This window comes from Hyla sarda, chromosome 8 (assembly GCF_029499605.1).
Source record: "Hyla sarda isolate aHylSar1 chromosome 8, aHylSar1.hap1, whole genome shotgun sequence".
In the NCBI taxonomy this organism is placed as follows: Eukaryota; Metazoa; Chordata; class Amphibia; order Anura; family Hylidae; genus Hyla; species Hyla sarda.
In genome coordinates, this window is record NC_079196.1 from 98817026 (window position 1) to 98882828 (window position 65803).

The window sequence follows — 65803 nt, forward strand, 5'->3', positions numbered from 1 at the left end:
TGGACCATATCCAGACTATGTCCAATATATTGAGATTTCATAGCATTGCTTTTTTTTTTCATACATACAGAATTCATCCAAGAGGTTTCAGGGCCATGTCATCTACCTTTGGCTATTAAAGCTCAAACAAACCATCCACATGAACCCTTGGACGAAGTCCGTTCTCTCGCTGAAAGTTTCCTTTATGTTGGCTATTGCCAACAAGGGTGAGTGAACGGTCCTGTTGAGTAATTTGCCTTTTATGTTGCCAAAAACCATATTGCAGACACTAAAAAGGACTAGTTTGCAATCTGCATTTGCCTAAATATGGCCTAATATGTGGCCTTAGTAAAACTGGCCAAAGTCAGGCAGGACAAAAAAAAAAAATAATTTGGACAACATTTTTGCATCAGCACTGCTCTTCACTTCAGGCAATGTTATTTTTGTTAACAGAATTTTTGATTTACAAATAAAACTTTACAAATACTCTGCTCAAAAAAACTTACCCAGAACAGGTTGAGCTGGTAATGATATATGGGCAATAGCTCCCCCCAGAACTGTGCAACAGCAGTGGGTACCAAGGGAAGACCTGATCTATTACTGGAAAGTACCCACAGATATATAACATTTGGCTGCTTCTATGTTACAAACAAAAAGGGAAATAACCATGTGGGTCCATTTTTAACAAAATAGTATTATGACTCCCTTTCTATTCCGAGTTTCATACTTGTTACCTATTCCCAAAATTCAAGTGCATTAAAGGAGATGTCCGGTGCTTACTTTTCTTATTTTATCCGTTCCGGGCTGAAAAATAAAAGAAAACAAATTTTCTCTTACCTGCCTAGGCTCCCCCGGTGCTTCGGTACAGGTGTTCGGTCCCCGGGCTGTATTCCTTTTACTTCCCGTTAGCCCGGCACGTCACACGGAGCTTCAGCCTATCACCGGCCGCAGCGATGTCCCGCCTCGGCCAGTGATAGGCTGAAGCTCCGGGTGACGTGCCGGGCTAACAGGAAGAAGAATACAGCCCGGGGACCGATCGCCTGTACCGGAGCACCGGGGGAGCGTAGGCAGGCAAGAGAAAGATTATTTTCTTTTTTTTTGCAGCCCGGAATGGATACAATAAGAAAAGTGAGCACCGGACATGTCCTTTAACATACTGAGCACAGAATGACAACTTTCAAGTATACTTGATTAAGACAGGTATGTTTACTGTCTGATACATGATCCATTCATATACACAAAATAAAAATTCTACAAAGCCTGTCACAGACAGCCATTAGATAGAAGTTCAACGCTGATGTGTATGTGTAGGACATTGCAAGGTGTTGGGCTCTGTTCATATAGATAGAACAGTATACACTAAGGCAGGTTATTGGGTATCCAGACAAACTGCTGGTAAAACCAATGCTGAAAAGTCTTATCTTGTGATGACTGTAAGTCAACATTTTCAAAAAAAAAAAAAACAGTCCACAATAATTAATCATCTTCTTCCTCCTCCTCTTCCTGTTTTACCTTTTTCTTCTTCTTCTTCTTTTTCAAAGGCTGTAAATTAAAACAATACAAAAATGTGGATGAAATGTGACAGCATATAACTTCATGGCTGTAAAATAAATTGAGTCACAGACGTAGCGGCTTAACCAGTGCAGACCCTCACCTCTGCAATGCTAGTAGTAGGTGCTTCCTCTTCCTCCTCCTCTTCAGTCTTTATAAGTTTCTTCTTTTTCTTCTTCTTCTTTGGCGTCTCCTCAACTTCTGGTTCTTCTGTAAAGATACAGTATGGTCACAACAATTCTAACCTAACCAATCCCACCTAAGCAAACTCAAAGATGACTGAGCACAGTAGTTTACTTGTCACCAGTATTTAAGCAAATACCTTCTGCTTCTTCAACCACTTCAACCTTTGGCTTTTTAGCTTTCTTCACTTTGACCGCAGCAGGCTGCTCTTCTTCCTCCACCTCTTCAAATTTCCTCTTTTTGGAAACTGAGGGCAGCGTGGAGTCTCCAGATGGGTCATAAGTTCTAACCTCACTGTAAGAAGAACAATCACAATGAACTACGAAAGCATATTTCATCTGTATACTTTCTTCAGACTGAGTAATGATGATAAAAATACAGCATATTAACCAGTTGCAGTCTAAGGACGAGCAAGCTCCTGACTCGAGCCAGCACCATACTGGCTGACCCCCAACTGATTCCTGTAGCTGGGGGCCGCCGTTAATAGAAGACATGCGACACTCGCTGCGGGCGGCTATTAACCCTTTAGATTGCTGCTGTCAAAGCTGACTGCGTCTAAAAGGGAGTTTTAACACCAGTCCCTGGTGGTCCAGTGGGGGGATAGTTAAAAAACCTAAATAAACAGCCCTTACTAGGAGAAAAAAAAAATAGAAGTCTGGAGAGCAGCAGACCTGAGTCTTGCCTCCTACTGACACTAGCTAAAAACTGATTACCTCACTTTCAGTGGGTGGGTGTATCCCGCCAGGGAGGAGCAGACTTTTTTCCCCTAGTGTCAGCGCCTCCTAGTGGCAAGAGCATATACCTATCAGTATAGGTGTCCCCCAATGAAGAGCGACCGAGAAAAAGATAAAATATGGTGTCATTTATGCCGAAAAGTGCACTGCTTAGAATCGGAAGCCCTCAAAAGTTACAAAATTGCGATTTTGAAAATTTGGACACTTTTTTTCTGGTTTCCCCGTAGATTTTGATGTAATTACAAATTAAAATTGGTGGCGCAAAAAAACAAGCCCTCATATGGGTCTGTAAGTGAAAAATTTAAAGCGTTATGAGGTGGAAAAAAAAACAAAAGTAGAAAAATGAAAAAATGGCCTGGTCCTTAAGGGGGAAAACTGCATTAATATATGTGTTCACAATTATTATTATTATTATTATTATTTTTTTAATAAACATGCATGCACACAATATACACACATTCATTTAGCAGTTCTTACCTTTTGTGTTGGTATTTGTCAGCTCTGGCGAGTGCTTTCCCTGTACCACTAATTCTCTTCAGCTGGGGAGAATTAGATAACATATCAACACTAAATTATGTATAGATATAGATCATGTACAGCAAAGATATATAAACAGCAAGTCTCAGATGAGGTAGTGACTGATATTGCCCTCATAGAAACATCAGGCAATAAAATTATGTCATCATCATAGACCACAAGACTGATTACAGCTGCACAAAGTACCTACCCCCTTCTCCTCCAAGTTTCGAAGACGTGCTTCCAACTTCGCTCTGCTCTCTACACCAAGTTCTGCATTTGTGTCCTCCCCAAGGGCATCATATCTAATAGCAAGTGCGGCCTTGGCTGCCAGCATCCGCGAGATCTGAATGGGTCAACAAGTCAATGGAAAACAAGTTACTAAAATCCTTATTTTCAGATAACATAAGGCACATTATCTACACCTTAAAGAACATCTAATGTGAAAACAGCAGCACATTTATTTCCCTTACTGTTTTCTGCTAGGATTTTTGTTTTTTACTGCACATTAGCTGATATATAGAAAAGCATGATTTCCACACTTCAAATATAGAACTTTTAAACTTACAGCCGGTTCATCAACATTAAATGCAACAAAGATATAGATATAGGGCAGATGTATCAAAACCTGTCCAGAGGAAAAGTTGCTGAGTTGCCCAAAGCAACCAATCAGATCGCTTTTCATTTTTCAGAGGCCTTTTCCAAAATTAAAGGAGGAAGTTGATTGGTTGCTATGGGCAACTCAGCAACTTTTCCTTTTGGCAGGTTTTGATAAATCTCCCCCATAGTGCGGGTGAACCAGATTATAATGATTTATAACTTGCTCGGATCGGGGCAGCTGTTCAGGAGATGAAGGGTGTAGTGGGCCTCTGTTGCTAATAAATAAAATATATATATCTACAGCCATCTCTACACACGCACACATATATTGGTTCATAGTGCAATGAAAGCAGGACCCGGCATATCCAGCATGTGCCCTCTCTGCCTCCGATATACCTATCCACCTCTTGAATATTAATGGACCCTTCGCCCATGTGAGCGTGAGGTGGGCAGGCATATAGAAGACAGGGATGCTGGGTCCTGCCTGCTTTGTGCAAAAGATGACATTTACATTTTACCAACACATATTACCAAGTCAATACACCCTGTATCTCCGGATCTAGAATCCTATTAGGTTGCAGGTGAATGGGCTGTCAGTTTCACTTTAAAATGCTGCAATTTAAAAATGATCTTAATTCTAAGTCTAAACAATAGTTGCAACAAATCTATTACTCCAGTATATCTAAAATGTAAGCAACTAAGCCTGCCTGCCCTGCTGGTATCTTCAGGTTAGCAAGACAAGGGTAAAGACAGTATGAAGTAATATGACTGGAGTATTAGACTACCCAGTACCATGAAAACACAGGCCTTGAGAGAAGCCATAGACAAAATGCTGGAATTTATTTTATTGAACAGCATTAACAAAATTACACATTTGAAGCATAAAATTATTTATAGACTTGAAATCCTTACAATATTTCCATTATGAAAATACAACACTATTCTGAGAAAAGTGCATGTGACTTGAAGGGCCACACAATGGTGTGTCATGTATTCCAAAAACAGAATGATTTTAAATAGTTACCCCAAGACTATATCTGACCACCTGTCCCAGCAGTCAGACCCCTATCAGTTTACACCTTTCCAGGGGATAGTTGATAATTTATAATTTTGGGATAATCCCTTTAATGATTCTGGCTGGTTTGGACTTCCGTTATACATGCATAAATGTCAAGCATAACAAGCAACTGGACAGCACCTACATCTTTTTTTTTTATTATCAGTTATTACTTTTTAAAGATACATATATTAATAAGATACATATATTAGTTGGCCTTTCATAAACAATTAGAGAAAATCTATAAAATGCAGATATCATTAATTAGTAAAAACCTAAACATTTCAAGCATATATGTAGTGATTTAAAGTTAACCAGTTATCACTTTCAAGCTGTCCAAACCACAAATGCAGTCCCTGTTGGCTTTTGCCTACCCCATCAGCCTTAATGGATAAATCTCTCTTGGGGTATAGGGAAAGATCCATCTATAAATGCTGGTGAGCAGGCAAAGCCACCAGGGAGTGTCCAGATGACTTGTTATTCAGTCAGCATGAAAGTAATGACAGGTTCACTTTTTATAACCAGTTAGAAGGAAGAGTGCATAATGTTGTCTTCACTGGGATTTACCGTATTTTTCGCCGTATAAGACGCACTTTTTCTTCCCCAAAACTGGGGGGAAAAAGTCGGTGCGTCTTATACGGCAAATACACCCCTATCGCGGCGGTCCCTGCGGCCATCAACGGCCGGGACCCGCGGCTAATACAGGACATCACCGATCGCGGTGATGCCCTGTATTAACCCTTCAGACGCGGCGATCAAAGCTGACCGCCGCGTCTGAAGGGAAAGTGACACTAACCCGATTTGACCGCGGCGGTCCCAAACAGCCAGACTGAATAGCCGGGTTAGTGCTTACAGGACACCGGGAGGGACCTTACCTGCCTCCTCTGTGTCTTCTCCGTTCAGGGATCCCCTGTATGCCGGCGCTCTCCTGCCTCGTCATCACGTCGTCGTGTACGTGCGTCGGCGTGCGTAACAACGTGATGTTGGCGACGGAGAGCGATGATACCCGGCCGGCAACAGAGACATTCAGGAGCGCCGGGGACACGGCGACAGCCAGGGCAGCGGTGACGGGTCCGGAGCGGCGGGGACACGTGAGTATTACCTACTATGCAGTGGTCTTCAATCTGCGGACCTCCAGATGTTGCAAAACTACAACTCCCAGCATGCCCGGACAGCCAACGGCTGTCCGGGCATGCTGGGAGTTGTAGTTTTGCAACATCTGGAGGTCCGCAGATTGAAGAACACTATTTGGTTCAAAATCTTATATTTTTTAGATCTTGCACCTAAAAATAGCGTGCGTCTTATAGGGCGAAAAATACGGTACATAGAACAACTCACCTTGCCCTTATTTTTGGGTGTGGTCTGCCCAACAAGGGATGCATGATAAATGAGACCGTATTTTGGAGTGTCCCTCTTGGTCTTCAGTGCTCTAAACAGTGCCTTCTCCGCCCCCAAGATCTGCACAGTGGATGCTGGGTGTTTTGCCAGATTGAGAAGGGAGCCTATTAAAATAACCCAAAAGATAAATGCAGAGCCCCTAATAACGAAAAAACTAAGAAGATGCACCTGAAAGAGCTACATGAAACCCTGAAGTTTCAAACGTATGTAATTTATAACTACGAGATCTCAGATGAGGTAGTGACTAGAATTGCCATCATGTAAAGTCAGGCAACCTAATATAGTCATCATCACAGATCATAGCAGGAAACTACAGAAGGAATCTTGTGATGAAAGGAAAGCCAGTGTGGCACTGAAGACTTACCTGCATGGGCAATAAGTCTGGCCCCGACCAACTCCCCTACTAGGACTGTGAGGTTTGGAGCTATGGCCATCATTCTGTTCTTGAGGTAATCGTACAGCTGTGTCCTGTATTCAGAAATTTCTATTACCTAAAGGAAAGGGACAAGCATGTTTATTATATACTAAGATAGTGACATAATGCAAAAAAAACTAATTTCAAAGGCTACTTTTAGTTTTGATGCTTAAATTACATAGGGTGTGATAACACTAAAAATAACATACTATATATCTAACCTAAAGTTCAGCCATAGCACTATACATACTAACATCAGGCACAGTGACTTAACATAAGACTGTCTGCACAGATAAGGTGTCTTGGCTGACTAGGTCATCAAGCGCTGCTGGTGGGTCTCTGGTGGGATAACTGGATTGAATCAGCAGAAAGACTTCCCCATTGTTTGGGGCCACACTAACCTGATCACAGAGATGAGAGATATTATTGATATCTTCTTCTGACACCTCTGTACCCATTGAAATCTCTGCAGCAGCTTTCACTTCAGCCTCAACCTCTTCAGGCAACATTTCAGACAGGTCATAGGAGGCAAAATTAACTCTGTCACCTGTTCAATGATAAAAAGCAAACATATTAGTGAAACTAACAGTAAAAAAACAGTTGTTGAAATGCAGCGTTCAGTTGACAATGACATGAGCTCTGTGGCCTCAGATGAGGTAGTGACTGAAATTGCCATCATGGATAATCCGGCAATTAGATTTAAAATCATCATCACTGGCCAAAATGGAGCAGAGAGAGATTTTACGTACTGCTACAGTAATTATTCTTAGTGCTGGACGGTATGACCAAAAATGTATATCACGGTAGTTTTCAAACTTATTGTGGTTCCACAGTATTTTTTTTCACTCATTTCCCCCCCCCCCACGAATGAATTATCAGCCGCAGTGCACAGGGGAACTAATATGACCAGCGGGCGCTGCTCTTATTTTCCCTCCCCCCAACAACCGAATGAATTATCAGCTGCAGCACTGTCCCCACATCAGGAGACTAATCATGTTACCCGCAGGGACTGCTCTCCTCCTGTGAGCCGCGGCGCTGGACTTCTGTTTGGAGAACGGAAGCGGTCACCTCTCCTGTAAGTGCTGTAAGCCAGTGGGCCGCAGAATTTCTGATCAGAAGCTCTGCAGCGCCCGCGGCCCACTGGCTTTCTGCGCTTGCAGAGGGAGGTGACAGCTTCCGTTCCATGGATAGAAATCCTGCGCCCTCGGCTCACAGCTCATTAATTTCCAGCGCCGCAGCTCACAGGAGGAGAGCAGCGCCTGCGGGTAACATGATTAGTCTCCCGATGTGGGGACAGCGCTGCAGAGCTATGGGTCATCAGTAAAACCTTTTCTGTTCCCAGATAAACCCTTTAACCGATTGTCTAAGAACGAGCCGGCAAGCGGTGTATGATAAGCTCCTGACTCGAGTCTGCATCATACTGGCTGGCCCCCAGCTGATTCCTGTAGCTGGGGGCTGCAGTTATCGCCGCAGATGGCTATTAACCCTCAAAGTTGACAGTGGCATCTAAAAGGACATTTAAACAATCCCTGGTGGTCCAGTGAGGTGGATCGCATCTCCCGCAGCGCGATCGCGATACACTGTGGAGGTAGCAGGAGGGATTACCTCTCCTGTTGCGGCTGTCCCAGCTCTGTGATTGATCAAGCGCAGAGCACACAGATCAATATCAATGTGGTTCTATGGAACCACTGATCTGTATGAGGAATCTACTGATTCCTCCTAAAAGGACAAAAAAAAAAAAAAAATTAAGTGGTCACTCATTAAAACTAATTTTTACTATTGCACTTTTTTTTTTAACCATATTTCTAATATACTTTGTTTAAAAAAAAATTTAGTTTTCTATGTTTTGTGCTTAAAAAAAAGCAAAAAAAAAGGAAGGTTTCTATGTTTTATTTGTGCCTAAAAAAAATCTCAAGAGCACATTTTCCCCCTTCTTATACACAGACTTTGGACCAAAGCCCAATCACAGGAAGTGCAGCCTGGAGTGCTGAGGGGCAACATAAAACCTATGTAAATTAAGTATCCTTGTTACCGTATGGGCCCGCAGAATAAAGATAGTGTCATTTTTACAGAAAGGTGTACTGCACAGAATCAAAAGCCCCCAAAAGTTCCAAAATCTTTACTCCTCTCTCCATTCAAAGAATACAGACACCATAAATGTTCTCCTCAGATAATAATCAATGCAGACTCACCTACGGCCCGCACACACTTGCAGTATGCCAAGTTATCTGTGATAATCTTGCCTAGCTCGGGAAAGTGCCAGCCATACCACTCTCTGCAGCGCATTATGTAGTTATTCAGCTCCTTATCCAGATCATCTAGAAGGGCTGGAGGAAAAGGTCAAGTTATAACTAGGAAAATGTTAGGTGTTATTTTTATTCATTTTTAATGACAAGATACTTACAGATAGCTTGTACGATCATCGTGTCCACTTTGTCAGGGCTGAACTTTAATTTGTAGCGAGACAGGCTGTGGATATATAAAAACAGAAGCTTATGGTTACCGAACAATCAAGTGTGAAATGTTAACACTATTTGCGCCAAGTACTGCACAACAATATACCACAAACCAAAAGGGAGTAATATCCCTGTCTGAGGCAAATTCTGAAAAGGTGTGTGAACACTTATAAATCATTCATGCGCCACTGTATACTAGAGATGTCCCAACACTTTTTTTTTTTTAAGACCGAGTAACGATACTTTAATTCTAGTACTGGCCGATACCAAGTACGAGTACTTTTATTTTAAAGGGAATCCGACAGCATGGTGACCCAGTTTCTGGCGCTGCTTACCGTGCTGATATGTGGGTCCTTGTTGTGTACAATGGAGGCGGCTGCTGTAGTATTTCTCTCTTCTCCATTGGACAGAACAGGGAATTTGCACTGGCGGCAAAACTGATGTCTCCAGAGAGATTGCGCTGATGTTCACATGGTGAGCAGCGATACAAACCAGGTCACCTGCACGATCTACCCATAAATTCAAGTTAGTGCAGGTGACTCTGCTGTAAGATTGCTTTCAATAGTAGGTAGTATTCCCTTGTAGGTAGTATAGATAGTTGCAGACATTAGTAGCAGCCCCCTGTAGACCGCAGCCCCCCTTGTCCCCCTTACAGACAGGCCCCCCTTAAAGACGGCAGGCCCCCCCCTTTATAGATGGAAGGCCCCCCCTATAAACTGCAAGCCCCCCCCCCCCCCCCAAATAGACTGCAAGCCCCCCCCCCAAATAGACGGCAGAAGAAAAACTTTAACTCCCCTTCCTACGTTCCCCCGTTGCGGAGATATCGGCATCCCGTTCCTCTGGCTCTGCTCCGTGCTTCTAAGGCTCGGAATGTCACAGCGCTTTCAGAGTATTGCCGGCCACAGTGATGTCCCGGCCAGAGCTCTTTACATGACAGTGCCTTCAGCCTATCAAAGGCTGAGGAGGGACATTGCTGCGGCCGCCGATACGCCGAAAGAGCTGTGACGTTCTGAGCCTTAGAAGCACGGAGCAGAGCCAGAGGAACGGGACGCCAATATCTCCGCAATGGAGGAACGTAGGAAGGGGAGGTTTTTTTGCAGCCCGGGCACAGGATGAGTTAAAAGATTTTCACTGTATATCTAATTAAATTCTTTTTTTTTTTTTTTTTTGGGTGGGGGTCCGACAGGTACGCTTTAACTATAAAGGTATGCTTGTGAAGTCCCAGTGCACTGTGTGCAGTTTCACAAGCATATTCTTGGCGACCGTTTATACATCTCAGCTGCATCATAGTCAGCACATGCAATTCTTCGAACACACACATGGCACGGACAACCTAAGACAATAGTTTTCTTTAACATACGCAAAATGTTGCCTCAGTGGTAGTGACGAAACGTTGAATGAAATCATAGATGTTCAACTCAACTAAACTCCATCATTGGCAATCATGTATAGGGAAGCCAAACCTACACTGCTGTACAATACAAAGGCTGCACTTATAGTACACCATTTTACAGTTTATATATAGAGCTCTAAATCGTGCAGTTTTTGAATAAGGATTGCATGGTGTAACGCCGTTACATGCATTCTGCATTCATAGTGTTGCTAGCAGAAATTATCAACAGGCTTGTCAGATGCAGTAGGACATTTAGGGTGGCAATATACCAGAGACCTTGAACAGCCAAAAGGGCTGATTTGGACCATTTTCTGCCAACCACTGATGCCTTGTGACATGAACCAGCATAAAAAGGTGCTGACCAACAGAAGATTGATCCACCATACATGATTGATCTTTAACAGTGCAAAGTGGTTGATGACAAATATCTGCATGTCATCAATGGAAGCCCAGGTCAGATTGTTCAGAAAATGGCCACCTGAAATGCCTAAGGTACAACCAAGCCTTACATTATCCTACAGATCACATTTCAGTGCTTGGGAGTTAGAGAAGCTACCAGCATGGAAAACTTGTGAGAGATACACTCAAGCAGCAAGGATTGTGAATGCAAAAAAATTAGAAAATATTACTGATCAAGCAATTTAGGTTTAAAGGGGTTATCCGGCCATAAGATTTCTGATCGCGGGGAGCCAGCCGCTGGGACCCCCCCCACAATCTCCATTCAGCACTCGCATTCTATGCGGGGTTGTGTCTCCAGTCTCTCCCCCTCCCATAGACACGAATGGAAACAAAGAGCTTTCCAAGACATACATTGTGGGTGCTATTATTAGCGCGGTTGACTGAATAGATAAGGATAAAAATCACATTTAGGCCCGTGTAACACATGGCATTTTTTGTAAACCTTTCACTGCAGCATTTATGAGCCAAAGCTAAGGCTAAGTTTGCATTTTTTTTCTGGCAGTTTTTGGAGATCTGCCACTGCAGTTTTTGAGCCAAAACCAGAAGTGTATTAAAAAAGGAATAGGACATAATGGAAGGACTTACACTTCCTTCCTTATGGATCCACTTCTGACTGTGACTCAAAAACTGCAGCGGCATCTTTCCAAAAACTACCAGAAAAAAGTGGAAACTTAGCCTAAAAGAGGATAAAAAAAAAAGAATGGGAAACACCTCACAAACTGCAGCTGCAGGTTTCCAAAAAGCTGCCGTGTGTGACACCATCCAATGACAATAAGGAACAAAAACAGGTTACCTGTGGGCTAATCCAAGGGACATTGCAGCCATTTCCCGAGTGGAGAGTCCTGTAATAAGGCCATCAACCTGATTGCGAATACCCCTCATGAGCTCTGTAACCATAGCACTGTGCACGCAGCTGAGGTTTACTTTATCCTGGAGTGAGGAACATGAAAGGCAGAACTGGTAAGCAGATCCTTCTAACATTATGCGAGAAAAAAAAACTGGGTGGGTTTAGACTCCAGTTCTGATAGATTGAGGAGAGAAGCTCACAAAGGCTGAAGAAAGAGAGAAAAGCAGATACAAGGGAGATTCATATAGGGTGTGTATAAGTAAAGAGAAAAGAGCACTGTAGAGGCAAAAGTTTAATAAAGATCTAGTGCAGCTGGCCCTAAGCTGAGGACCTCCAGATGTTGCAAATCTACAACTTCCAGCATGCCTGGACAGCCTTTGGCTACAACTCCCAGCATGCTGGGAGTTGTAGTTTTGCAACATCTGGAGATGTATGGTTTGATGACCACTGATCTAGTGAGAAATTGCTTAGAAAGCACAAAGTAAGAATTAAAAGAAATGCTTTTCAAAAGGGGTCCCTAGGCTTTAAGGCACACATCGATCAGAACCCACACAAAAAAATAAAATTAAATATGTAAAATTAAATAGATACCTAATCCTAACCATGTACATCTCTTTTTTTTATGTCTATCACCTTTATTTATTATTAAAAAAAAATCCCTCTTTTCATTAGCTCACAGAGTTATAAATCCTCTCAGGGGAAGGGGGAGTGTCCCTCCCTAGTGGTGGGAGGCGATTGGCAAGTCTGCTCATGCAGCCTTGTCCATGAGTCATCTCTTGTCCAGGACTCATGGACAAGCCTGATGCTGCTGCAGGACTGGTTAGTTTCCCAGTAGGTATAAGGACCCCTAGCCATTTTCTTTATTAACCCCTTAAGGACCCATGACGTATGCGCACCTCTCTGTACCCTGGGCTTTAAGGACCCATGACGTATGAGTACATCATGGCGTTTTCCGGTCTCTGCCGCTCACCGGGAGGAGATCGGAACGGCATGCCTGCTGAAATCCTTCAGCAGGCATGCCGTGCTAATGCCCCCCCCCCCCAATGTCGGCGATCGCAGAAAATTGCATGTCAATTCAGACATGCGATTTTCTCCTATTCCGGGCTGATCGGGTCTCTGGTGACAGATCACCCGGAAAATTGTGATGATCGGAGCTGTCAGTGAAAGCCCTGATCATCTTGCAGGGTAGGAGTGGAGTCGCAATGCTGCGATCTCCTCCTATTCCCTGCCATTAGTCAGAATTGATTCTGACCAATGGCAGAGCAGGACAGTGGGTTGCCCGTTCTGGCTACCCCTGGATGTCGAGGGGATCGTGGGAAGATGGAGGCCAGGTACCTTAACTGAAGAGATGCCTGGGAACAGCTGATCGTCTCTGGAGACTGCTGGATCCTTGCTCAGGTAGGGAAGCGACGGTGGGGGGGAATTGAAAGTGAAAGTAAAGTGATCTTTACTGTGGCAATCACTAGGAAGGCCAAACTGCAACTCCCAGCATGCCCAGACAGCCAAAGGCTGTCTGGGCATGCTGGGAGTTGTAGTTTTGCAACAACTGGAGGGTCACAGTTTAAGGACCATTGTTACAGTGGTGCCCAAATGGTAGCCCTCCAGATGTTTCCAAACTACAACCCTCAGCATGCCTAGACTGCCCAGGCATGCTGGGAGTTGTAGTTCTGTAACATCTGTCCCTTCAGATTTAGCAATTTTCATGACAGTGGTCAGATGTGCAAAAAATGGCCAGGTCCTAAGGTGTAAAATGGCTGGGTCCTTAAGGGGTTAAATATTTAAAACTGTTTAAAAAGGTATTTAATTTTCATCAGTAACATAAGTTTTTAGATCTGACAGTGCCCAATATTAAAATGTCATTAATACCTTGATAACGCCTCCAAGTTTGGCATCTGCAATCGCCAGCTGTTCATGTGCTTCTTTGGCTGCAATTTTCTTCAGGACCTTCTTTAAGTTCTTGCTGATCTTTCCCTCTACCAAAGCAGTAGCCGCTGAAAGACGTAAAAGAGTTTGGTTTAGATGAGCTATTAGATTAATCTGACCACAAACAGAAGAACTTTTATAGAACAAGAGACATTTGACCAGAATTTGAGGTCAGGACGCAACTCAATTAAAACAGTAAATAGGAAGGACTAAAATTCTACTCTGGATTCAGTGCAGCGTGAAGTGTCCAATATACTGTATACACATCATTTATCTGTTTGTCAAAGATTAATCGTAGACACATGTAGGAAAAACGTTGCCTCAGTGGTAGTGACGAAATGTTAGGATAAAATCATTCTGTTTCAGCTTAAAACAATCCATCATTGGCAACAGTCAATAGAAAGAAAAAAAAAAGACTTTTCACTGATACAAAACAAATGCTCACCTGCTAATGCTTCAGTGGTGTCTTGAAACTTCTCAAAGTGTTTTAACTTGACTCTAAAAAAAAAAAAAAAATAATAACAAAACATTTAAAATGTGTTAAATTGTGTCATATCTGGATTAACAGAGACCTTAGATATTAGAAGACAAGTAAACAGAATTGTATCTTTTTTTACATTAATATTTAAAAATGTATAAAGAAAAACGTTAAGGATTTATCCAGGAGTAAAAACAGAGCACATTTCTTACAAAAACAGTGCCACAACTGTTTTCAGGTTGTGTGTGGTATTACAACTTGGCTCCATTTACCTCAATGGAACTGAGCTGCCAAACCACACACAACCCAAGGACAGCTGTGGTGCTGTTTTTGGAAGAAATTAGCTGTGTGTTTCTATTCCCTATCCACAAAATTGTTATCTCCAGAATAGGGCCATAAGTGTTTGTTATGAGTGGAGAGGTGAGTCGTGCCATGACTCCATTCAATGTCTATGGAGCTGCCGGAGAAAGCCGAGAACTGTTCTCCAGTATCTCTGGCAACTCCACAGACAAAGAATGGCACCAATGTGCGTGTCAGCACTCCGTTCATAAACACTTGGAGCTCCATTCTCGAACGTGTGTGTGCGTGAGGGGTCCAACTGCTATCCTTTAGACCAGTGTTTCCCAACCAATGTGCCTTCAGGTGTTGCAAAACTACAACTCCCAGCTTGTCCGGGCATGCTGGGAATTGTGGTTTTGCAACAACTGGAGGCACACTGGTTGGGAAACACTGCAGTAATAGAGAATGATCCGTAAATTTAACTCAGAATACTGCTTTAAAAACCATTTGTTGCCTCAGTGGTAGTGACGAAACCGTTGAATCTAATCATGGTGGTTCAATTCAACTATAGATCCATCATTGGCAACTATCAATGGCAAATTCAAGACAGAGAACCTGGTGCTTTATAAAAAGGCAAGACTTAAGGAGCAGAGCATTTGGTTTCAACAGATTACCAAGCATACAAAACTACCACCAGCTGTTTTATTTAAAGTGTACTTGTCGCCAACAAAAACTTTTTATATAATGAAGATAACATGTGTATTTGTAATATACATTGGTTAAAAAATATGTATATTTTTGTCCCTGCAGCTATTGCCTGTGTCTCTATGAGGAGTCCAAATACAGGAAATGAGGGGAGGACAAGCGGGGCCCTGTGCACCGAGGACAAGCGGGGCCCTGTGCACCGAGGACAAGCGGGGCCCTGTGCACCGAGGACAAGCGGGGCCCTGTGCACCGAGGACAAGCGGGGCCCTGTGCACCGAGGACAAGCGGGGCCCTGTGCACCGAGGACAAGCGGGGCCCTGTGCACCGAGGACAAGCGGGGCCCTGTGCACCGAGGACAAGCGGGGCCCTGTGCACCGAGGACAAGCGGGGCCCTGTGCACCGAGGACAAGCGGGGCCCTGTGCACCGAGGACAAGCGGGGCCCTGTGCACCGAGGACAAGCGGGGCCCTGTGCACCGAGGACAAGCGGGGCCCTGTGCACCGAGGACAAGCGGGGCCCTGTGCACCGAGGACAAGCGGGGCCCTGTGCACCGAGGACAAGCGGGGCCCTGTGCACCGAGGACAAGCGGGGCCCTGTGCACCAAGGACAAGCGGGGCCCTGTGCACCGAGGACAAGCGGGGCCCTGTGCACCGAGGACAAGCGGGGCCCTGTGCACCGAGGACAAGTGACATGCTACGGGCTCACACATGAGGATGATTGACAGGCCAGGAGCCTGCACAGAGTCCCGCCCTCAGTTCCTGTATTTGGACTCCTCAGAGACACACAGGCAATAGCTGCAGGGACATTTTTCACCCAAAAATAGGAAGATTTTTTTAACCAATGTATATTACAAAGATACATATGTTATCTGCATTATAGAACAAGTTTGTTTATGACAGGTACACTTTAACTGGTATTAAAACTCAAGCCCACATTCATGCCTTTTCCCCCTAAAACCCCAAAACAGATTCATGTGTCTATGTTTAACGTGCGATCATCAAATGTTATAGTTTACCTAGTGACTATAGAACCTTTTACAGAATGCAGTCACACCTGATAGACATTCTAGGACTTACACTTTATTTGCCTTTTCGGGGGTTTCAAACTCTTTCCATATACTGTCCACTTCTTGCAACTTGCTCTCATCTAGAACCTAATAAAAAGCAACCAGTTAAACAGGAAAAAAGAAAACTAGAAAACTTACATAGTAAAAATTCAAAGTAAAAGCAGCGACACAACATTAGTACATTCACTTCCTGTTCTATACAGATAATATACCAGTGACGCCTTTCTTCTAAGAACAGACAAGACTACAGTGAAAGGTGACACCAGCAGAGATAACACTGGATCAACCACTATTCACAGTAAAGACCACCATCCCCACCTACCTGTAGAATGTCCTCTAAAAAGGTCACAGGCCATGCCCCGCAATATCTGCAATTCCCCTGAATGAATTGCCCCTGAAGGGGTACTCCACCCACAGACATCTTATGCCCTATCCAAAGGATAGGAGATAAAGGGGGAGATTCATCAAACCCTGTGCTGAGGTAAAGTAAACCGGTTGCCCATAGCAACCAATTAGATCACTTTCATTTTTTTAAAAGCCTGAGAAATAAAATACGAAATCTGATTGGTTGCTATGGCAACTGGTCCAGTTTTCCTCAGCACAAGTTTTATTGCCGCACGCTGTTAGCCCAGGGTCCCGGCTATCGTTAGCAGCCGAGACCTACCCGATGCGATGCACCGTTTTTCACACATGGGACCGGGCTTAGGACGTACAGGTACGCCCCAAGTCCTTAAGAGGTTAATATGCAAATGTATTTATAAACACTTACAGTTGAATCCAAGAAGCTGTTCCACCAACTTCTTCTAAGCTCTTCTAGCAGAGAGAAGTAGTTGGGCAGAAGCTGCTGCCTTCTTTTTGTGTGCTGATCTGTTGCTGAAGATAGAGCAGTGGGAGGATCCAGGAAGGGGCATTTATTATAAAACATGATTTCCCTAGTAGAATCCCATAGTCATGTTTAACCTGTTAAGGACCAAGGGCATACAGGTACGCCTTTGCTCCCTGGTACTTAAGAACCAAGGGCGTACCTGTACGCCCGTGGGGATTTCGGTCCCTGACGCGCATATTGATCAGCAGGCACCCCACGAAAATACCCAGGGGGTCATCAGACCCCCCCCCCATGTCAGCGATCGGCGCAAATAGCAAGTGAATTCACATTTGCGATTTGCGCGATTACGGGTCATTACGGGTCTATAGGGACCCGGAAAATAAGGGGGATCGCGGTTGTCCATGACACCTACGATCCAGCTGAAGGGATAGGAGTGATGTGGCAGGGGTGCCACCCCTCCTATCCCTTCTTTTGGGCGTCTAGAAGGGGGGGGGGGGGGTTAAGTTTTGTTTTCCCCGTTCTGCCCATCCACAATAGGTGGGGCAGGATGGGGAAACGAAGAGGAGTGGCGCCGACATCCACTTACCCTGCGGGCGACGATCAGTGTCGGAGATCGGCGCGGGTGGCATGTCGTGCGGCTGGCTCCCTGGATCCGACTGAAGACGACAGTGGTCTCTACACTGTTGCAAAACTACAACTCCCAGAATGCCCAGACAGCTCTCATGCTGGGATTTGTAGTTTTGCAACAGCTGTAGGATCACAGTTTGGAGATCACTGTGCAGTGAACTGTGGCCCTCCAGATCTTGCAAAACTGCCACTCCCAGGATGCCCACAGTTTGCTGTCTGGGCATGCTGGGATTTGTAGTTTTGCAACATCTGGAGGTCCAGTTTGGAAATCACTGTGCAGTGGTCTCTAAACTGCAGACCTCCAGATGTTGCAAAACTGCATATCCCAGCATGCCCAAACAGCTGTCTCAGCATGCTGGGAGTTGTAGTTGCGTACCTCCAGCTGTTGCATAACTACATCTCCCAGCATGCACTTCGGCGATCAGTACATGCTGGGAGTTGTAGTTTTGCAACACCTGGAGGCACACTGGTTGGAAAATACTGAGTTAGGTAACAGAACCTAACTGAAGGTTTTCCAACCAGTGTGGCTCCAGCTGTTGCAAAAGTACAACTCCCAGCATGCACGGTCTGTTGTAGTTTTGAAACAGCTGGAGCTTTGCCCCCCATGTGAATGTACAGGGTACATTCACACGGGCAGGCTTACAGTAAGTTTCCTGCTTCAAGTATGAGCTACTGCAAATTTTTCGCCGCAGCGCAAACTCCTAGCGGTAAACTCACTGTAACCCGCCAGTGCGAATGTACCCTAAAAACACTACACTAACACATAAAGGGTAAAACACTACATATACACCCCTTACACTGCCCCCCCCCCCCCAATAAAAATGAAAAATGTATTGTTCGGCAGCGTTTCCAAAACAGAGCCTACAGCTGTTGCAAAACAACAACTCCAAGCATTTCCGGACAGCCACTGACTGTCCAGGCATGCTGGGAGTTTAGTAACAGCTGGAGGCACCCGGTTTGGGAATCACTGGGGTAGAATACCCCTATGCAATCCCTAATTTAGTCCTCAAATGCACATTGCGCTCTCTCACTTTGGAGCCCTGTCGTATTTCAAGGAAACAGTTTAGGGCCACATATGGGGTATTTCCTTACTCAGGAAAAATTGCACTACAAATTTTGAGGGGCTTTTCCTCCTTTTACCCCTTATGAAAAGGAAAAAGTTGGGGTCTACACCAGCCTGTTAGTGTAAACTTTTTTTTTTTTTTTTTTTTTTGCACACTAAACATGCTGGTGTTGCCCTTTACTTTTTATTTTCACAAGAGGTAAAAGGAAAAAAGACCCCCGCAATTTCTCCTGAGTACGGAAATACCCCATATGTGGCCGTACTATGTACATTTGAGACCTAAAGTGGTGATTTGCACAGGGGTTGCTGATTTTACAGCAGTTCTGACAAAAAAAAAAAAAATACCCACATGTGACCCCATTTTGGAAACTGCACCCCTCACAGAATGTAACAAGGGGTATAGTGAGCCTTAACACCCCACAGGTGCTTGACAAATTTTCATTAAAGTTGGATGGGAAAATAAAAAAAAATCACTAAAATGCTGGTGTTACCCTAAATTTCTCTTTTTCACAAGGGAAAATAGGAAAACAGCCCATCAAAATGTGTCACCCCATTTCTTCTTAGTATATAAATACCCCATATGTGGATGTAAAGTACTCTGCGGGTGAACTACAATTCTCAGAAGAGAAGGAGCGCCATTGGGATTTTGAAGAGAAAATTTGTCTGGAATTGGCCACGTGTGTTTAAAAAGCCCCCATAGTGCCAGAACAGTGGACCCCCCCCCCACATGTGACCCCATTTTGGAAACTACACCCCTCATGTGATGTAATAAGGGGTACAGTGAGCATTTACACCCCACAGTTGTCTGACAGTTTTCTGGAACAGTGGTCAGTGAACAGGGGGGGGGGGCGCCTTTGTAAACACACTTGGCCCCTGACTTCCATTCTAAACAAATTCCCTTTCCAAAAGCTCAACGGCACCCCTTCTCTTCTGAGCATTGTAGTGCGCCAGCAGAGTACCCCACACATGGGGTATTTCCATACATGTATAATTTGGGGAAAAACCAGCATTTTAGTGAATTATTTTTTTTCATTTACACATCCAACTTTAACAAAAAGTCGTGAAATACTTGTGAAGTGTTAAGGCTCACTGTACCCCTTGTTACGTTCCTTGAGGGGTGTAAATTCCACAATAGTATGCCGCATTTTTATTTATTTCTTTTGCTGTTCTGGCACCATAGGGGCTTCCTAAATGCGACATGCCCCCCAAAAACTATTCCAGCAAAATTTGCTTTCAAAAATCCAAATGTGACTCCTCTTCTGAGCATTGTAGTTCGCCCATAGATCATTTTATGTCCTAACATGGGGTGTTTCCACACTCAGAAGAGATGGGGTTACAAGTTTTGGAGGGCATTTTCTCCCATTACCCTTTATAAAAATGGTAAATTTGGGGAAAAAACAGCACTTTAGTGAATTTTTTTTGTTCCCCTATACACATCCGACTAACGAAAAGTCATCAAACACCAGTGGGGTGTTAAGGCTCAATGGACCCCTTGTTACATGCCTTGAGGGGGTGTAGTTTCCAAACAAAATGGTATGCCATGTGTGTGTGGGGGGGGGGTTCTGCTGTTCTGGCACCATAGGGGCTTCCTAAATTGACAAGCCCCCCAAAAACCATTTCAGAAAAACTCTCGCTCCAAAATCCCAATGTCGCTCCTTCCCTTCTGAGCCCGCCGTACACTTGACATACACATGAGGTATTTCCTTACTCGAGAGAAATTGGGTTACAAATTTTGAGAGGATTTGTCTCCATTTACTTCTTGTAAATATTCAAAAACTGGGTCTACAAGAACATGCCAGTGTATAAAATGAAGATTCAGATTTTTTTCCTTTATTTTGCTGTTATTCCTGTGAAACACCTAAAGGGTTAACACACTTACTGAATGTCATTTTGAATACTTTGAGGGGTGCAGTTTTTATAATGGGGTCATTTGTGGGGGTATTTATAATATGAAGGCCATTCAAATCCACTTCAAATCTGAACTGGTCCTTGAAAAATTCCGATTTTGAAAATTTTGTGAAAAATTGGAAAATTTCTGCTGAACTTTGACATATTGTTAAGACATTGTTTTTGTGAATCAAAATATAATTTGGAATGTCTATTTTCCTCACAAGCAGAGAGCTTAAAATTTTGAAAAATGCTAAAAATTTTCTTCAAATTTTGGAATTTTTCACCAAGAAATGATGCAAGTATCGACAAAATTTTACCACTAACAAAGTAGAATATGTCACGAAAAAACTCTCAATTAGAATGAAAGGTAAAAGCATCCCAGATTTATTAATGCTTAAAGTGACAGTGGTCAGCAAAAAACGCTCTGGTCCTACAGTGAAAATTGGCCTGGTCCTTAAAGGGGTTGCTTACACATCTTATCCCCTATCCAAAGGATAGGGGATAAGATGCCTGATCGCAGGAGTCCCGCCGCTGGGGACCCCCGTGATCTTGCACGCGGCACCCCGTTTATAATCAGTCCCCAGAGCGTGTTCGCTTTGGGTCTGATTACCGGCGACCACAGGGCCGACAACGTGTGACGTTACGCCTCCGCGTGATGTCACACGGGGGCAGAGGCGTCATGTCACACGCAGTCGGCCCTGTGGTCGCTGGTAATCAGACCTGGAGCGAACACGGTACTAGAAAGTTAAACAGCTTTGTAAATTACTTCTGTTAAAAAAATCTAAATCCTTCCAGTGCTTATCAGCTGCTGAATACTACAAAGGAAACACTTCTTTTTGCAACACAGAGCTCTCTTCTGAATCACGAGCACAGTGGTCTCTGCTGACATCTCTGTCCATTTTAAGAACTGTCTAGAGTAGGAGAAAATCCCCATAGAAAAAAAAAAGTTTTCCACCGAAGTACCCCTTTAAGCTTTACAAGTTTTTATAGCCTTAGCTGAATGGCAGCAGTTTTTCCAATGGTTTACAGCTTCAGTCTAACTATTGACCCTCCCTTCACTTATACAAGCGTCTCTAGTCCTGCAAAAAAAAAAACATTTCCTTAATCCCTTATCAGTGAGAGGCTAGGCTAACCATGTTCCCTGTAACAGCAGGACACAACACTTTGGAAAGTATAAGTATTGCCGCCCCTAATTGTGCGTTGTGTGCCAAATAGTAAAGCACATGAAAAGCTTCTTCACAGTCACTTAACGTGTTCGTTTTGCGGTTACGCGAGGCACTGCATGCATTGGTCTTTATTCTTACAGTAGAGAAGTCATTAATTATAACTTTTTGTGAGTTGGGACATTTAACCTTGCTTTTTTTTCTTCCAATCTAAATTTAATAGGAGTCGGTGCATTTTTGCCGACACCAGGTACCCAAAATTTTGTCCGACTCCCCAGCCCTGACTGGAAGGGTTAAGATTTTTAAATAGAAATTATTTACAAATATGTTTGACTTTCTGGCACCAGTTTTGAATGTTTTTTCCCCATCCAAGTACCCCTTTAAATGGGCACTGTCACCAACTTTATTTTTTGATATGTTGTAGTACTTATATACTACAACATATCTCTTATACTTTTATTATTTGTTTCATTAAAAGGGTTTAATTTACACTTAAAAACCGGCCACTGAAAAAGGACTGATTTTGGAGTGGCAATCAGTCCTTTTTCAGTTAGGCTGCACTCGCTCCCTGCCTGTCAATCAGACAGGCGGGAGCGAGCGCATTGGCTCCCCGGCCACTGGCTGGGAGGCCACTCCTCCCGCACATCGCTGCCGCTGTCCCTGCACGCCCGCTGCCGGACTCTGGAGTAACTGCAAGTGTAATGAGGAAACGGGGTATGCGGAGCGGGCGGGCGGGGGGGGCGGAGTGAACGGGCTAGCAAAAAAATAAAATAGGATGGTGGGAGCTACACTTTCAGCTCTTAATTGTCACATCGTATAAGACAGTACAGTAATACAGGACAGAACTGGATGGCACACACTTCATGGTTACCGGCTGCAGAGAAAGCTGGCATATCTGCAATTAATATTTTATGTTTTTTTTCTTCAAGTGCCCATTGATTTCAATGCAAACTTCCTGCTCTGAAAAGTATCTTTACTTGATGCTGATTTCCATGCTGTTTTGAACATTGTACGTTGGGGTCAATAGGAGAGGTAAACTGCACTTTAGGTGCCCCATGTAAATACACTCTAAGGCAGCGTTTCCTAATCAGGGTGCCTCCAGCTGTTGCAAAACTACAACTCTCAGCATGCCTGGACAGCCTTTGGCTGTCCGGGCATGCTGGGAGTTGTAGTTTTGCAACATATGGAGGCGCCCAGGCCGGAAAACAGTGCTCAAAAACAAATGACCTCCAACTGTTGCAAAACTATAACTCCCATCACATCCCGACCTAAAAAGGTCAGTGCATGATGGGAATGCTGGTCTAACTGGAGAGCCACAGGTTAAAGAATATTGCCCTGAGGCCTTGTTCCCAGGTGCGGGACATTAGATGATCTAAAGGGATATTATGTAGATCTTCCTAAAGGGATCTGCAGATCACCCTGAACCCCGGAGGCCACGTATTGGATTGCGGTATGATTGGGTGATAATAATAACAGGCAGGCTGCAGACCCCAGATCCGGATTAATAAACTGCCCCCAGCACATGCAGCATTAGTACTAGTGTGGCACCGTAGGGGTGACCGAGAGCGCACGTGCGCCTGATCCATATAGTCCGTGAACCCGCCACAGCGATCATTTCCTAAATTAATCGCACGATCAGATGACATGGAGCCCTACCTTAAATATGGCGTAACCCGCCGCGGTCTCAAAAAGCACCAACATGGCTGAACCGGGATCGCTGCTTGAGTCGGACCCGGAGACGTAACCTCGAACCCTCGAGCCCTCGCAGCCCAGACACGTGTAAAGCTGGGCGCCAAAACGCATGCGCACAGCTTACTTCCGCTGCAAAACTTCCGGTTCTGTTCCCAGCGATATGTTGGGCGGAGCCTGTGTGACCGGAAGTGACGTTCTCCCTCAGACAGGAACTCTAGCCTTGTTTGAGTGTTCTGTGCTGTTATTGTGCTTAGAGGAAAGAGCGGCTCCCAGTAGCAGCGGACGGTCACCGGGGGACAGGAGGCAGCATGTCTGACCAGGTAACGGAGGTCTGTGGGCCCGGTAACGGGTTGTGTTATACGGGCGCGAGGCGTTCTGGCCGAGTAGTGCGCCAGTGACGGGACATGCGCAGGGGGCGCTGTGGCCGCAGCTCGTCTTGTTTATATTGTTATGTAACGTGTGTACGGCGGGCCTAATGCGTTATATGTAATCCCGGGCGTGTGTGCGCCCTCTGCTCTACACAGATGCCCGGGCTTGTTATATACTGTGTATAAGACTATCAGGCCTTATCATTAGGAGAGTATAGTCATAGAGCAGAGCCCACCATCATACTGTGTACTGATCACGTGTGTGGAGGGACCGGGTTATATGCTGTATTGGGACCTGGTTGTCACCCAGCCTTACATACAGATCAAGATAATACATTTCTGATCAGCCCCCGGGTGTGCCGCCCCCCCCCCCCCCCCATATCATCGCACATCTGACCTGTTCAGCTCGTCCATTGTATCACTATGATCAAGCATGATGGATGGCTGCAGCCTAAGCCTCTGATGAGACTTGATGTGGCTATCCTGGCTGTGTTCAAGAAAGTTGGAAGGCTGTTTGTGTTGAATCTGCAGAGTTACAGTCTTATATATGTGAATGGGGGTTACACAGTTCTGGGCAGATTTTACACATTGGTCTGTAGCAGTGTTCACCAACCTATGGCTGTCTAGGCATGATGGGAATTGTAGTTTTGCAACAGCTGGGGAGATGCTGGTCTGTAGGAAAATGCAGACAATAACTAAAAGGCAGACAGAAAAAAAATAGTTATTGTGGATGACTGCAATAAAGGGGAATCCATGCTGTTAGAAGTAGGGGCATATTCCTAGGATACGTGATTGCCTTAAAACTAGAGTCTGGTGAGACCTCCACAATTCTCCAAATTAAGAAATCTTGTTCCAAAGTTCTGGCCTATCGCTCGGATGTACCCTGATGTTATGATCCTGGCGGTCTGACTTCTGGTGCCCCCTGGGCCTGAGGAGGAAAGGGCAGATAAGGCTTTACTATTTTAGTATTACATTGGCATTCTTTTAGAAAGGGATGCCAAAGTGTAGCCCAACTAGTTGCCGATGGGTCCTTAGACCTCAGTGGGCCAAATGTAGTCTAATTGTGACTACTTTTTGTCTATTTCCCAGTCGTATACGTTTTCTGTGTGGAACTTAAAAACATGTTCCATCATGCTTAAAGTGATACTCCACTGGAAAACATTTTCTTTTAAATCAACTGGTGCCAGAAAATTAAACAGATTTGTAAATTACTTCTATTTAAAAAAAATCCCAATCCTTCTAGTACTTATCAACTGCTGTATAATACACAGGAAGTTATTTTCTTTTTGAATTTCCTTTCTGTCTGACCACAGTGCTCTCTGTTGACACCTCTGTTCCATTTTAGGAACTGTCCACTACTAAATTTAGATTGGAATAAATAAAAAAATGCAAGTTTCAATGTCCCAATTCACAAAAAGTTATAATTAATTACTTCTCTACCATAAGAATAAAGACCAATGCATGCAGTGCCTCATGTAACCGCAAAACGAACACTTTAAGTGACTGTGAAGAAGCTTTTCATGTGCTTTACTATTTGGCACACAACGCACAATTAGGAGCGGCAATACTTATACTTTCCATAGTGTTGTGTCCTGCTGTTACAGGGAACCCGTGGGTAACCTAGCCTCTCACTGATAAGGGATTAAGTAAATATGTTTCTTGCAGGACTAGAGACACTTGCATAAGAGAAGGGAATGGAGGGTCAATAGTTCAAGACTGAAGCTGTAAACCATTGGAAAAACTGCAGCCATTCAGCTAAGGCTATAAAAACTTGTAAACTCGATTTCTTAGCTTAACCCCTTCCCGACCTATGACATACCTGTACGTCATGGGTGGCAAGGTGTTCCCGACCCATGACATACAGGTACGTCATGGACATTACTGCCGCTACTCGCGGCATCCCGCAGCGCCCGGAAAGATGGTGGCTATCACTGATAGCCAGCCATCTTACCGTGCGACCACGGGGGGTTTCGTCCCCCACCCCCCCCAGCGATCGCTGCTATCAGCTGGTCAAATCTGACTAGCTGATAGCAGCGTTTCGCTATCAGAATACTTAGCAGCGCGGTGTGTGAGTTCCGATCACGGGGATCGGGACCCACACCGCTCTGCTAAGTGTCCCTGACCCGTCCCTCGACATCACTTACCCGTCGGAGCGGTGTCCCGAGCGGTCCCGACGTCCTCCAGGCGGTCCCTGCGGCGCTGCGTCCCGGAGGTGAGTTTCCGGCAGCAGTGCGGCATCTTCATTGGCAGCAGTGAGATCGCCGTAAAGCGATCTCACTGCTGCCTCTGAGAGTTTCAAAACTGCAACTCCCAGCATGCCCAGACAGGCTTTGGCTTTCTGGGCATGCTGGGAGTTGTAGTTTTGCAACATCTGGAGGTCCACAGTTTGGAGACCACTGTATAATGGTCTCCAATCTGTGCTCTTCCAGATGTTGCAAAACTACAAATCTCAGCATGCTCAGTCTGTCCAGGCATGCTGGGAGTTGTAGTTCTCTAACATCTGGAAGAGCACAGATTGGAGACCATTATACAGTGGTCTCCAAACTGTGGACCTCCAGATGTTGCAAAACTACAACTCCCAGCATGCCCAGACTGCCCAAGCATGCTGGAAGTTGTAGTTCGGCAACATCTGATCCTTCAGATATTGCCGAACTACAACTTCCAGCATGCCTTGGCAGTCTGGGCATGCTGGGAGTTGTAGTTTTGCAACATCTGGAGGCACACTAGTTGGGAAACATTGTCCGTTTCCTACCTCAGTGCCTCCAGCTGTTGCAATTGTTGCAAAACTATAACTCCCAGCATGCACTGACAGACCATGCATGCTGGGAGTTGTAGTTTTGCAACAGCTGGAGGCACACTGGTTTGGAAACACTAAGTTTGGTTGCAAAACACTTGAAAGTTTATTACTTAACTTAGTGTTTCCAAACCAGTGTTCCTCCAGCTGTTGCAAAACTACAACTCCCAGCATGCACGGACAGCCAAAGGGCATGCTCGGAGTTTGCAACAGCTGGATGTTTGCCCCCTCCCCCCAATGTGAATGTACAGGGTACACTCACATGGGCGGAGGTTTACAGTGAGTGCTGCAAGTTTGAGATGGCGCAAATTTTGCGCTGCAGCTCAAACTTCCAGCGGCAAACTGGCTGTGAACCTCTGCCCATGTGACTGTACCCTAAAAACACTACACTACACTAACACTAACCTAAAATAAAAAGTAAAAAACACTACATATACACATACCCCTACACAGCCCCCCTCCCCCCAAAAAATGAAAAACGTCTGGTACGCTACTGTTTCCAAAACGGAGCCTCCAGCTGTTGCAAAATAATAACTCCCAGTATTGCCGGACAGCCATTGACTGTCCAGGCATGCTGGGAGTTTTGCAACAGCTGGAGGCACCCTGTTTGGGAATCACTGGCGTAGAATACCCCTATGTCCACCCCTATGCAAATCCCTAATTCAGGCCTCAAATGCGAATGGCGCTCTCTCACTTTGGAGCCCTGTCGTATTTCAGGGCAACAGTTTTGGGACACATATGGGGTATCGCCGTACTCGGGAGAAATTGCCTTACAAATTTTGGGGGGCTTTTTCTTCTTTAACCCCTTATGAAAAGGTGAAGTTGGGGTCTACACCAGCATGTTAGTGTAAAAAAATTAATTTTTTACACTGACATGCTGGTGTTGCCCTATACTTTTCATTTTCACAAGAGGTAAAAGGGAAAAAAGACCCTCTAAATTTGTAACGCAATTTCTCCTGAGTACGGAGATACCCCATATGTGGGTGCAAAGTGCTCTGAGGGCGCACAACAAGGCCCAGAAGGGAGAGTGCACCATGTACATTTGAGGCGATTTGCACAGGGGTGGCTGATTGTTACAGCAGTTCTGACAAACGCAAAACAATAAATATCCATATGTGACCCCATTTTGGAAACTACACCCCTCACGGAATGTAATAAGGGGTGCAGTGAGCATTTACACCTCACTGGTGTATGACAGATTTTTGGAACAGTGGTCTGTGAAAATGAAAAATACAATTTTTGATTTGCACAGTCCACCGTTTCAAATATCTGTCAAACGCCAGTGGGGTGTAAATACTCACTGCACCCCTTATTACATTCCATGAGGGGTATAGTTTCCAAAATGGGGTCACATGTGGGGGGGTCCACTGTTCTGGCACCATAGGGGCTTCCTAAATGGGACATGCCCCCCAAAAACCCTTTCAGAAAAACTCACTCTCCAAAATCCCATTGTCGCTCCTTCCCTTCTGAGCCCTCTACTGCGCCCACCGAACATTTTACATACGCATATGAGGTATTTCCTTACTCGAGAGAAATTGGGTTACAAATTTTAGGGTGATTTCTCTCCTTTTACCCCTTGTAAAAATTAAAAAATTGGGTCTACAAGAAAATGCGAGTGTAAAAAATGAAGATTTAGAATTTTCTCCTTCACTTTGCTGCTATTCCTGTGAAACACCTAAAGGGTTAATACACTTACTGAATGTCATTTTGAATACTTTGGGGGGTGCAGTTTTTATAATGGGGTCATTTATGGGGTATTTCTAATATGAAGATCCTTAAAATCCACTTCCAACCTGAACTGGGCCCTGAAAAATGACGATTTTGAAAATCTTGAGAAAAATTGGAAAATTGCTGCGGAACTTTGAAGCCCTCTGGTGTCTTCCAAAAGTAAAAACTTGTCAATTTTTTAATGCAAACACAAAGTAGACATATTGTATATGTGAATCAATATGTAATTTATTTGGAATATCCATTTTCCTTTCAAGCAGAGACTTTCAAAGTTAGAAAAATGCTAAATTTTCAAAATTTTCATGAAATTTTTAGATTTTTTACCAAGAAAGGATACAAATATCAGTGAAATTTTACCGATAAAATAAAGTAGAATATGTCACGAAAAAACAATCTCGGAATCAGAATGATAAGTAAAAGCATTCCAGAGTTATTAATGTTTAAAGTGACAGTGGTCAGATTTTCAAAAAATGCCCAGGTCATGAAGGTGAAAATGGGCTGGGTCATGAAGGGGTTAAAGGGGTACTCCGCTCCTAGACATCACGAGGGGCAGAGCCGTGATGTAGCAATGCTCCGGCCCCTGTATCGCCTGTCATTACGCACAGAGTGAACTCGCTCTGTGCAGTAATGATAGCGCGGTGCCGCATCGGCGATCCCGGGGGTCCCCAGCTGCGGGACCCCGGCGATCTGACATCTTATCACCTATCCTTTGGAAAGGGGATAAGATGTCAGATCGCCGGGGTCCCGCTGCTGGGGACACCCGGGATCGCCGCTGCGGTCTGTGCGTAAGTTCGCTCTGTGCGCAATGACGGGCGATACAGGGGCCGGAGCATCGTTACATCATGGCTCCGCCCCTCATGATGTCACGGCCCGTCCCCTCAATACAAGTCTATGGGAAGGGGGTCGTCACTCCCCCTGCCATAGACTTGCATTAAGGGGCGGGCCCTGATGTCACGAGGGGCGGAGCCATGACGTCACGCTGCTCCATCCCCTGTATCGCCCATCATTACGCACAGAGCGAACTCTCTCTGTGTAGTAATGAAAGCGCGGTGCCGCAGTGGCGATCCGGGGGGTCCCCCGATCTGACATCTTATCCCTATCCTTTGGATAGGGGATAAGATGTCTAGGGGCGGAGTACCCCTTTAAACTTGAATATGGGATTCTACCAGGGAAATCATGTTTTATAATAAATGCCCCTTCCTTGATCCTCCCACTGCCCTATCTTCAGTAGCAGATCAGCACACAAACTGTTCAATACAGTAGACTGTTGGCTTCCCAGTCAGTAGTCCTGTGGTAATGACATGTATGTTGCCTTTCTTTCCTTCAAGGAATGTATAAAATACATTCACATGTTAATACAGAGGAGTCGGAGTCGGAAGCACAGAAAACTCCCTGGATTTTAGATTACTCATTTTGTGCAAAAAGTTTTCGATTTATATTTTTGTACTGTTTAAAAAAAAAAAAAAAAAAAAAAAAGTATCTAGCCATGGGTATCATTTTAATCGTATGGACCCACAGAATAAAGAACACATGTAATTTTTACCGTAAATGGTACAGTGTGAAGCCCTTATATGGATCTGTAGATGGAAATATAAGAGTTATGGATTTTAGAAGGAGAGGAGGAAAAAAATGAAAATAAAATTGGCCTGGTTCTTTAAAGGGGTATTCCAGGCAAAACCTATATATGTATATATATATCTCTCAACTGGCTCCGGAAAGTTAAACAGAAAAAAATCTTAATCCTTCCAATAGTTATTAGCTTCTGAAGTTGAGTTGTTTTTTTCTGTCTAACTGCTTTCTGATGACTCAAGTCCCGGGAGCTGTGCAGTTCCTATGGGGATATTCTCCCATCATGCACAGCTCCCGGGACGTGACATCATCATTGAGCAGTTAGACAGAAAACTTCAGAAGCTAATAACTATTGGAAGGATTAAGATTTTTTAATAAAAGTAATTTACAAATCTGTTTAACTTTCCGGAGCCAGTTGATATATAAAAAAAATGTTTTGGCCTGGAATACCCCTTTAAGGTGAAAATGGGCTTGGTCCTTAAGGTGGAAAACTTTTTTTTGTTAAATGAACCGGTGCCAGAAAGTTAAACAGATTTGTAAATTACTTCTATTAAAAAATCTTAATCCTTTTAGTACTTTTTAGCAGCTGTTTGCTACAGAGGAAAATCTTATTTTCATTTTTGTGTTGTCCACAGTGCTCTGTGCTGACACCTGATCCCCATAGCAAACCTATGCTGCTCTAGACAGTTCCTGACATGGACAGAGGTGTCAGCAGAGAGCACTGTGGACAATAGGGATCGACCGATATCGTTTTTTTAGGGCCGATACCGATAATCGGTGGAGGTTAGGGCCGTTAGCCGATAACTTATACCGGAATATCGGTATAAGTTATCGTCTATTTATCCCCCCCGCGACACCACTGCAGATCATTGATTTAAAGCAGGCGCTTTAAATCAATGCACTGCAGTGGCTTTTGCGGTGCCATAAGCCGCTGCCGCCGCCACCACCCGCTTCTCTCCGCCTACCTGTCAGGGTGGTCCGGACCATCCATCCTTCCTGTAGTGTCCGGCGGCATTCCGGGTGGAGGGTGAACCGGTCCGGGCTGTACTTCTTCTCCGGGGGTGCTCTTCTCCACTCCGGGCAGGCTCCGGCCTAGTAACGCAGCATAGACGCCGCTGCGCAGTGACGCCCCTGACGTCACGGCTTAGCGGCGTCTATGCAGCGTGATAGGCCGGAGCCTGCCCAGAGTGGAGAAGAACACCCCCGGAGAAGGACAGCCCGGACCGGTTCACCCTCCACCTGGAATGCTGCCGGACACTACAGGAAGGATGAATGGCCCGGACCACACCCATTACGGGTAAGTTAAAAAAAAATTTATTGACTCGGACCGGTGTAGCGGTAAGGGCAAAAATCCATACCATGGGAGGAAAAGACGGTATCCGGTTCATACTGGTATATACCGCCCAGCACTACGGTGGGGGGTGCGACTCGGGGCGGGGCATTATCGGCAAGGTAATTGCCGATACCGATAATGCCCAAAATCGTGATTATCGGCCGATAATATCGGCCATACCGATAATCGGTCGATCCCTAGTAGACAACACAAAAAAGTAAAGAATTTCCTCTGTAGCATACAGCTGCTAAAAAGTACTAAAAGGATTAAGATTTTTTAATAGAAGTAATGTACAAATCTGTTTAACTTTCTGGCACCAGTTCATTTACAAAAAAATGTTTTCCACCAGAGTACCCCTTTTAAGCTATAATAATAAGCTATTATTCCCAGTATAATAAGTGATATCAGTGGTAAACACGGTGGACAGCTCTGCTCTGTTGGTTGCAGATTTCTAGTATTTTAAATACAGCAGCAAATCCACGCAATTTAGTACAGATGTTCTGCTATAGATGTGCAGCAGACCCATCCTATGTGTGTACAGTATTTACCAGGCCACAGCTGAGCTTTGTGCTGTCATGACCACAAGCAGCATTAACACAATGCACTACAACAGTCTTTCCCAACCAGGGTGCCTTCAGCTTTTTTCAAAAATACAACTCCCAGCATGCCCGGACAGCTGTTGGCTTTCCGGGCATGCTTGGAGTTGTAGTTTTGCAACAGCTGGAGGCACCCTTGTTGGGAAACGCTGCACTACAACAAGCAGCTTTAGGCTCATTTCACACAGCTGTTAGTGCCCGGCAGTGTGACTGCCGTTAGAAGATAGCAGGAGAAAAATTTGTGCTTGCAACTAGAGATGAGCGAACTTACAGTAAATTCAATTCGTCACGAACTTCTCAGCTCGGCGGTTGCTGATTTTCCTGCATAAATTAGTTCAGCTTTCAGGTGCTCCCGTGGGCTGGAAAAGGTGGATACAGTCCTAGGAGACTCTTTCCTAGGCTGTATCCACCTTTTCCAGCCCACCGGAGCACCGGAAAGCTGAACTAATTTATGCAGGAAAATCAGCAACCGCCGAGCTGAGAAGTTCGTGACGAATCGAATTTACTGTAAGTTCGCTCATCTCTACTTGCAACGTCTCTTCTCCCGCTATCTTCCGGCGGAATAACAGCTGCAATAACGGATGTCAGAGAATTCCAAACAATTTCCAGTTATGCCTCCTGTTGGGCTCCGTCACACTAACGACCGTTAAAGACGGAAAAAAAATAGAGCCTTAACGGCCGTTTGTAGTGGGGCCCGGCGGCAGTGTGAAAGTAGCCTTAGTGGGTGGTAGTTGTAGCATGACAGGTGGCTGCTTTCATCTGTGGCCTAATAGTGGAGAGTGGAGGGGATGACAGCATTTTGGTAAGTAACTACTAGAGATGAGCGAACTTACAGTAAATTCGATTTGTTACGAACTTCTCTGCTCGGCAGTTGATGACTTATCCTACGTAAATTAGTTCAGCCTTCAGAGTCTCCTAGGACTGTATCCACCTTTTGCAGCCCACGGGAGCACCTGAAAGCTGAACTAATGTATGCAGGATAAGTAATCAACTGCCGAGCCGAGAAGTTCATAACGAATCAAATTTACTGTAAGTTCGCTCATCTCTAGTAACTACAGTAACCCCCGACATGCGATGGCCCTGACATATGATCAAATCGACATACGATGCTTTTATATGTCGGGGCCATCGCATTAACTGCTATCCGACAGCGCAAAATGCTTAAGCTGCTGTCGGATAGCAGTTTAAGCATCCCGGACATCTTCTCCGGGGTCCGGGCCTATCTTTCCGGCATCCTTATTAGTTCGCTGCGCACGCCGCCCCGGCGCACCAATAATGTCACCAGAAAGCGAGGCCCGGACACCGGAGAAGAAGCCGGAGGAGCGGGACAGCATCGGGAGCGGTGAGGACGCGGTCCGGAGCGGTGGGGACAGGTGAGTATTAAATGCACTTTTTACATTGCACGAATCCCTCAACATACGATGGATTCAACATACGATGGGTCGTTTGGAACAAATTACCATCGTATGTTGAGGGACCACTGTACATGTCCCAACAAAGTGTTAATTTGTTTTGGTTGGTAGACCCATCGGCACCCCATGATTATGTCATTGGCACTGATGGGCTAACAGACCCAAGGGGGTTTAACTGCCACCATCAGGGTTATCACTTACTGTATTTTTTACAATAGAAAGTTATAGAACAACCATAGGGTATGAGAGGGAAAATGTACCAGAAACACATGACATGAAGGGCTGCTTGCTCTGGTGATTTTACTATAGTTGACACATCAGTGACTAGCAGCTATGGTCATGGCTCTTTAAGGGTATTTTCACACTGAGGAATTGGGGCGGAAATCACTCTGAAGATTTCCACCCCAAAATACAGTTTTTTTTCCGCTCAGAATTAGCAGTGATTTCGTGCGGAATTCTGCACGGAAATGCAGGTTGGAGAGTGGGTGTTAATATATGTATTTTTTTTTAGTCATAAATACTCCTCTTTATTTTTTTCATGCTGAAATTCCTCGCACATTCCATGCGGAAATGCTTCTGACTGAAAAAAAAAAATAACATTGATCTCTATGGGAGAACGACGCTGATTCTGCCTGAAAGAAAGAGCATGTTCTTTCTTCAAGCGGAACATACTTCCTCGTCAGAATTCTGCTTGAGGAAATTCCTCAGTGTGAACTGAGGGGCAGAAATTCTGCACAGCTCTATGGGGATGTTCACTGCTGAATGAATTGGAGAGGAAAAAGCAAGCAGATTACTCGTAGAAATTCCTCTCCAATTCCTCAGTGTGAACATACCCTTAGATAACAACTAGGCATTGAAGAACTGATTTTTAAATAACAGTCCTCTACAAGTGGGACCTGAGAGTCCATTGACTGCCAACCCATCTACATAGAGGAAGAATATAACGATGGCTGTGCACATGCGCAGGTTCCAGTGGTGGATATGCCAGAAGTGCCTGAGATGGGAGAATCATCTTTTTAATGGAGGTGACTCCTTTTGGCAAATTCCATCTTGTATTCTGTAACCCCCTCCATCATCTACCTTTCTGCATCCTTACATGAACAAGACCAATGTGGAACCACAAAAGACCGCTTGAGAGAGCATCAATGGAGCAGAGTACTGTAATTCATGTGCACTTCTGAGGGAACCTGATGTCTGTAATTCCTCATTGAATTGGACACTTTGAAGGGGTACTCCGGTGGAAAACAATTTTTTTTATACCAACTGGCTCTATGAAAAAAATCTCTGCTGACACCTCTATCTGTCTCAGGAACTAGTAGTAGGAGCAAATCCCCATAGCAAACCTCTCCTGCTCTGGACAGTTCCTGACATGGACAGAGGTGTCAGCAGAGAGCACTGTGGTCAGACTGGACAGAACAACTCAACTTCCTCTGTAGTATACAGCAGCTAAGTACTGGAAGGATTAAGATTTTTTAATAGCATTTAGTAATTTTACAAATCTGTCATCAGTCACTTTCTGTCATCAATTGATTTGGAAAAAAGAAGCTTATACAATGTAATTCTCATTTCTATACCCAAGCCTGTTGTCGATGCTCTACTGGCCAAGTGAGAAAAGGGGAAACCTAGAGAAGCAACACAACACATACATCAGTATATGCATAAAAAGCTGGACATACATCAGTGTCATATATTCTTGTTATTTAGGTCTAAGTTATTGCGTGAGAACAGCAAAAGATGGGAATAACGGCAGACTGCTTGTGGTAGCCCATGAGAAAATATTATTTAGTTACAGTCTGGAGCTTCTTAGGCAAAGTATAAGCTGTCGTAAATTAATTTTCCCAATTTCTGGTATACAATCTAAACATACTTTTCATACACTTTCTTCCATAATTTAAGTGTTGATTGACAAATATTCAGAAGACATAAAAGGGCAATATAGAAGTCCATAATACACATAAACTTACACGCTCATGTCATCCAAGGATGCATGTTTACTGCCATCTGGATAATACACTTTAAAGTTATCAAAGTGCCTTTTTTGGAAACAACTGAAGAGTCATATTGACAGTGCTTAGCTGCAGCAGCCCCTCCACCCTGCATTAAAGGGGTTTTATCAGAAATAAATTGTTTTTGGTAGGCAGCCCTTACAATATAGACTGGATGCTCTCTTGTTTTTTGCTTGTTGCCTTGGTATACGTCCTGTAGGCAGTTCCTCTTCTGGTAGGACATGCATAATTATCCTCAAACACAGTACTTACAACCATAAAGACCCCAACATGTTGGTTCTACACAGTCACGGCATAAGGTTCACTTGCCTGGCTTAATATTTACTGGCCAGGATGAGGTAAATATATATAGTTTCTTGCTATAGCTTCTATATTACATGCTGTAACTCTAAATTCACTTGGCAGGAGGGGAGGGGGAAGGGTATTACTCTATATCAGTGTTTCCCAACCAGGGTACCTGCAGCTGTTGCAAAACTACAACTCCCAGCAGTCCCAGACAGCCAAAGGCTGTCTAGGCATACTGGGAGTTGTAGTTTTGCAACAGCTGGAGGCACCCTGGTTGGGAAACACTGCTCTATATAATCAACACTGTATGCTGTATGAGGAGAAGTGATAACTTTACCATTATGAAGATTAGATTCTTTGTGCAGCACAGGAATGAGCATCTTCACTAATGACTGCTGGGAAATTAAGTTCAAAGCAAATTATGTGACAGCCAGAAGCTCCACCTACCACGCAGATTTTTATATAAAAGGGGGAGAGTATAAAAAGAAAGCAAAGGCAAGGAAAATAAGGTCATGTCTGTGTTATTTTTAAAAGGAAAAAATTTTATGCGCTTCAATCTTATAAAATATTAAGTGGATCATGGTAAAACCCATTTAACACCTTAAGGACATGCGCCGTAAATGTACGGTGCTGCATAGCGTCACTTAGCGCACAGCACCGTACATTTACGGCGTGACTGTGATGCGAGCGCAGGAGCTGTGCTCGCTTCATTTCTGGCGGCTGTCAGCAGCCGCGGACCCGCCGGTAATAGCAAGCATCATTGATCGTGCTGATGTCTGCCATTAACCCCTCAGGTGCTGTGATCAATACAGATCACGGCATCTGCGGCAGTGCAGTACTTAAAATGGCTGATCTGGTGGCCCGCGGCACTGCCACAGGGATCAGATCAGCCAAGATGGCGGACGGAGGTCCCCTCACATGCCTCCGTCCGTCTCCCGGGGTCTTCTGCAGTAAGCAGAAGATCGCCAGTAATACTGATCAGTACTATGCTCTGTGCATAGCACTGAACAGTATTAGCAATCTAATGATTGCTATAATTAGTCCCCTATGGGACTATAAATGTGAAAAAGGGTAACAGCTCCTCCCCCAATAAAGTTTTAAATGACCCCTTTTCCCCATATTAATACACAAAAGCGTAAAAAAAAAAGAAAAGATAAATAATAAACATATTTGGTATCGTCACATGCGTAAATGTCTGAACTATAAAATGTTAATGATCCCCCTACGACAAACGGCGCAAACGTTAAAAAAAGTCCAACATTTCTGCTTTTTTGTCCCATCAAACTGCAAAAACATTTAATAAAAAGCGATCAAAAAGTCACATATGCGCAAACGTGGTAGTAAAACAGACTAAAGATCATGGTGCAAAAAATGAGCCATCACACATCCCTGAATACTGAAAAATAAGAAAGTTAGAGGTGGTCAAAATACGGCAATTTTAAACTTGCTAATTATGTCAAAAAAAGTTTGAGATTTTTTAAAAGCAGTACAATAATGGAAATGTATGTAACCATGGGTATCATTTTAATCGCATTGACCCAGAGAATAAAGAAAACATGTCATTTTTACCGTAAACTGTACTGCGTGAAAACGAATGCCCCCAAATTTGCTAAATTATGATTTTGGTTTAAATTTCCTTACACCCAAATTTTTTTTTTTTTCGGTTTACCATTCATTTTAGGGTAAAATGAGTGATGTCATTAAAAAGTGCAACTGGTCACTAGGGATCTACCGATATCAATTTTTTAGGGCCGATACCGATAATCTGTGGAGGTTAAGGCCGATAGCCGATAACTTATTCCTGGAATATCGGTATAAGTTATCGGCTATTTAGGAAACCCTAACCCCCCCCCCCCCCCTCGCCGACGCCGCTGCAGATCATTGATTTCAATGGCCGTCTCTGGCCGGGGTGGTGCGGGGGTGCGAGGCATTATCGGATTATCGGCAAGGTAATTGCCGATAACGTCCAAAATCGTCAATATCGCCTGATAATACCGTCCAAACCGATAATCGGTCAATCCCTACTGGTCATGCAAAAACCAAGCCCTAATGGAAATATAAAAGAGTCATGGATTTTAGAAGACGAGGAGGAAAAACCAAAAATGCTAAAATAAAATTGGCTGTGTCCTTAAGGTCAAAATGGGCTGTGTCCTTAAGGTGTTAAAGGAGTAGCTCCTTATAGGAAAATGTATTCCCTATCCAAAGGATGTATCAGACACTTATAATAATAATAATATTTAGAAATCGGATACATTTTCCTACATGGGACTATCTTAAAATATGCCACCACTGTGTTGGTGATCAGTGATGGATCGGATCAGTAAGACAGCTGTAGAAATCTAGTGATCCTTCCATCACACCCTGCATATACATGGCTGATGGTTGGGTTTTGTTGCCTTTTACATGTTTCCTTCATGTGTGAAGCGCAATGTTGTGGTGATTCCACATCTCGTGAAGGTGAGGGCTCACAGCAGTGCAGGTTCAATGCGCCATCTGGTATGTTCTACCTTAGACAGTCATTCCCTTGCAGAATATTATTCCTCATCTTTTCTGCATGATGAACCTGCTGAATCCACATTCTGGAAGCTGCTGTCTCCGTGCAGGGCTGAATCAGCAACACTGGCTATGAAAGGACATTAAGAAGCGTGAACAGACTGTTTAAAAGCGGCATTAGGAGTCTCAATGGCAGTGAAGGAGGGGGGATAAGGAAACAATTCCTTTAACTGTGTATGCTCTGGTGCAAAAGAGATGACTGCAATTCTAACCTACTCCTATGAGTGTCTTATGTTGACGTTAGGAAGTGGAGACGCTGCTGATGAGCATCACATTTGGTCTTTTTTCCCATTAGTCATCTTTATTTCCTCAATGATGTTATACCTAGAGGAGGCGAAAATGAGAATGACATCAATGACTGCAAAGAGCCATAAAGCATGGTGTGCTGTGCTGTAGGAGAACAAATAGTGCTATTACACAACTCTGTAAACACAAAGGGAGGATATATGAAAACCAGTGCAGAGGAAAAGTCGAGCACTTACCCATGCTGCCAATATGTTACATTAACGATCTGGTACATTGCTATGGACAACTAGTAAACCTTTCCTCTGCAAATGTTTTGATAATTCTCACCATATATCATCATGGAGGAGTTGGGCACACTTATAGAAATAAAAATAGACCCTAGATCAGTGGTCTCAAACTGTGGCCCTCCAGATGTTGCAGAATTTCAACTGGGAGTTGAAGTTTTGCAACATCTGGAGAGCCACAGTTTGAGACCATTGCCCTAGATAGACCACTCCAGGTCTCCACCTCCTGGTATTTGTCCAGCTCTTATCAAATGTTTATGGCGACCTCTGTATTAGGCTGGTGACTTATTTCCTACCATCCTTATTCTGATGATAAATTCATGTCTTTGAATGTTATTTCATGGGTTTTCATCCTCTCACTTTGCAGGAAGCCAAACCATCCAGTGAGGACTTGGGAGATAAGAAGGAAGGAGGCGACTACATTAAACTGAAAGTAATTGGCCAGGTAAATGTTGGCATGGAAATAGTTATAGCACAATGCATTTTTACCTGTTAATAAATGTTTTTTTAATTTTTTATTGTGTGAACTCAGTATGAGTATAATTTTTTTGTTTTTATCTTTTGAATAGCCAACTCCCTGATTAATCTGTTTTAGGGAATACTTGCATTTCCCATACATTAACTATTGAGCCTCTTAAAGGGAACGGAACCAAGAATTAGATTTAACCATATATAAAGCTTGAAAACACGTTATATATGGGAAAATCTTTATCCTCACTATCCCGGGGGGACACTTTTTGTCCCCTGGGATGGTGAGGGTATGAAGTGTCCCCCGCCGCCCCGTAAATAGTTCCCTGGGCGGGAAGCTATATGTACTTGGTCTCACCAGGGATTGTGAGGATGAAGACTTTACCATATATAATGCCTAGCCAGTTCCCTTTGACACTCTGTTATCCCTCCTATGCATTTTTATGAATAACTTTCCACAGTCTCTCTGGGCTTCATCACTGGAAGTATTGCAGTGACGTTGTGTACATTTACCACATGACACCTCCATTATTAACTGGCTTTATTGATCATTGGCTGTTGTCTTTCTTTTATTCAGGACAGCAGCGAAATTCATTTTAAGGTAAAGATGACGACGCACCTGAAAAAACTGAAAGAGTCCTACTGTCAGAGACAGGTAAGATAGAAGTGTTATCACCAGTATTAAATGGGCACTGTCAGATCCAAAAACCTTTTATATGTTGTTACTGATAAAAGTCCTTTTGTAATATGGTTGTTTAAAAAATATTGAATATTTAATAAATAAAAAAAAACGGCCCTTGAAAATCCCACCACTAGGGGACTCTATACCTACTGGGACACTAACCAGTCCTGCAGCAGCATCAAGCTCGTCTGAGTCATGGACAAGAAATGCATGAGCAGACAAACCAATCACCTCCCACCACCACAAGGGAGGGACACGCCCCCTTCCCCTGAGAGGATTTCTAACACTGAGCTATATGTGATACAATCATGGCCTTAAATGTTGGCACCCCTGAAATTTTTCTAGAAAATGAAGTATTTCTCACAGAAAAGGATTGCAGTAACACATGTTTTGCTATACACACGTTGGTTTCCTTTGTGTGTATTGGAACTAAACCAAGAAAGGAGGAAAGAAAGCAAATTGGACATAATGTCACACCAAACTCCAAAAATGGACTGGACAAAATTATTGGCACCCTTTCAAAATTGTAGAAAAATAAGCTTGTTTCAAGCATGTTCATGCTCCTTTAAACTCACCTGGGGCAAGTACGAGGTGTGGGCAATATAAAAATCACACCTGAAAGCAGATAAAAAGGAGAGAAGTTCACTTAGTCTTTGCCTTGTGTGTGTCTGTGTGCGCCACACTAAGCATGGACAACAGAAAGAGGAGAAGAGAACTGTCTAAGGACTTTAGAACCAAGGAAGCGACTGATTTCAGTTATTTTTTTCCAAAGGGTGTGCAACCAAATACACTGCTCAAAAAAAATAAAGGGAGCACTAAGATAACACATCCTAGATCTGAATGAATGAATGAACTAATCGTATGAACTACTTTTGTCTTTACATAGTTGAATGTGCTAACAACAAAATCACACAAAAATGATCAAAGAAAATCAAATTTATCCAACCCATGGAGGTCTGGATATGGAGTCACACTCAAAATCAAAGTGGAAAACCACACTACAGGCAGATCAAACTTTGATGTAATGTCCTTAAAACAAGTCAAAATGAGGCTCAGTAGTGTGTGTGGCCTCAGTGTACCCATATGACCTTCCTACAAACGCCTGGGCATGCTCCTGATGAGGAGTTGGATGGTCTCCTGAGGGACGTCCTCCTAGACCTGGACTAAAGCATCTGCCAACTCCTGGACAGTCTGTGATGCTATGTGGCGTTGGTGGATGGAGCGAGACATGATGTCCCAGATGTGCTCAATCGGATTCAGGACTGGGGAACGGGCGGGCCAGTCAATAGTATCAGTGCCTTCCTCTTGCAGGAACTGCTGACACACACTCCAGCATAAGGTCTGGCATTGTCTTGCATGAGGAGGAACCCAGGGCCAACGTCACCAGCATATGGTCTCACAAGGGGTCTTCGTATCTCATCTCGGTACCTAATGGCAGTCAGGCTACCCCTGGCAATCACATGGAGGGCTGTGCGGGCCCCCAAAGAAATGCCACCCCACACCATTACTTACCCCCCGCCAAACCAGTCATGCTGGAGGATGTTGCAGGCAGCAGAACGTTCTCCACGGCGTCTCCAGAATCACATGTGCTCAGTGTGAACCTGCTTTCATCTGTGAAGAGCACAGGGCACCAGTGGCGAATTTGCTAATCTTGGTGTTCTCTGGCAAATGCCAAACGTCCTGCATGGTGTTGGGCTGTAAGCACAACCCCCACCTGTGGACGTCAGGCCCTCATACTACCCTCATGGAGTCGGTTTCTGACGGTTTGAGTGGACACATGCACATATGTGGCCTGCTGGAGGTCATTTTGCAGGGCTCTGGCAGTGCTCCTTCTTGCACAAAGGCGGAGGTAGCGGTCCTGCTGCTGGGTTTTTGCCCTCCTACGGCCTCCACCACGTCTCCTGATGGCCTTTCTCCTGGTAGCGCCTCCATGTTCTGGACACAACACTGACACACAGCAAACCTTCTTGCCACAGCTCGCATTGATGTGCCATCCTGGATGAGCTGCACTTCCTGAGCCACTTGTGTGGGTTGTAGACTGTCTCATGATACCACTAGAGTGAAAGCACCGCCAGCGTTCAGCATAGGAACTGAGAAGTGGTCTTTGGTCACCACCTGCAGAACCACTCCTTTATTGGGGGGTGTCTTGCTAATTGTCTATAATTTCCACCTGTTGTCTGTTCCATTTGCACAACAGCATGTGGAATTGATTGTCAATCAGTGTTGCTTCTTGAGTGGACAGTGTGATTTCACAGAAGTTACATAGTTACATAGTTAGTACGGTCGAAAAAAGACATATGTCCATCAAGTTCAACCAGGGAATTAAGGGGTAGAGGTGTGGCGCGATATTGGGGAAGGGATGGGATTTTATATTTCTTCATAAGCATTAATGTTATTTTGTTCCATGAATGTATCTAATCCTGTTTTAAAGCTGTTAATTGTTCCTGCTGTGACCAGTTCCTGAGGTAGACCGTTCCATAAATTCACAGTCCTCACGGTAAAGAAGGCGTGTCGCCCCTTGAGACTAAACTTTTTCTTCTCCAGACGGAGGGAGTGCCCCCTCGTCCTTTGGGGGGTTTAACCTGGAACAGTTTTTCTCCATATTTTTTGTATGGGCCATTAATATACTTATATACGTTTATCATATCCCCCCTTAAACGCCTCTTCTCAAGACTAAACAATTGTAACTCCTTTAATCGCTCCTCATAGCTAAGATGTTCCATGCCCCATATTAGTTTAGTCGTGCGTCTCTGCACCCTTTCCAACTCCGCAGTGTCCCTTTTATGGACAGGTGCCCAAAACTGAACAGCATATTCCAGGTGAGGCCGTACCAATGCTTTATAAAGGGGGAGTATTATGTCCCTGTCCCTTGAGTCCATGCCTCTTTTGATACATGACAATATCCTGCCGGCCTTGGAAGCAGCAGCCTGACATTGCATGCTATTCTGTAGTCTGGGATCTACAAGTACACCCAGATCCTTCTCTACCAGTTTAATCCTCCCTAAGACATACGATGCATGCAGGTTATTAGTACCCAGATGCATAACTTTACATTTATCCACATTGAACCTCATTTGCCAAGTGGATGCCCAGACACTTAGTCTATCCAAGTCATCTTGTAACTTATGCACATCCTCTATAGACTGTACTGTGCTACAAAGCTTGGTGTCATCTGCAAAGATAGAAACAGAGCTGTTAATACCATCCTCTATATCATTGATAAATAAATTAACCTCCCTGGCGGTATGATTCTGTCTGGAAATTTGTACCAAAAGCGGTACAATTTTTTTAACTGAATTTCACATCTCCCTTCGTCCATTTCACATCTCCCCCGTCACATTCCCCCTCCCTTGTCACATTCCCCCTCTCCCTTGTCACATCCCCCGAAACATTCTCCCCCCTCCTTGTCACATTCTCCCCCCTCCTTGTCACATTCTCCCCCCCTCCTTGTCACATTCTTCCCCCTCCTTGTAACATTCTTCTCCCTCCTTGTCACATTCTTCCCCCTCCTTGTCACATTCTTCCCCCTCCTTGTAACATTCTTCCCCCTCCTTGTCACATTCTTCCCCCTCCTTGTCACATTCTTCCCCCTCCTTGTCACATTCTCCCCCCTCCTTGTCACATTCTTCCCCCTCCTTGTAACATTCTTCCCCCTCCTTGTCACATTCTCCCCCCTCCTTGTCACATTCTCCCCCCTCCTTGTCACATTCTTCCCCCTCCTTGTCACATTCTCCCTCCCTCCTTGTCACATTCTCCCCCCTCCTTGTCACATTCTCCCCCCCTCATTGTCACATTCTCCCCCCTCCTTGTCACATTCTCCCCCCTCCTTGTCACATTCTCCCCCCTCCTTGTCACATTCTCCCCCCTCCTTGTCACATTCTCCCCCCTCCTTGTCACATTCTCCCCCCTCCTTGTCACATTCTTCCCCCTCCTTGTAACATTCTTCCCCCTCCTTGTCACATTCTCCCCCCTCCTTGTCACATTCTCCCCCCCTCCTTGTAACATTCTTCCCCCTCCTTATCACATTCTCCCCCCTCCTTGTAACATTCTTCCCCCTCCTTGTCACATTCTCCCCCCTCCTTGTAACATTCTTCCCCCTCCTTGTCACATTCTTCCCCCTCCTTGTCACATTCTTCCCCCTCCTTGTCACATTCTTCCCCCTCCTTGTCACATTCTTCCCCCTCCTTGTCACATTCTTCCCCCTCCTTGTCACATTCTTCCCCCTCCTTGTAACATTCTTCCCCCTCCTTGTAACATTCTTCCCCCTCCTTGTCACATTCTCCCCCCTCCTTGTAACATTCTTCCCCCTCCTTGTAACATTCTTCCCCCTCCTTGTCACATTCTTCCCCCTCCTTGTCACATTCTTCCCCCTCCTTGTCACATTCTTCCCCCTCCTTGTAACATTCTTCCCCCTCCTTGTAACATTCTTCCCCCTCCTTGTCACATTCTCCCCCCTCCTTGTCACATTCTTCCCCCTCCTTGTAACATTCTTCCCCCTCCTTGTAACATTCTCCCCCCTCCTTGTAACATTCTCCCCCCTCCTTGTCACATTCTCCCTCCCTCCTTGTCACATTCTCCCCCCTCCTTGTCACATTCTCCCCCCTCCTTGTAACATTCTTCCCCCTCCTTGTAACATTCTCCCCCCTCCTTGTCACATTCTTCCCCCTTGTCACATTCTCCCCCTTCATGTTACATTCCCCTCCCCCTGTCACATCCCCCCCCTTGTCACATCCCCCTCTTCATGTCACATCCCCCCCCCTGTCACATTCCCCCCCCTGTCACATTTCCCCCCTTCATGTCACATCCCCCCCCCCCGTCACATTTCCCCCCTTCATGTCACATCCCCCCTCTGTCACATTCCCCCCTTTGTCACCCCCCCCCCCCCCCCTTGTCACCTTCTTGTCCTGCAGCAGAATACACTGGGTTTGCCGGCAGATTTCAAACCTAGTGTATCTGCTGCAGAACAAGCCCTTTCCCCTTCAGCCAATCACAGGCTTTACACCACTGTGGCCTGTGATTGGCTGAAAAGTGAAAGGTCCTAGAAGATGAATAGTGAAGAGAGGACACCCCGGGCTGCACGGAGGGGAACGACATCTGCAGGGACCGGGACTAGGTGAGCAAAAAGTTTTTTTTATTTTACTACTTCTTTCTTTTACACTTAGCTCAGTGTTTTTCTAACAGGGGGCCTCCAGCTGTTGTGAAACTACTACTCCCAGTATGCCCGGACAGCCTTTGGCTGTTCGGGCATGCTGAGAGTTGTAGTTTTGCAACAGCTGGAGGCCCCCTGGTAGGGAAACACTGACTTTTAGTATTTTTCTTTACCTGCTCTGGCCGGCCCCCGCAACGGGAGCCGACCAGAGCAGATAATCGCATGTTTTCCCGGGGGCCGCATCGCTATATCGCATTGCTTTTGCGATATATCGTGCAGCCCGGCCGGGAACTCTGTAATTCTACCCCGAGCGTGACTCGGGGTTACCGATCCTGGCAGGGAAAATTAACCCCGAGTCACGCTCGGGAATACCGCTCAGGAGGTTAAACAGCAGCGGGCCCAGTACTGAACCTTGGGGTACACCACTAATAACCGGGGACCAATCAGAGTACGAATCATTGACCACCACTCTCTGGGTACGATCCATGAGCCAGTGTTCAATCCAGTTACAAACTAAAATTTCCAAACCCAAAGACCTTAACTTACCTGTCAGACGTCTATGAGGGACAGTATCAAATGCTTTAGCAAAATCCAGAAACACTATATCCACAGCCATTCCTCTGTCAAGGCTTCTACTCACCTCTTCATAAAAGCAAATTAGATTGGTTTGACAACTTCTATCCTTAGTAAACCCATGCTGGTTATCACTTATAATACAGTTATCCCCTATGTATTCCTGTATGTAATCCCTTATAAGTCCTTCAAACAATTTACCCACAATGCACGTTAAACTTACCGGTCTATAATTGCCTGGCGAAGACCTAGAGCCTTTTTTGAAGATTGGCACCACATTCGCCTTGCACCAGTCCCTTGGCACAATACCAGACACCAGAGAATCTCTAAATATCATGAACAAGGGTACAGATATTACTGAACTTACCTCTCTAAGAACTCTTGGGTGTAGTCCATCCGCCCCTGGAGATTTGCTTACATTTATATCACTTAACTTACCTTGTACCATCTCTACATTAAGCCAGTTCAGTACATTACATGATGTGTTACCAGCACTGACCTGGCCAATGTCAGCTCCTTCTTCCATAGTATATACAGAACTAAAGAACCCATTCAGTAGCTCCGCTTTCTCTTGATCGCCCGTGACAACCTCCCCATTATCATTATTAAGGGGTCCTACATGCTCTGTCCTTGTTTTTTTGCATTTATTTATCTAAAAAAATATTTAGGGTTAGTTTTGCTTTCTTTGGCCACCTGTCTCTCGTTTTGAATTTTTGCTGTTTTTATTAAATTTTTACAGATTTTATTAAGCTCTTTGTACTGTTTAAATGTTATCGCTGACCCATCAGATTTGTATTTTTTGAAGGCTATTTTTTTGTTGTTTATTGCTCTTTTAACATCATGTGTCAGCCATGTAGGATTTAGTTTTAATCGTTTATATTTGTTCCCCTTTGGTATATATTTAGCTGTATAGTTATTTAGAGTTGATTTAAAGATGTCCCATTTACCTTCTGTATCAGTATTTGACAACACCTCCCCCCAGTCTATGTCCTGTAGTGCAGATCTCAGCCCAGGGAAGTTTGCCTTTTTAAAGTTATATGTTTTTGCCTTCCCCGCCTGTCTTTGTTTTCTACATTTTAAGTCAAAAGTAACTATATTGTGGTCGCTATTACCAAGGTTTTCCCGCACAGTTACATTACCAACCAGCTCTGCGTTGTTGGAAATGATCAGATCCAACAAGGCATCACTTCTTGTTGGGTCCTCCACAAACTGGCCCATAAAATTATCCTGCAATAAATTTAGGAATTGTCGCCCCTTTGTAGTTTTAGCCAACCCCGGACCCCAATCTATCTCTGGATAGTTAAAATCTCCCATTATTACCACTGTACCTGCCCGGGCGGCCCTCTCTATTTGTTTATGAAGCCGAACTTCTATCTCTTCAGTGATATTAGGGGGTCTGTAGATTACACCAAATACTATTTTTTCAGTATTTCCCTCCTTTTGTAATTCTACCCACAGTGATTCCACATCCTCAGAATCATCACACACTATGGCATCGTTCACACTGACTTTCATACCACTTCTTACAGACAGACTCCACCACCTTTTCTGTTCATTCTATCCTTGCGAAACAATGTAAACCCCTGCAGATTGACAGCCCAGTCATGCGAGGAGTCCAGCCATGTCTCAGTGACCCCAACTATATCAATATATTCCTCCAGTATCAAGGCCTCAAGCTCCCCCATTTTATTTGCTAGGCTTCTGGCATTTGTGAACATACACTTTACATTTCCATCCTTTATGTTTATTGGTGTTAATGGGATTCAAGGGTGTCAGTTTTATTTTCCTATGAAGCCTATTCCTATTAACTATTCTAACCCCTCCCTCCGCTCCACCCCCAGGTACATTTATAATTCCCACCTCTCTATCTACACTATCTTCCCCCTCTTTGCTGTAGGTTCCCTCCCCCCAAGTCCCTAGTTTAAACACTCCTCCACCCTTCTAGCCATCTTCTCCCCAAGCAAAGCTGCACCCTCCCCATTGAGGTGCAGCCCGTCCCTACGGTAGAGCCGGTAACCGACAGCGAAGTCAGCCCAGTTCTCCATGAACCCAAACCCTTCCTTCCTACACCAGCTTCTGAGCCACATGTTTACCTCCCTTATCTCCTGCTGCCTCTCTGGTGTGGCTCGTGGTACTGGTAGTATTTCAGAAAATACTACCTTGGAGGTCCTTGCCTTAAGCTTGCGGCCTAAGTCCCTGAAATCATTTTTAAGGACACTCCACCTACCTCTTACTTTGTCATTGGTGCCAATATGTACCATGACTGCTGGGTCCTCTCCAGCCCCGCCCAGCAACCTGTCAACCCGATCCGCGATGTGCCGAACTCGTGCGCCAGGCAGATAACACACTGTTCGGCGATCCCGGTCTTTGTGACAGATTGCCCTGTCTGTCCCCCTAATAATTGAGTCCCCCACCACTAGTACCTGTCTGGCCTGCCCTGTACTCCTCCCTCCCTCCTTACTGGAGCAGACACCCCCCTGGCGGTCAGAGGCGGTATCCTGCTGCAGTTCTGCTAGCTCTGTAATGGCATCCCCCTCATCTGCCAAGCGGGCAAACTTGTTGGGGTGTGCCAGTTCAGGACTAGCCTCCCTGACACTTTTTCCCCTACCCCTCTTTCTAACTGTAACCCAGCTAACTGCCTGACTGTCCTGCAACTCCGTCCCACTGTCCTCCCCCACCTCTATTCCCGAGAGTGCCTTCTCAGTGAGCACGAGACTCCTCCATGTTGTTAATGCTTCTCATTGTTGCCAGTCGCCCCTCTAGATGCAGGATCTGGGCTTCCAAACGGACAACTAGCACACATCTCGCACAACAATATGCACCCTCAAACTGTTGTTCAAGGATTGCATACATTGAACAGGATGTAAATTGGACTGCATTTTCCAACATGGAGGCCATCTAGTTATGGGGATTTCACAAATGTATAGGAAAAAAACAGACAGTCAAAATGACACTTAAAATTTTATGTAGACCTTGTGGGTTCAGAAATTAACACTCGCAGCGATCTCAACCTCCTGTTTTTGTAACTCCTCTTTCACGCCCCCTCTTACACAGCAACACTCAGAAGAGCAAGCTCTCAATAAGAGTCCCAAGCTAAGATTTATACACCTGTGCCCAATCTACTCCTCCTCCCCCTAGAGGTGGAACAGAGAAAAAAAAATAAAAAATGAAAAAGGGTGTTTAAACTCTAACAGTTATCCCACTATGTGCAAAAGAGAAAAACTAATATGAATGTGGGCTATAGGCAGTCGCACCCACTCCACAGATTCACTCCGCACAACAGATAATCACAGTTTTTGTAACTCCTCTTTCACGCCCCCTCTTACACAGCAACACTGAGAAGAGCAAGTGACTTGGAGTTACATTGTTTAAGTGTTTCCTTTATTTTTTTTGAGCAGTGTATTAAGTTAAGGGTGCCAATAATTTTGTCCAGACCATTTTTGGAGTTTGGTGTGACATTATGTCCAATTTGCTTTTTTCCCTCCCTTCTTTGGTTTACTTCCAATACACACAAAGGGAATAAACATGTGTGCAGCAAAACATGTGTTACTGCAATCCTTTTCTGTGAGAAATACTTAATTCTCTTGAAAAATTTCAGGGGTGCCAACATTTACGGACATGACTGTACATGCAGTATGCAGTAACATATAAATATATATATATATATATTTTTGTAGGATCTGACGTGTATGCTTTAAGTCCAACTCTATAATTTACTGTTATGCCTCAGCAGTGATGTCAGATTTAGTCGACGGTGGGCTGCCAAGCCAGCTGACACATGACAAATTATTGGAACCCTTTTGAGGATACATCAGGCCCTACAGGAAAGCTTTTCCCGCAGCGACCAATCACAGCTCGTATGTCACTTTACCAAAGCTTGCAAGAATAGGAAAGCTGAGCTGTGGTTACTGTGAGAAAATTACTCCAGTTTTTCTCTCACATATTATGACAAGTCAGGGCTTTAGTGTTTGTCAGCTTTGTTGGGTATTTTGGAAATAACTTCAGGGTTTGATGTGTTCTTCTTCTTTTTTTTTTTTTGTTACAATCGTGAATAAAAAAACATAAATACATCTTGCAATGCGACATGTATAATTGTGTTTATGATTTTTAAAGTAAGTGAAGTAGTATTCATAAATTACATAAATTAGAATAGTTAGAAAATGGCATTCTTATTTCTGTTTTGTTCAATAACATCCCAATTATTCAGAATTGTTTGTCTTTTTTAGGGTGTGCCCATGAATTCACTAAGGTTTCTTTTTGAAGGGCAGAGGATTGCAGATCACCAGACCCCTAAAGAGGTTAGTAATATCTAAATCTGGTGCAAAGTTTGTGTGCAGTTGAATCCAGGCACTCCATACATACCGTACAGAAGTTACATTTTTTTGTCTCATTCCAAAAACCAAAACTTTTTTTCCGGGGTCTTGATATAACCATATGAGCTTGTTCTTTTTTTTTTTTTTTTTTTTTTTTGCAGGTCAAATTGTTCTTTTTAATGGCACCATGTTGGGGTGTAACTTATTGATAAATTAACTATTTACACCATTCGTCATTTTGCTTACCCCAAAACAAAATGTGTATGTTTAGTTTTTAAGTTTTACTACAATTGCACAATAGAAACTTTTACTTAACTTTTTAATTAGTTTTTCTATTTACAGCATTCACCATGTGAGGTTCTTAAAGATATAACTATAAATTTCAGGATGTGGCGATACCAAATATGTCTAGTTTTTTTATGCTAAAAAAAAAAAAAAAAGATTAGTAGGGGTCTGACTTTTGACACCCCTGCCAATCCGATGTTTAGAGCTGCTCATTCCATTCAAGGTGCATTTTTCCATTCAAATGAATAGGACAATGCTACAGTTTCTTGCACCACCATTGCTATCATCCATTTTAAAAGCCTGGATGACCCCTTAAAATTTTTGTTGCATGTTTAAAATGCATTTTCTTTGATTTGGGAACTCTTCACCAATCAAAATGAACACATTAAAGGTGCTATTAAAATGCACTGGGTGAACACAGCCTTATGAAACACACTTGGCTTTGGTTTTAAATCTACTTCACAAAACCTGAAGTGTATGGCCATGTCCTGACGTCGGAATGTCAGCACGGAAAATCTCTGTGTGGACTGTGCTTGGAAATGTGCTGTCTCCATAGACTGCAATGCATTTCTGTGCGAAGTCTGCCAAAAGAATGGACATGTTCATTCTTTCTGCGGACACCAGAATCGGACTTTCCGCTTCAGAAACATCTGGAAATGCTGCCGCGTGCACAGTGCAGCAGAATATCAGTGAATTCAGTGATGCTGCAGAATACCGTATTTATCGGCGTATAACACGCACTTTTTAGGCAAAAATTTTTAGCCTAAAGTCTATATGCGTGTTATACGCCGATACACCCCCAGGAAAGGCAGGGGGGGAGAGGCCGTCGCTGCCCGCTTCTCTCCCCCTGCCTTTCCTGGGGTCTAGAGCCCTACTGCCGTCCCTTCTCTCCCCCGGCTATCGGTGCCGCTGCCCGTTCTGTCCCCCTGACTATCAGTGACGGCGCCGATAGCCAGGGGGAGAGAAGCGGCGCCGACAGCCAGGGGGAGAGAAGGGGCAGCGGCACCCATTGCCGGCGCCGCTGCCCCGGCGCCTCCCCCCATCCCCGGTTGCATAATTACCTGTTGCCGAGGTCGGGTCCGCGCTGCTTCAGGCCTCCGGTGTGCGTCCCCTGCATCGTTGCTATGCGCGGCGCATGACATGCCGTGCAGTGCATAGCAATGACGCAGGGGACGCTCACCGGAGGCCTGAAGCAGCGCGAACCCGACCCCGGCAACAGGTAATTATGCAACCGGGGATGGGGGGAGGCAAAGGGGCAGCGGCGCCGGCAATGGGTGCCGCTGCCCCTTCTCTCCCCCTGGCTGTCGGCGCCGCTTCTCTCCCCCTGGCTATCGGCGCCGGCAATGGGGCGCCGGCAACGATAGTCAGGGAAGAGAGTGGGCAGCGGCGCCGATAGCCAGCGGGAGAGAAGGGACGGCAGCAGGGCTCTAGACCCCAGGAAAGGCAGGGGAGAGAAGCGGGCAGCAACGGCCTCTCTCCCCCTGCCTTTCCTGGGGGTGTATGGGGGTATACACGCGCACACACGCACCCTCATTTTACCATTGATATTTGGGTAAAAAACTTTACCCAAATATCCTTGGTAAAATGAGGGTGCGTGTTATAGGCCGGTGCGTGGTATACCCCGATAAATACGGTATCTGTTCAGAATTACGCATGGAAATTCTGACATGAACATAGCCTAAGAGCAACCCCAGTGTAAAGTGAACATTGGAATGTGGCCTCCATGAATGGTTGGAGTATAAGTCTGGAAGTGAACTGTCAGTTCCTCAGTTTTAATCAGACATGTGAGCTCAGCTATACTTTTATTGTAGATGTTTTGTTTTCTTATCTCTGTTTCCTTAACCCCATTTTGACCTTAAAGGGGTACTCTGGTGAAAACCTTTTTTTTATTTTTTATTTTTTTTATTTTTTTTTAAATCAACTGGTGCCAGAAAGTTAAACAGATTTGTAAATTACTTCTATTAGAAAATCTTAATCCTTCCTGTACTTATTAGCTGCTGAATACTACAGTGGAAATTATTTTCCATTTGAAACACAGAGCTGTCTGCTGACATCATGAGCACAGTGCTCTCTGCTGACATCTCTGTCCATTTTAGAAACTGCCCAGAGTAAAAGGAAATCCCCATAGCAAACATATGCTGTTCTGGGCAGTTCCTAAAATGGACAGAGATGTCAGCAGAGAGTGATTTTTACCGGAAATTGCACTGTGTAGAAACGAACCCCCCCCCCCCCCCCCCAAGTTACAAATTGGCATTTTTTTTTCTATTTCACCCCCCAATAATATATATTTTTTGGTTTGGTAGATTTTGTTATTAAATGATTGATGTCATTACAAAGTACAATTGGTGGCGCAAAGAACAAGCCCTTTATATGGGTCTGTAGGTGCAAAATTTAAAGTGGTATAATTTTTGGAAGGTGAGGTGGAAAAAATGAAATAGCAAAAACGAAAACTGGCCTGGTCCTTAAAGCGTACCCGTCAGATCACTCAAAATTTGCTTTATTTCTGAAATACCCCTCCACCAGAAGCAGGGGGGCGGATCCCTGATTGTGATAACCACTCCCCCTCCTCCCCCTCCCTCACCTCAGTTCAGTGCTTCCCAACCAGGGTGCCTCCAGCTGTTGCAAAACTACAGCTCCCAGCATGCCCACACATCATTTGGCTGTGCAGGCATACTGGAAGTTTTGCAACAGCTGGAGGCATATGATTGTAGTCCCCTTTATTACACACACACACACACACACACACACACACACACACACTGGCTTCATATATTCTTACACATACACATTAGATAGACACACTGATATACGCACATACACATATATCCACACACACACACACACACACAAACACACATACATACATGTAGGGACACTTACTTTTTCGTCTGCAATGCAATGTTTCTGTCTCTCAAACAGCAGACATCAGTGAGAGCCCGGCAGCATTCTTCCTGGCCTTCCCCCTCCCCTTCTCTTCACATGAGTCTGCAGTGTGGTGGGCCCCCCCCTCCAAAATTTCCAGGACGAAGCAGAAGGCGGGGGAGTTCTTTGACTGGCTTTTTCAGTATGAAATACTGAAAATGTTCTAATGGAAGTAATTGCAAAACCTATTGGTTATACATGCTTTACAACATATCAAAAGTTTTTATGGGCTTAGTCCTTTAAAAAGGTACTCAACTGAAAAACCTTTTTAATTTTTTTAATTTTATTTATTTAAATCAATTGGTGTCAGAAAGTTACAGATTTGTAAATTACTTCTATAAAAAAATAATAATAATCTTAACCCTTCCAGTACTTATCAGCTGCTGTTATGATGCACTGGAAGTTATTTTCTTTTTGAATTTCCTTTCTGCTTGACCATAGTGCTCTCTGTTGACACCTCTGTTAATTTTAGGAACTGTCCAGAGCAGGATAGGTTTTCTTTGGGGATTTGCTCCTACTCTGGACAGTTCCTGACATGGACAGAGGTGTCAGCAGAGAGCACTGTGGTCAGGCAAAAAGGAAATTGAAAAAGAAAAGAACTATTTTTTATAGAAGTTAATTTACTAATCTGTTCTAACTTTCTGGCACCAGTTGATAATAATAATAAAAAAAAATGTTTTCCAGTGGAGTACCCCTTTAAGGGGTTAAGAAGAGCATAATTAATTTTAATGAGACTTATTTTTAGATGTGATATTGGATGCAATGTATTAGTAATAATTTCCTGTTACTTCTTCCCTTACAGCTGGGCATGGAGGAAGAAGATGTTATTGAGGTTTATCAGGAACAGACTGGGGGCCACTCGTTGATTTAACTTTTTGTTTTGTTATTTTTAATTTGGAAATTTTTTGACATTCTGGATTTATTTTATTTTTTTTATTTTGTAATAAGTTGTTTACCTTCCCCCGTTGTAAGGGTTCCTTTCTTGTTGTAATCCACTTGCTGGCTTCACCTTAACATCACATCATTTCAGCAGCCACACTATGTACCAAGATGAGCAGCATCTGCACACTTCACCAGTTCAAGCCTTTTTGTCATCTTTGCCTCTGGGCTACAAGGATCCAGCTTGGAGTCTACATGGCAACATTGTGACAAGAGGAAAGAACTTACTGGGGACTCTTGCTTCATATTAAAGTTGAATAACATTGTGTCCTTGATATTTATATAGGTAAACAGCTCCATTGGGGAAATGTTCTTCTCCACTATTAAAATTCTGTTTGAAAATGGGATGGGTGGATATATAGACAAAATTTTATGAGAACACCGAAATAAAGTTTCTCTTGTTTTAGTTAATTCCACAACTCATCAATGATAGACTAAGCCTTTTGTAATGCGAACACAATTGGCACAGTGAAAAATTGAACCTAGATCTCTCTCTCTCTCTCCTGTTGTGCTGTGATGGTATTGGACGTTTCTAAAGGAAAAAGTGAATGAGAATTAATCCACATTAATTAACTATTAACTATAACTATAACTATAATGGAAAACCTAAAGATAATTGAGAGACATTGCTGCACTGTGGGCCATTAATAAGGGATCAGCTGAATGGGTATAGTGTGGGATGTACTAAAAGGCTATCTGAGTCTTGTACAAAAAAAAATGTTGTGGGGAAAAGTCAAAAACGTAAAAAAAAAAAATAATTTTAAGGATTTCTTAGTCTCTTCAGGCTAAACTGCAAACCTTTTAAAACAAGCAACAAATTTTTTCAGGGACCGAAGAAATTCAGTGAAGATGGTACTCTAAATGGTCTTCTGTCTAATGTAATAAGGAATCAACAAGAGAGTACTGTTATAATGGCTATTATATATAGGAAATAAATAAATCTTACATTTATGCTACAAGCCTTTTTTAATCTGCAATGCATTTGGAAAGTTTTCAGGCTTTCATTTTGTTTTTACATTTTGTTTTGTTGTAGCCTTGTGTTACAATATTTTAAAAAAATTATATTTTTTAACATTTTTCTGTACGAGTGTAAAAATAAAATTTTTGAAATTATTTGAAAAAAGTACAAATTTGCATGGACTTAAGTATTCGAGCCCTTTACTATGACAATTGTCACTCCGGCTAAGCCATAAAGATCCTGTGTGCAGATGAGGAAAACTTCCAGAAGGTCAACCTTCTCCAATATGTGCTTTATAGCCAAAAGGTTTAGAAAGAATCCTTTCCACAGATGGTCCCCGTCCAACCTGACAGAGCTTGAGAGGATCTGCAGAGAAGAATGGCAGAAAAAAAAAAATCCAGGTGTGCAAACAGTGTGGCATCATATCCAACAATACTGAAGGCTGTAATCACTGCCAAAGGTGCTTCAACTAAGTCCTGAGTAAAGGGTCTGAATACTTTATATCAATGCAATATTTTTGTATTTATTTATCAATTTCTAATGTTCTGTTTGCACTTTCTCATTATGGGGTATTTAGTGCAGAATCATGATTTTTATTTTAGCTTAAAGCTGCAATATAAAATGAAAAATGTGCAAGGGACTGAAAACTTTCCAAATCCATTTTAGGGTACGTTCCCACTGAAGAGTTCCTGCTGAATTCCGCAAGTAGAATTCAGCGCAGTGAACAGTACCATCAGTGTGAATGGGTCTTCCGCGAGACCCATTCACACTGCGGAATTTCAGCGGTGGAGAATTCCTCAGCTGAAATTGTTCCACGCAAAGAAAGAACATGTTCATTCTTTGCGCGGAATTCTGCGAGTACTGTATAGCCGTCAATGGTGACGGCGCAGTGCCCCGCGGTCCTACCGCCGAAGTATTTTTGTCGGCAGATGGAATCTCCGCTCGTATGTTGAGGGATCCGTGCAATGTAAAGTATAGGAAGTTATACTCACCTGTCCCCGCCGCTCCCGACCATCACCGCTGCCCTGGATGTCGCCCTCCATCGCTGTTGCCGCGTCCCTGTGGTTTCCCCGACGCTCCAGACGTCTCTGCTTCTCTGGGACCGTCGCTCTCATGTCGCCGCCATCATGTCACTACGCACGCCGCTCCTATTGGATGACTGGACGGCGTGCGCCACTACGTGATGACGACGATGGAGAGCACCGGCGATGCAGGGAATCCCGAAGAGGAGCGCCGAGGACAGGTAGGAGACCATCACAAGAGCACACTGGGCACCGTAAACGGCTATCCGGCGGCAGCTGAAGCAGTCTGCGCTGCCGTATAGCCGTTTATGCTATGGCCCCGACATACAAAAGAATCGTATGTTGATGCTGCCTTCAACATGCAATGGCCTCTGAGAGGCCATCGCATGTTGAAATTATCGTATGTTGGGGCCATCGTAGGTCGGGGGGGGGGGGTGGTCACTGCATAGAACAGAGGCAAGGAGCCTGGAAGATTAGGTAAATGCTTTTCTTGATGGTCTTAGGTTCCCCAGGCTGGCACTGATCAAACTGAGTTATTAGATGTTCCAATACCTGCAAGATGTGGAGGATTTATTAAGCCTTTTCTGAAAACTCATCCCCTGGATTAGGCGGTCTGCCTTTTGAGATTTATTAAAGATTATGATCTTCCTAATCTCCAGAGCCTTCCTTTAGGATGTAATCAATGAATTCTGTTGAGGATTTGTTTTAATTCCTAAATATAATATGGATCCATTGGAGTAGGAGTCTTGTGGACCTATTTTATTACTGCACACAGATGTTAAAGGGGTACTCTGGTGGGAAAACCGTGTTTGTTTGTTTTTTGTTTGTTTTTCAAATCAACTGGCTCCAGAAAGTTAAACAGATTTGTAAATTACTTCTATTAAAAAATCTTAACCCTTCCAGTACTGATCCGCTGCTGTATACTACAGAGAAAGTTGCATTCTTTTCTGTCTGACCACAGTACTCTCTGCTGACACCTCTGTCCATGTCAGGAACTGTCCACAGCAGGAGCAAATCCCCATAGCAAACCTCTCCTGCCCTGGACAGTTCCTGACATGGACAAGTGGTGTCAGTAGAGAGCACTGTGGTCAGACAGAAAAGAACAACTCAATTTTCTCTGTAATAAACCGCAGCGGATAAAAAAAAATTTGTTTTCCACCGGAATATCCCTTTAAGTTTCAATAATATTGACCACTCGCTTGAAGGAATAGATCTTTTTTCCATACGTCAACAGACCAAAGCGGCTTTATACAAGATAGAAGTGCTTTTAACAATATACAGAGAGTTTTCGCTGGGATATAAATGGGAAATGGGCCACAAATGTTCAGCTTTATTTTTATTCTACTCAAATGTGCCTTCGTATGAGTAATTTAGGTACTTAACTGTTTCATTATCTGAAAAAATAGGGCACTGGAGAGGGAAGAATATTTTTAAGATCTTGAAATCAGTTGTTACGCTACAGAAGGAATACAGCAAGTGGCCCCTGTGCACACTTTTACATAAGGTATGGTTTAGGCTGGTTAAGAATCTAATTTAACCTAAAAGTAGCTTCTGATTTACTACCCTATAACGGTTGTTTGACAGAATTAAAAAAAAAAAATGGATGGTTGTGATTTTTGCATAACAAGGGGAGATCGAAAGTAGAACATTTATTCAAACAATTTAGGATTAGAGGTTTAAGGGAACTTAAAGCTTTTATATACCTTTAGAACTTATTCATTAAATTATCATCAAATATCACATGCATTTGAGAAGACTGAAAATATAAAGGTTTTCACATTTCAATCACTTCCTATTGGAACAATTAAAGGGAGGTGGGATGCGGAAAAGCAAAGCACGAGGGGAAGATGATTGTATACATAGGCCAAATGAAAGGTGAGGTTTGGGACTCACCTGTAAAGAGTCCAACATTAACCTCCATCAGTGAAGATTCAGAGATTATATTACACATCGAGCAGGTTAGTAAAAAGGAATTTGAGACAATCGTCAGTATGCCTTTACTACAGATTGCAATAGGCAGATTATATACATATGGTATTGTAATACAGAAGAGTTGGGAGGACAAAGCAGCACTCCTGGAAAACGGAAGTCTATCTGGGTGCGAGCAGTCTATGGGGCCCCGGTCCTGGGTCCAATACTGTAGAGATGGCTGCAGCACACCAAAGTAGCAAAAATGAAGCTTTTAATCCAGCTAAAAAGTGGACAACGTTTCTGTGGCCTCGCACCACTTTTTTCAAGTCCAAAAGGTAGCTGGATTAAAAGCTTAATTTTTGCTACTTTGGTGTGCTGCAGCCATCTCTATTCATCTCTACAGTATTGGAATAGAGGATAAATGTCAAGAATTTTTTTTTTTTTTTTTAACAGACACGATAAAATATGTTTGCCCATTTGAGCCAATTATTTTCACATTGGGAGATGTATCTAAAATCCCCCTGGTGAAAATAAGGGTCACCAAACTGTCGTCCTATACTAAACACTGTCCAGAGTTGTTTCCTCTGATATCTGCCTGGCTGAAAACCCTAGAGAATATTAAAATGGATAGTTTATGAAGAAAGAAATAAGGTGGTAGCCAGAAGGAGACTCTGGGAAGGTTACAATTAATGTAAAAACTTTGGAACTGATAGGTTGGATAAATGGATTGTGGGAATTGTTTATTGTATACATTTTTGGTTAAAAAAATAAAAGTTTTGAATATTCTTGGTACCATAAGTTCACTGTTCCAGCGCCTGCCTAGAAGAAATAGGACTTGTGTTTTTAGAAGTGGTCATGCTACAAAAACCTAATGTATAGAGAAAATGTTTGTTGTGTCTTTTTATTTTTGTGGGGCATGGGTTTTAAGAAAAAAAAAAGATGAAAATAGAAAAAAAATGCATTATCTGTATTGGCTTAATTGAAGTAATATTAAAAGAGAAGAGTCATTTGTAAAATCTTGTTTTTGTGAGCATTTTAATCTTATATACCGTATGAAAGGAGAAGACCTGACTCATCAACGCCCTGCCTAGAAACCTGAATTTTTGCACAGGTGTTGTTTTTAAGACATAGACAAGGAATAAGAAAGGATTTTTCGAAATTCCACCCTTAAGGGGGTGAAAAAGGTATTTTTTTTTTTTTTTTTTTTAAAGTCCCATACAAGTCTATGGGAAATATGTTACTGCATAACTTCCAAACGGCTGGAGATATCTCGATAATACTTGGTCACATGTTACTTATATGTCCACTTAAAATATAGGATAGTTCATTTAACCCTTAACTACCCCCATTTGGGAGGGTCGGGGTTTTTGTTCAAAGTCTCATGCAAATCAATGGGAAATGTATGTTCCCACTTAACTTCCGTACGGCTGGAGATATTTCAATACCTGGTACACATATTACAGGTTGAGATAGGAGGTCGAGTTAGGAGGATGGAATATGAGTTCGAGGTAGGAAGACAGGATAGGAGGTCGGGGATAGGAGGATGGGATGGTCGGGATAGGAGGTCGGGTTAGGAGGTCGAGATAGGAGGATGGGATAGGAGGACGAGATAGGACTGCATAGGAAGTCGGGATAGGAGGTCGATATAGGAGGTCGGGTTAGGAGGTCGAGAGAGGAGGACAAGATAGGACTGCATAGGAAGTTGGGATAGGAGGTCGAGATAGGAGGGGATATGAGGACTGTTGGCAATATATAAACAGCGTGAGAAGGCGGGTTCCCCTGCACGCAGACTCTGTAAAAGTCCTCAAAGGATGTCGATCTTCAATTCCATGAAACAGCAGATGTAATGTTTAGGGTTGTTTGGATGCCCGTAGACTTTACCCAGAGCAGCCTCATTACTATAGGATCGTAAAAAGTAAATCTACGCTACCCCAAATTTAATGGAGGGAAGCCGCAGGCAAAAGCTAGTCTATTATACCTGGTGAAAACCAAACTGACCCATATTTTTTTCCTCTGACTTACAATGGGTCATAATTAACTTATCCACAGGATAGGGGACAAGTAGCTGATTGCAGGAGTCCGACAGCTGGGACTCCCCACAATCTTTGGAATGGGACACTGCTCTCAGTAAGGAGCACATGCGGTAGACTGCATGTGATCCATTCACTTCTATGGGATCGCCGAAGAGACCTGAGTACAGCACTCGGGCATCATTGGCGCTCCCACAGAAATGAATGGAGCATGAGCCGAGAGAGAGTAGGGTTCCCCTTCTGGATATTGTGGGGGGGGGGGTCCCAGCGGTTGGAACCCCCGTGATCAACTACTCAAGTTTTACTTTGGCTGGAGTTCTCCTTTAACTTTGATAGCTATGTCATGGATCCTGTAATCAATGACATTATGACACCAGTGTGAACAAAGCCTTATACATGTAAATGTCTACATTTAGAGTATGAGTCGTACATTTGTATCAGGGATTTTTTTTTTTTTTTCTTATACTTGCTGAGAGTTTCTGCTAGCACAGAATGAGTACAGGTAGGTCAATGCAAGCCAGCTTTTTTGACAAGTGGCTCGAGATCTCAAAAATAGTTTTTATGTGGTAGTGCATCGTCTGAATTGTTTTTGGTATGCTTTAAATGCCGTTTTGCCAACTGTGTTATGTTCTTAAGTCCCTTATTGCCTTCTAAAAAAAAAACAGTATGTGACTTTTCCATCTTCTGTGAATGGGTCTATTCACTACAATGTACAGGGTGGGCCATTTATATGGATACACCTTAATAAAATAGGAATGGTTGGTGATATTAACTTCCTGTTTGTGGCACATTAGTATATGTGAGGGGGGAAACTTTTCAAGATGGGTGGTGACCGTGCTGGCCATTTTGAAGTCGGCCATTTTGAATCCAACATTAGGAAGAGGGTCATATGACTTTCATGAGTTATTTACAAGTTTCTGACCACTTATAAAATGTGTTCAATGTGCTGCCCATTGTGTTGGATTGTCAATGCAACCCTCTTCTCCCACTCTTCACACACTGATAGCAACACCGCAGGAGAAATGCTAGCACAGGCTTCGCCGCTGCGCAGAAGATTTTTGCCACACTGTTACCTCCAGATGCAGTTGCTCCGGTTGAACTTAACCGCATACACCGCTCCCTGGGAGCTAGACCCCCTGAAAATGCCCCACCTAGGGATGTTATATGCAGGGTGCATTTCTTCAAGATGAAAGATAAAATCATGCTTGCTGCAAGGGACTACGGTCCTGTGGACTTAGATGGGGCTCCGGTTTCCTTATTCCCTGACCTAGCTAGGCGCACTCTTCAGCTACAGAGAGCGCTCAAACCCCTGCTGGACTTGCTCCGTGCCAAGGTTATCCCATACCGCTGGGGCTATCCGTTCCAGCTTATCGTACGTCATGGTGGAAAGACAGCGGTATTCCGACACCTGGGTGATCTCCCCAAGTTCCTGGCGGCCCTGGAACTCCCGATGGTCTCGCTCCCTGAGTGGCAGGTCCCTCCATGTCCTGTGAGACCCCCGACTCGAGAAATGGCAGCCTGTGCGACGTAAACCCGCTTCTCCGGCATCAGGGTCTTCCCCACGTTTGCCTACCTGAGACTCTGCCTGCCCGCTTACTGCTGGGATCTCATCTTCTCTGGTTACCGGGCATTAGCCTGTGGTACTTCTCCTATGTTGGTTCCTGGTTCAAGTATTAGTCTGTTTATTAGTGATTGTACGTCAGACTGTTCTCTCAGATGGATTTTCTTGATTCTACTGCACTCTACCCTTGAGTCCGTGGGGTACAAAATGTGATACTATGTTATTGGGGGGAGGGGGGGGGTATGTTGTTGTTGCACATGGCTCCTGATAGGCTTTTACTTCACGGTCAGGCAGAAACTATTGTCCTGCCTTGATAAGAAATCTCTCTGTATACGGGAGAAGGCACACCGGGGCTATTATGAGTATGTGGACCGCTGTGGCTCTTGGCTGGCCAGGGCATTGCACCCTAAGTCCTCTTCTTCCTATAAGTTGTCCCTTAATTCCCCATCTCGTGGCAAGGTTCATACCACTGCTCATATTGTGGAAGAATTTCATGCTTTTTACGAATCCTTGTACAATATTAAGGGTCACTTTGCTGACTTGTCCCCTGCCCTCCTCAGGGATAAGATCAGGGCGTACCTCGCAGACCATAAACTGCCGTCTCTGCCCTCCGGGGCCTGGGATGCGCTGGAGGTGCCATTAGGGGCTGAGGAGCTTCTGGAAGCGATTAAAAATCTTAAAAATGGGAAAAGTCCCGGCCCTGACGGGGTTACAGCCAGATTCTATAAATTACATAGTGGACTCCTGGTGACGCCCCTGTTGGACTCCTTCAATGCTGTGGCTCAAGGGGCTCCGTTTCCTCCTCAGTCCCTGATCGCTCACATAGTTGTTATACCTAAACCAAAGACCCCGGTTGCTGTGGCAACTATCGCCCTATCTCTTTGCTTAACCTCGATCTCAAACTCTATGCTAAGCTCTTAGCCCTTCGCCTTTCCCCCCCTGCTTCCCACCTTGATCCATTCTGATCAGGTCGGCTTTGTCCTGGACAGAGAGGCCTTGGATAACACCCACAAGTCCATCTCTCTCATCGCCGCCGCCAGACCATCTCACATCCCCGTGTTTACTCTCTGTCGACACAGAAAAGGCGTTCGACCGAGTGAGTTGGGATTTTCTGCACTTAGCCCTGGAGTCCCTTGGCATGGGGCCTGTTTTCCTTCGCTCCATCATGGCTCTTTATGGTGGGGCGACGGCGCAGGTCCGTGTCAACGGTACCCTCTCGTCCCCATTTTCCATCCGAAATGGGACACAACAGGGGTGTCCTCTTTCCCCGTTGCTATATGTCATCTCTATGGAGTATCTGGTGGTGGCACTGCGACAGAATCCCTCGATCCCGGGCCTCTCCCTGGTTGGAGCCTCCCATAAGCTGTCCCTCTATGCTGACGACCTGCTCTTATATGTCACCTCTCCTCACACTTCCCTTCCGACTATCCTTTCTGAATTCTCTGTCTTTGGCTCCCTGTCTCACTTCAAGGTTAATACCCATAAGTCTGAATTGCTTAACATATCCATGCCTCCAGTTCTCTCTTGGCTCACTTCCCAATTCCAATTTAAATTTCAACATCGTGCCCTCCGCTACCTTGGTGTTAACCTAGTGGCGGACCTGAACGATCTATTCCTCTCCAATTTCCCTCCCCTATTGTCCAAACTTGAGAAAGAACTGGGACAGTGGCGCCTCCTCACTCTGTCTTGGTTTGGGAAAATGGCTGCGTTGAAAATGGACATCCTCCCTCGTATCCTGTACCTGATGCAGACCCTGCCAGTTCATATTCCGGCTGCCTTTCTGGCGCGTCTCAAGTCTATTTGCCCTAAATTCCTCTGGTCCCCTGGGGGCCCGAGATTAGCTCATGCCGTTCTGGTTAGACGCAAGGAGAGAGGTGGAGAAGGACTCCCTGACTTTCGTCTTTATTACATGGCCACGGTCTGCACCAGGATCCTGGATCTCTGCCACCATTCCCAGACTAAGCAGTGGGTTGCACTAGAAATTGCTCTGTCCCCTCTTCACCCGGCGGCTCTGCCTTGGGTCGACCCGACACACAGACCTTCGGGCTTGGACCTTCCCTTTATTTCTAGGGTTTTACCCCCTATATGGGATTCCATTATGACTCGCTGGTCCCTTTCCAGCTGCCCTGGCCCTCTGACTCCCCTCTTTGGCAACCCCCATTTCGCTGATGCTGCTGGCCTTTGCTCCTTGTTAGGTCTTCCTGCGGGCTCTTTGCCCCGTATTCGGCAGGCACTGGCGGGGAATGATCTCATGCCTGTTCCCCCCCTCCTCTTCCTCCCTCCCGAGTCTATGGCTCTTGTATGGACGTCTTCGCCATTTTTATCTCTCCCTACGCCCCAGACATAGACAGCTTACCCTATTTGAACAGTTGTGTGTGCTCTCCTCTCCCCCTTCTCATACAATTTCAGTGATATACGGAGCACTGCGAATGGAGATGGAGACTCCCGTTAAGCCTCCCTGCCTGTCGAAGTGGGAGTCTGACTTGAATATTTCACTTTCAGCTGCTGAGGTCTCTAAATTGTTTCTCCTCACCCATAAAACTTTCTTGTCCTCCTGGTCTCAGGAGCGGAACTTTAAGATCCTCTCACGGTGGTACAGATGCCCTGACAGGGCCCACGCGATGTTCCCTTCGGCATCGGCGGTGTGCTGGTGCTGTAACAGAGCATTGGGCACTTACCTTCATATCTGGTGGGGATGCCCCCTTATTAAAACATTTTGGGATGCAGTGTTTGACCTTTTCAACAGGATCTGTGCTGAGTCTGTTGCCCCTTCACCCACCCTTGCTCTCCTGTCCTTATATCCCTCTTCCATTCCCCGTGCTAAAAGCGGCCTATTACGTCACTTCTTGAGTGCAGCTCGAACTGTGATTCCGCGTCATTGGAAGTCCACTGTGGCTCCTTCCAGGCTAAAGTTCGTGGAGACACTCAACAAGTTCCGTAGGATGGAGGAGTTGGTCGCTCTTGACCGGGATGCCAATGAGGTGTTCTTCGCCACAGGGTGCTCCTGGGATGCTTTTAGAGACTCCCCTGAGCTCTCCCGCTGGCTTACCTGATTCACTGTCAGCTTTAAAGCTTCTCTTATCCCTTACCCTTATCCCCCCCTTCTCCGTGTCCTCCCTTGTCCGCCTTCCCCCTCCTTGCTCCCTTTCCCTTGTCTTTTCTTCCCTTGTTTGTGCTTCTTCTAGTCTTTCTGTTCTACTTTTGGTATTCTTTCCTGTCTACCCCTGTCTTTTTTCGTGAATTGATATTGGGGTATGCTTTTGCCGCTTGATACCGTATAGTCTGGGATTGCTGTCCACATAGGCGGCGACTGTTTACCCTTGCCTTACTTTTCTATTGCCAATGTTGTTTATTGGTGACACTTGTGTTTTGATTTTGTGTTTCCTATGCAATAAACATTGATTTACCACTAAATAATTGGATTAGTGGCAACCTGACCGTCCACCATGGAGACAGCATCTCTCCACCCCTGATCTGAACAATGGATGGGAGATCAGCTTTACCGATATCATTTAAAACTCTTTAATACTAGGGAAAACTATTGTCAGTTCACTGATCCTGCTAGGATACATTATAATAGTAGGTGAAAGACAGAATCACAGCTGGTTTTCACTAAGATATATCCCATTTTTAGAATGCATCATCTCTAACCCAAGTTTCACAGTCTCAGCAGCTAAAACCATTTATAATCATGGAGTAATATCACAGGTTTATTAGCTTTAAAAAATATATATCTCATTTAGGGTAGACCCCCAACTTTCCCAAACTCAGCACCATTATTGGAACATAATACTGAGTAATAATCCAGTTTTCCTAATCTCAGCAGCAATAACTCCCTGGACCTCCTAGGGCTCTTTTATATACAAGAGTGATCTTAACTTTTTGGGAGAACTGGTTGAATCCCAAAACTATACCAATACCCTGTGCGATTTTATTTACGAAGTATGTGGCATATTAGCTATTCACATAAATTGTCCTTGCTGATAAAGTACATAAGAAAATAGATGTACAGTATAACACATACGTCAAACATCCTCCATTGTTGTAAAACAGTCCAGGTCTAGATCCTCGATTCTTGGCCATTTAACCTTGTTTTGGTTTGATGTGCTGCTATTATGAATTTATTGTATTCTACAAGCAAATGTTGAAAGTCATGGTCAGACTGAAAGCCGAAAACCTATTCAGTATCACTTTTCCTCTGTACAGTTTTTGATAAATCTTCCCCCAGTGACCCTACATTCAAGGTAGCTCTCTTCAGGCTGTGTATTTGGGGTTATATGTCGGATAGTGCCTGTGTCTTGTGTTATCCCATCCAGCAAATAAATAGAAGACCACCACAATGGAGGCCAAAATCACAACTTGTCAGGTGACTGGAGTCTATGGATATGTTTGCATATGGTGTATAAAGAGGCTAACTGTAGCATCAAAAACCATGCGGTGTTGCTTTAGGAAACCTTGCTACCATTGACTTCAATGGGAAGTGGTGAACCTTATGAAAACAAAGTTTAACTTCTCTT

The 65803-nt window shown here is 44.3% G+C and overlaps 2 protein-coding genes and 3 non-coding genes across 5 annotated transcripts; 1 reads left to right on the forward strand and 4 right to left on the reverse strand.

Moving 5' to 3' along the window:
- Window positions 1–1165: 1165 nt before the first annotated feature.
- On the reverse strand, window positions 1166–23410 carry NOP58 (NOP58 ribonucleoprotein). Its single transcript, XM_056533494.1, has 15 exons — window positions 23264–23410; window positions 16049–16125; window positions 13957–14009; window positions 13455–13579; window positions 11535–11671; window positions 8838–8902; window positions 8626–8760; window positions 6835–6980; window positions 6383–6509; window positions 5959–6122; window positions 3175–3309; window positions 2925–2986; window positions 1853–2007; window positions 1634–1740; window positions 1166–1521 (listed from the first exon to the last, which is right to left on the reverse strand). Exons 1-15 carry the CDS (start codon window positions 23408–23410, stop codon window positions 1456–1458), a joined length of 1701 nt encoding a protein of 566 aa, XP_056389469.1. The 3' UTR covers window positions 1166–1455.
- On the reverse strand, window positions 10251–10338 carry LOC130290159 (small nucleolar RNA SNORD70). The gene has a single exon (XR_008847527.1). It is a non-coding gene; the product is annotated as a small nucleolar RNA SNORD70 (small nucleolar RNA).
- On the reverse strand, window positions 13821–13908 carry LOC130290158 (small nucleolar RNA SNORD70). The gene has a single exon (XR_008847526.1). It is a non-coding gene; the product is annotated as a small nucleolar RNA SNORD70 (small nucleolar RNA).
- Window positions 14772–14861, reverse strand: LOC130290157 (small nucleolar RNA SNORD70). The gene has a single exon (XR_008847525.1). It is a non-coding gene; the product is annotated as a small nucleolar RNA SNORD70 (small nucleolar RNA).
- Window positions 23411–23466: 56 nt separating the features above from the next.
- SUMO1 (small ubiquitin like modifier 1) lies at window positions 23467–54215 on the forward strand. Its single transcript, XM_056533495.1, has 5 exons — window positions 23467–23619; window positions 38841–38918; window positions 39519–39596; window positions 49572–49643; window positions 53668–54215. The coding sequence occupies exons 1-5, from the start codon at window positions 23608–23610 to the stop codon at window positions 53734–53736; spliced, it is 309 nt and encodes a 102-aa protein (XP_056389470.1). The 5' UTR covers window positions 23467–23607; the 3' UTR covers window positions 53737–54215.
- The last annotated feature ends 11588 nt before the right edge of the window (window positions 54216–65803 follow it).

Excerpts from the sequence above, each read along its gene's own strand:
- NOP58 (XM_056533494.1), bottom strand. The coding sequence starts at position 23,410 with ATGCGTTTTGGCGCCCAGCTTTACACGTGTCTGGGCTGCGAGGGCTCG. Across the intron at positions 6,123-6,382 it reads CAGACTTATTGCCCATGCAG|GCTCCCTTCTCAATCTGGCA; the intron begins GTAAGTCTTCAG and ends TTATTTTAATAG. Across the intron at positions 1,741-1,852 it reads AGTGGTTGAAGAAGCAGAAG|AAGAACCAGAAGTTGAGGAG; the intron begins GTATTTGCTTAA and ends GTATCTTTACAG.
- SUMO1 (XM_056533495.1), top strand. Across the intron at positions 39,597-49,571 it reads AGTCCTACTGTCAGAGACAG|GGTGTGCCCATGAATTCACT; the intron begins GTAAGATAGAAG and ends TGTCTTTTTTAG. Across the intron at positions 49,644-53,667 it reads ATCACCAGACCCCTAAAGAG|CTGGGCATGGAGGAAGAAGA; the intron begins GTTAGTAATATC and ends CTTCCCTTACAG.